A 67,518-nucleotide genomic window follows, 5' to 3' on the forward strand; every position below is an offset into this window, starting at 1 on the left:
CTTCTGCAGTGTCTGGGTATCCTTTGTGCCTTCCTACTTGAGCACCAAGGGGAAGTACACGGTGGCTGTTCAGGTCTTCTCCATCTTGGCCTCCAGTGCTGGACTCTTGAGCTGCATCTTCATCCCCAAGTGCTACATTATTATTTTTAGGCCAGATCTGAATACCAAAGAACACTTGATGTCAAAATAAAATTAAAAAATGACTTTTAGAAATCTGTTACTTTTCAGAAATGTCATTTAGTAGCCTTGATTAACAGGTTTTGACCATTTAATGTTTGTTCGTTTATTTATTTTTATGACATTACCAATCCTTACAATTGTTAATCCATTTAAACAATGATGGAATATATTTCCAAGTTTTTTATGGAAGCAGAATAAAACTCAAGAATTAGATATAAACTACCCCAAGATCTTTATTTATGAGTTTATGAGACTTGAAATTGTATTTCGATCCATGTTGTCTGGCCTGGTTAAAAGAATAAGTGAACCTCCAGAAGAGGATGTTACTTTAATTAGAGGCCCATGATTTAAGATTGGGATGGCACAGTTATTTATGTTATGATAAAACTAAATTTAACGTTGCTTTTAATAATCACTTTGTTAGATGTGCTGTACTAAGAGTTTGGAATAAATATAAAACAATAAATATAAAATATGTATATTTAGAAAAATATAAATGTAAAATAGATCTCTGTGAAATTTCCTCTTTGGGTGTCACCCCAGGAAACTTTCTTTCAGAAAAGAAATGGTGGTGAAGCCAGGTGGGTGGACGTAGGGCAAAATTCTCTCTTTCAACTCTGATGACCTTTTACCAAAATTGAGGGAAGAACTTGAATCAGAATGTTTGCCATCAATTTACATACCAGATCTAACATCAGATAAGTTACCTAAAATATACTGTAATAAGGTGTGTCAAATGAATGTTGGGAGTGTAAAAGTAAAGAAGGGATTTTTTTATCATTTATGGTGGACATGTGATAAAGCAAAAATATTTTAGAGGAAGGTTCATATTTTAATACAGAAAATTCTGAAAATGAAGATAAAAATGAAACCAGAAACTTTTATTTTGGTTCTAATGCAGAAGTGGTATTAAGCCAGTCCTGACATGTTCTGAAGAAGTGGTAGCGATTCTACCTCTTGTTGGCCCTGCCCCCATCTATTCACTGCCTCCTGCATCCCAGCTGATCATCCGAGTCTTCTTTGGTTGCCTTGCACAGGATAACAGAGTTGGAAAACAGGTTAGTGGGGTGAGGAGGAAAATGGGGATTTTATAGTATACCACACCCATCAAGCCACGCCCACAGAACTGATAGAGGCAAATACATATGGTGGGGCCAGTCAGAGGTGGTATTTGCTGGTTCCCCAAACTACTCATAATTTCCGCTACCAATTCTCTGGAACTGGTCACAACCTGCTGAATACCACCTCTGAGTTACATCATAACATCCTCATAGCAACCCTGAATCTGAAGATCAAATATATCTTAGACAGAAGACCCTTTTTCTTTGCAGATCACAGAAGGACAAGAATTAACCTGAGATTAACCATGTTGCTGTTGCTCCAAAAATGGTCCAGCATGGCACAGAAGCCAATCAGGGCATACTGTAACAGGCCTAGCCTAATCAGGAGGTAGTTGGGGCCACCTGGATTTCCAATTCTTCCACAAGGCAGGGGATGCCAAAGAGAAGGGCTGCTTCCTTGGTCCAACAGGATGATATGGTTTCATAGAGGGGATGCCAAGAATCTCTCTCTACTAGCCCTGCTCTGGGCCATATTGCATGCTGTTAGCTCTGGAAGAGTGGGCGCAAGGAACAGAGACGAGACATCGAATAGTGACTCAACTCTTTAATAGTGACTTCAGAACAGAGCAAATTGCTAAGGCAGCAGCAGCTCTTTTATAGAGCTGGCTGCTGTCACAACAACCAATGATTTGAGTTTACCGCTCTAAAAAGCGTCCAATCGGAGGCGACCCGCTGCCAGCCAATCAGATCAGTCAGAAACGACCAATCACGATTCGCTATTCGCGGGCCAATCAGAAGTGCAGGATTACGAGCCTGCTGTGGAAGTAAAACTATTAGGATTTTAAATGAACGCGTTTGCTTAGTTCGTAACACCCCTCCCCCCTAGGTTCCGTCTGAGGGGTGGGGTGACGTATTCATGCAAATAGGCAGGTCGTTTCACCTGTCTGCTAGATTTGCGCTGTTCCACCAGCTTCGGTCCTGGTTCTGGTTCCGGTGGGCTGTTTGCTGAGCTGGGTGGTGAAGACGGTCCCCCTGCTCCTTTGGATGACTCGGGGCTGTCATCTCCACTTCCGTCAATGTTGTCATTCGGGTTCCTTGGACTTGCTTCTATGGCGGTGCTGCTTCGCGGCGAGGCAATCACCCGGCTTGGTCCTCCATCGGAAGGTGAGTATCCCATGGTTGGTTGTGCAGTCTGCTGAGTTTCAATTAACGGATCGTCTGCTATTTCTTTTTCGGCCCCCTCGATTTCCCTTCCCCCCCTGGTTTGAGAGTCAGAGGTTGAGCTGGGGGTAGGTGCCAGTCTGGAGCGAAGCTGGTCTATGTGGCGCTTCCATAACTTCCCATCAACAGTTTGTAAGCGGTAGGATCTGGGGCCCGTGAGTTGAGTTATGGTAGCGGGGACCCACAATGGGTCACCTGAGAAGTTTTTTGCAAAGACCAAGTCGCCTACCTTGAAAGCACGACACTTGCTGCTGGACCCCAAGGGCTTTTCTGGCGTGTAGGTAGGGTGTAGGCGATCAAGGTGTGAGCGAAGTTTCCGGCCCATCAGGAGTTCGGCCGGGGTTCTGTTTGTGGTGCTGTGTGGGGTGATGTGTTGGAGGAGAAGCATTCTGGTTACTTTGTCATCAATGTCCCCATGTTCCATCTTATGTAAGGTCTTCTTTATGAATTGGACCATTCGCTCAGCCCTGCCGTTGGCCGCAGGATGAGCCAGCGATGTTAAAGCATGGCGGATGCCCCGGTCTGCTAGGTACTGTTCAAATGCCAGGGCAGTGAACTGGGGGCCATTATCTGAGACTAAAACGTCCGGCAACCCGTGTGTAGCAAATAGTCTATTCAATTTTTTAATGACTGCTTCTGTGGTGGTGCTTTTCATTTTGTGGACTTCGAGCCAGTTGGAATAGGCATCCACTGTTATAAGAAAAGTGTGCCCTTTGGTGGGTCCTGCAAAATCGATGTGGATACGGGACCAGGGACCGCGAGGTGCTTCCCACTCAGTTGGAGTTGCCTTTGGTGGAGCAGCGCGAATTTCCTGGCAGTTGTTGCATGTGGCCACCCAGGCTTCTATCTGTTTATCTATACCTGGCCACCACGCGTAGCTTCGTGCTAGTGCCTTCATTTGCACGATGCCTGGATGACCATCGTGCAACAGTTTTAAGACCTTATGTTGTAGCTTCTCAGGGATGACGACTCTGTCTCCCCACAATATGCAGCCCTTTTGAGAGAACAGTTCAGTTTGTCGGTTTTTGAAGGGTGCAAAGGTGTCGTTGGGTTCGTTTTCAGGGCAACCTCGTTCCACCCAGGTGAGGACTCATGCCAAAACAAGATCCTTCTTTGTTTCTACGGCGATGTCTCTGGCAGTCAGTGGTGGTGAAGGAAGAGTTTCAATTTGGAGTGCAGTTAGGGTTGGAGCTGGATCATCTATGGTTTCTGGTAGCGGGAGAACGACTCAAAGGCGTCAGCGTGGGGAATGGCTTTCCCGGGTGGTGTTGCAGTTGATAATCGTATGCGGCTAGAAACTCTGACCAACGTGTCATTCTTGGCGATAAGATGTGGGGAGTTGGTTTGTCTCCGCTAAAATGCCAAGTAATGGTTTGTGATCGGTGATTATGGCAAAAGGCCTTCCATATACATATTCATGGAAACGCTTGATAGCAGACACAATAGTGAGAGCCTCTTTATCGAGTTGGCTATAGTTTCTTTCAGTCTTTGATAAAGTCCTTGAAAAAAAAAGCAATAGGTGCCTCATTTCCGTTTGGCAGGACGTGGCTCAAAATAGCTCCCACCCCAAATAGTGAGGCGTCACAGGTGACAGTTAAAGGCAAAGTCTCGTTATACTGCATCAGCACAGCGTCTGAAGTTAAGAGATCTTTTACTTGCTGGAATGCTCGTTCTTCCCGATGTCCCCAGACCCAGGAAGCCTTCTTGTCGAGTAGTCTATGTAGGGGCTCAGCTACTGTCGCCTTCTGGGGCAAGAAGATGTTATAAAAGTTAATGAGTCCCAGGAAGGCTTGGAGGTCTGTTTTATTCCTAGGTCTTGGGGCGTTTTTTATTGCGGTTAGTTTTTTTTTCATTAGGGTGGATCCCCTTTTTGTCAAGAAGGTACCCAAGGAATTCAACCCTCTCAGTACAAAGTTGACACTTGTCTTTCTTTACTTTCAGGCCAGCGTCTTTAAATTTCTGGAGAACCATTCTGAGTCGTTTTTCTAATATGTCTTTAGTGGGGGCGGCTATTAAGACATCATCGAAATAAGGCACGACCCCTTTTATGCCTTGTAATAGTCTCTCCATCAGGCTTTGGAAGATGCCTGGTGCTACACTCACTCCGAACTGGAGTCTATTACACTTAAACGCACCTCTGTGCATGACTATAGTCTGGGCCTCTGCAGTCTCTGCATCTACGGGTAGTTGTTGGTATGCCTGGGCTAGGTCCAATTTTGCAAATATTTTTCCGCCGCCCAGGGAGTGAAGAAGGTGTTGGACCATGGGTACAGGATAAGCGCTTTGCTGAAGCTCGTGATTTAGGGTGGCCCGGTAATCCCCACAAATTCTTAATGATCCGTCAGGCTTTATGGGTGTTACAATCGGGGTTTCCCATCGGGCGTGGTCAATCGGTTCTAACACGCCTTGGGCTATTAATTTGTCCAATTGTTCATCAATCTTTGGCTTGAGTGCAAAGGGCACTCGACGAGGCTTAAGGCGTATGGGCGCAACATCGGGGCTGAGGCTAAACGATATGGGGGATCCCTTGTACTTGCCTAGCTTCTCGGTGAACACATCCTGGAACTCCTGGACGAGGCCCGCTTCCCAGTCGTTGCTTCCGGTCTGGTGGATGCCAGCTAGTTCAATTCCCAATGGGGTGAACCACTGCAAACCCAACAAGCTGGGCCGGTCTCGATCGACGATGGTAAGAGGTAGAGTTGCGGTGTGGTCTTTGAAGGACACTTGGACGTGGCTGGACCCGACAACAGGAATTCTGTTTCCTTGGTAGTCCTTTAATATGATTTTTTGAGTGCTGAGGTCCTGGCGACGGATGTCAGGGATCAGCTGTTTGAAGGTTTTCCAGGAGATCATTGATAGGGATGATCCCGAGTCGACTTCCATCACACATGGGCGATTCTCAATGGTGACTTTCACTTGGATCTTTCTCGCATCCAGGGATGAGGCGTGGCCGATGGTAATGGTTTGATACGCCTCTTCTTGTCTAGCTGACATAGCAGGTGCTCGATTTCTGTAGTGGTTGTGGTTCCATTGGTGGCTCAGGCGGTCCCGATTTACAGGTGGGCTACCTGTTGTCTGGCGGAAGTTGCTTTCTCTTCGGATTGGACTAGACCCTCGCTTGCTTCTGCAGACCTTTGCGATGTGGCCCCGTTTCCCACAGGAACGGCAGAGTGCATCGAGGAATTTGCAGTCAGATCGCGGGTGGTTGGCTCCGCAACCTGCGCATTGACGTGAAGGTTTCTGGCTCCGCTGGTCTCGCTGGTCGCGCTCTGACCTGAGTCGGTTGACCTCCTCTTCCTCGCTATCAGACGAGGATTCGAGGTCTTCGTGATGAGCAGTTGTTGTGTGTCTCTCGGAGAAAGGCGTACTATCACTGGCGAGTTGGCGGTGCGGTGCGTTTGTGCGGCGCATTCGAGCGGCTGACTTCCTGGTTGCTTCTGCTGCAGTAGCATTGGCAATGACATCTGCGAGGGCGATGTCCCCTTTAGCCATGATCTTGCTCTGGGTCGTGGGGTCTCTTAGACCCAGAACAATTCGATCCCTCATGGCTTCCTCGAGGTTTGCGAAGCCACAGAGTCCCCCTAGGTTACTCAGGTCAGCGATGAAGTTCCCAACACTTTCGCTCTCCTGTTGGTCCCTCTGGTAAAACTCGTGTCTCCGGATGAGTGTTGGCACCGCGGGTGCATAATGGGCCCAAAGGATAGGCGCGAGGTTATCCCAATCCATTGTCTTGACTTCCGCTGGTTTTGCAAGTGCCTTAGCCATTTTAAAAACGGCAGGCCCGCAATGGGTTAGGAATACAGCTCGTTTCTTGCCAGGCGTAGCATCTTTTAGATTGTTGGTCTCCAGGAACATCTGGAACCTGTCCATATACGAGTCCCAGTCTTCGTTTGCCGGGTCAAATGGAGCGGGTGGTATAGCGCCGCTGGTCATTCTGCCGCTGTTGGTGCGCTCTTAGCCACGTGCTCTGTTTGGTGCTTCAGAGAGTGCTCAGTCAGCTCTATCGTCTCCGCATCCCACCTTCGTCGCCAGTGTTAGCTCTGGAAGAGTGGGCGCAAGGAACGGAGACGAGACATCGAATAGTGACTCAACTCTTTAATAGTGACTTCAGAACAGAGCAAATTGCTAAGGCAGCAGCAGCTCTTTTATAGAGCTGGCTGCTGTCACAACAACCAATGATTTGAGTTTACCGCTCTAAAAAGCGTCCAATCGGAGGCGACCCGCTGCCAGCCAATCAGATCAGTCAGAAACGACCAATCACGATTCGCTATTCGCGGGCCAATCAGAAGTGCAGGATTACAAGCCTGCTGTGGAAGTAAAACTATTAGGATTTTAAACGAACGTGTTTGCTTAGTTCGTAACATATGCCAAATAATTAATGACTTAATCCACTCCACTTTCTGACAGATATTTCACACATACTTAACCAAGGACTATAGAGTATCAAACAAATTAGACAAGTTTTATAGATGGAGGATTTATTAGGTTTACTTGCCTAGATCAGTTCAACAGGTTTCATAGGTTTTATATCTAAAAATGTTATGCTATCCTAATTTTACCTATTTCTAAACATGTACATATTTTGCTGTATTTTATACACTGGCCCCTGACCACCATCGTCTTCTGGTTTATTTTATTATTTAGTTCCACCTTTACAAACAAACAATGGCTGTTCTCCAATGAAGAAAAATGTCTACTTTTTTTCAAAGTTGAAATATCCTAACAGTAGAACGCAAAGTCAAACTTTGGATGACTATAATGAATAAAAGTGATTTTCAGGGATTTTGTTCTGGTTTGGAACTTTGTAAGAGAGAAGAATGTCACATGAACAAAAACGGCCACTCATCTTGTTACGAACTAAGTTAACGCGTTCATTAACAACCCTAATAGTTTTACTTCAACAGCAGGCTCGTAATCCTGCACTTCTGATTGGCCCGTGAATAGCGAGTCGTGATTGGTCGTTTCTGGCTGATCTGATTGGCTGACAGCGGGTCGACTCTGATTGGACATTTCTTAGAGCGGTAAACTCAAATCATTGGTTGTTTTGACAGCAGCCAGCTCTATAAAAGAGCTGCTGCTGCCCAAGTATTTTGCTCTGTTCTGAAGTCACTAATAAAGAGTTGAAGTCACAGATCGATGCCTCGTCTCCGTTCCTTGCGCCCATGCTCAGGACATAACACTGGCGATGAGGGTGGGATGCGGAGACGATAGAGCAGACTGAGCACGCATCGAGCATTACAGAGCATGTGGCTGAGAGCGCAAGCAACAAACGGCAGGATGACCAGCGGCGCCATACCACCCGCTCCATTTGGCCCGGCAAACGAAGACTGGGACTCGTATATGGACCGGTTCCAGATGTTCCTGGAGACCAACAATCTGAAAGATGCTACGCCTGGCAAGAAACGAGCGGTATTCCTGACCCACTGCGGGCCCGCCGTTTTTAAAATGGCTAAGGCGCTTGCAAAACCTGCGGAGGTGAAGACAATGGATTGAGATACCCTCGCGCCAATCCTCCGGGCCCATTATGCACCCGCGGTGCCAACACTTATCCGAAGACACGAGTTTTACCAGAGGGACCAACGGAAAAATGAGAGTGTTGGAGACTTCATCGCGGACCTCCGGAACCTGGGAGGCCTCTGTGGTTTTGCAAACCTTGAGGAAGCCATGAGAGACCGAATAGTTCTGGGATTAGATGACCATGCGGCGCAGAGCAAGATCATGGCAAAAGGAGACATCAGCCTCACAGATGTCATCGCCGACGCTACTGCAGCAGAAGCAACCAGGAAGTCAGCCGCTCGAATGCGCCGAGCGAACGCACCGCATCGCCAACTCGCCAGGGACAGTACGCCTTCCTCTGAGAGGCCCATCATGAAGACCTCGAATCCTCGTCAGACAGCGAGGAGGAGGAGGTCAACCGACTCCGGTCCGAACGAGACCAACGAGACCAATGGAACCAAAGACCGCCACGCCAATGCGCTGGTTGCGGGGCAAACCACCCGCGATCAGACTGCAAATTCCTCGACGCACTCTGCCGTTACTGTGGGAAGAGAGGCCACATCGCAAAGCTCTGCAGAAGCAAGCGAGGGTCCAGTCCAATCAGGAGGGAGAATAATCTCCGCCAAGCTACAGGCAACCCACCGGCAAATCGGGACCGCCTGAACCACCAATGGGACAACCACTACTACAGAAATCGAGCACCTGCCACTTCAACTAGACGAGAAGAGGCACACCAAACCATCATTATCGGCCACGCTTCGTCCCTGGATGCAAGGAAGATCCGAGTAAGGGTCGCTATTGAGAATCGACCTTGCATGATGGAAGTCGACTTGGGGTCGTCCCTATCGATGGTTTCCTGGAAAACCCTCAAACAGCTGATCCCTGCCATCCGTCGTCAGGACCTCAGCACTCAAAAAATCATACTAAAGGACTACCAAGGAAACAGAATTCCAGTTGTCAGCTCCAGCCACGTCCGAGTATCCTTCAAAGACCGCACCGCATTGCTACCTCTGACCTTTGTCGATCGTGACCGGCCCAGTTTGCTAGGGTTACAGTGGTTCGCCCCACTTGGAATTGAACTAGCTGGCATCCACCAAACCGGAAGCAATGACTTGGAGGAGGCCCTCGTCCAGGAATTCCAGGACGTTTTCACAGAGAAGCTAGGCAAGTACAAGGGGACCCCTATATCATTTAATCTCAGCCCCGATGTAGCTCCCATTCACCTTAAGCCTCGTCGGGTGCCCTTTGCACTCAAGCCAAAGATTGATGAGCAACTGGACAAATTAATAGCCCAGGGTGTGTTGGAACCGATTGACCACGCCAGATGGGAGACCCCAATAGTAACACCCATAAAGCCAGATGGATCGTTAAGAATTTGTGGGGATTACCGGGCCACCCTAAATCACGCGCTTCAGCAGAGCGCTTACCCGGTACCTGTGGTTCAACACCTTCTTCACTCCCTGGGTGGCGGAAAAATATTTGCGAAATTGGACTTAGCGCAGGCATACCAACAGCTACCCGTAGATGCGAAGACTGCAGAAGCCCAGACTATAGTCACTCACAGAGGTGCCTTTAAGTGCAATAGACTCCAATTCGGAGTAAGCGTGGCACCGGGCATCTTTCAAAGTCTGATGGAGAGACTATTACAAGGCATAAAAGGGGTCGTGCCCTATTTTGATGACGTCTTAATAGCTGCCCCTACTAGAGAAGTATTAGAGAAATGACTCAGAATGGTTCTACAAAAATTTAAAGACGCTGGCCTGAAGGTAAAAAAAGACAAGTGTCAACTTTGTACGGAGAGAGTGGAGTTCCTTGGATACCTTCTTGACAGACAGAGAATCCACCCCACCGAAAAAAAACTAACTGCAATCAAAAACGCCCCAAGACCTAGAAATAAGACAAACCTCCAAGCCTTCCTGGGACTCATTAACTTTTATAACATCTTCTTGCCCCAGAAGGTGACTGTAGATGAGCCCCTACACAGGCTACTCGACAAGAAGGCTTCCTGGGTCTGGGGACATCGGGAAGAACGAGCATTCCAACAAGTAAAAGACCTCTTAACCTCAGATGCTGTATTAATGCAGTATAACGAGACTTTGCCTTTAACTGTCACCTGCGACGCCTCACCATTTGGAGTGGGAGCCATCTTGAGCCACGTCCTGCCAAATGGCAATGAGGCACCTATTGCGTTTTTCTCAAGGACCTTATCAAAGACTGAAAGAAACTATAGCCAACTCGATAAAGAGGGCCTCGCTATTGTGTCTGCCATTAAGCGTTTCCATGAGTATGTATATGGAAGACCATTTACTATAATTACTGATCACAAACTATTGCTTGGCATTTTAGCGGGAGACAAACCAACTCCCCACATTTTATCGCCAAGAATGACACGTTGGTCAGAGTTTCTAGCCGCATACGATTATCAACTGCAACACCGCCCAGGGAAAGCCATTCCCCACGCTGACGCTTTGAGTCGTTCCCCGCTACCTGAAGCCATCAACGATCCAGCTCCAACCCTAACTGCACTCCAAATTGAGACTCTTCCCTCACCACCGCTGACTGCACGAGACATCGCCACAGAAACAAAACGGGATCCTGTATTGGCATGAGTCCTTAGCTGGGTAGAACGAGGTTGGCCTGACAACGAGTTCAACGACACCTTTGCGCCTTTTAAACATCGGCAAACAGAACTATTCTCTCAAAAGAGCTGCATTTTGTGGGGAGACAGAGTCGTCATCCCAGAGAAGCTACAACATAAAGTTTTAAAACTATTGCACGATGGTCATCCAGGCATCGTGTGAATAAAGGCACTGGCAAGAAGCTACGCGTGGTGGCCGGGTATAGATAAGCAGATAGATGCCTGGGTGGCCACATGTAGCAAGTGCCATGAAATTCGCGCTGCCCCACCAAAAGCAACTCCAACTGAGTGGGAAGCACCTCGCGGTCCCTGGTCCCGCATCCACATCGATTTTGCGGGACCCACCAAAGGGCACACTTTTCTTATAACAGCGGATGCCTATTCCAACTGGCTCGAGGTCCACAAAATGAAGAGCACCACTACAGAAGCAGTCATTAAAAAATTGAATAAATTATTTGCTACGCATGGATTGCCGGACGTTTTAGTCTCAGATAACGGCCCCCATTTCACTGCCCTGGCATTTGAACAGTACCTAGCAGACAGGGGCATCCGCCACGCTTTAACATCGCCGACTCACCCTGCGACCAACGGTAGGGCTGAGCGAATGGTTCAATTCGTGAAAAAGACCTTACACAAAATGGAACATGGGGACATTGACGACAAGATAACCAGAATGCTTCTCCTCCAACACATCACCCCACACAGCACCACAAACAGAACTCCGGCCGAACTCCTGATGGGCCGGAAACTTCGCTCACACCTTGATCGCCTACACCCTACCTACACGCCAGAAAAGCCTTTAGGATCCAGCAGCAAGTGTCGTGCGTTCAAGGTAGGCGACTTAGTATTTGCGAAAAACTCAGGTGACCCACTATGGGTCCCTGCTACCATAACTCAACTCATCGGGCCCAGATCCTACCGATTGCAAACCAATGATGGAAAATTATGGAAGCGCCACATAGACCAGCTTTGCTCCAGACTGGCACCTACGTCCATCTCGTCCCCTGAATCTCCAACCGGGGGGTGGGGGAAGGGACACCGAGGAGGCCGAAGAAGAAAGAGCAGACGACCTAACATTTGGAACTCAGCAGCCTACACAAACAACCATGGGATACTCACCTCCAGAAGAAGAACCGAACCGGGTGATTGGCTCACCAAGTAGCAGCACCGCGATGCAAGCGAATCCAAGGAATCCCGATGACAGCATTGGCGAGAGCGGTGAGGACAGCCCCGAGCCACACAACGGAGCAGCGGGACCGTCTTCGCCATCCAGCTCAGCAAGCAGCCCACCGGAACCAGAGAAACCGGTGGAACAGCGCAGGTCAAACAGACAGGTGAAGCGACCTGCTTACTTGCAGGAATACGTCACCCCACCCCTAAGACGGAACCTAGGGGGGAGGGGTGTTACGAACTAAGTTAACGCGTTCATTAACAACCCTAATAGTTTTACTTCAACAGCAGGCTCATAATCCTGCACTTCTGATTGGCCCGCGAATAGCGAGTCATGATTGGTCGTTTCTGGCTGATCTGATTGGCTGACAGCGGGTCGACTCTGATTGGACGTTTCTTAGAGCGGTAAACTCAAATCATAAAAGAGCTGCTGCTGCCCAAGTATTTTGCTCTGTTCTGAAGTCACTAATAAAGAGTTGAAGTCACAGATCGATGCCTCCGTTCCTTGCGCCCATGCTCAGGACATAACACATCTCTTAACAAAGGCAAACTAGAATCAGTTGTATTCATATTGAGGATTGACATTTTGGAATCATGCCAAAATTCTCTCTTGAGATTGGAATGTATTGAGAGCAGAGGTGATATTCAGCAGGTTCTGACCAGTTCTGGAGAACCAGTAGCAGAAATTTTGAGTAGTTCAATGAACAGGCAAATGCCACCTCTGACTGGCCTCACCCCCATCTATTCTCTGCCTCTCAAGTCCCAGCTGATTGGTTGGGCCTTCTTTGGTTGCCCTGCAGAGAGCACAGAGAATGGAGACTGGAGCTGGAAAGCAGGTTAGTGGGGTGGAGGGGGAATCAGGATTTTGCACTATCCTTCCCCTGCCACATCCACAGAACAGGTAGTAAAAAATTTTTGAATCCCACCACTGATTGAAAGATTTTCTAAGGGATGTGTCAGGAAAATACTTTAAGAGCTGACCAACTGCCATGATGTTATAATACCGTAATGATGATGCAATGGTAGGAATGGGATGTTTGGGAGAAATGAAGTTTAGGAGAAAGTTCTCCTGTCACACTCCTGAGTACATTTTCAGAGTTTCACCCCATTTGTGATTCTGTCATTTCCGTGTATCTGCCATTCTTCAATGGAAGAAGAAGTGTGTGTGTGGGGGGGGAGTTAGTACAAGTGATCCTTTTTGATGTAACCTGAATGTCTTAAATGTTATATTGAACTTTCACATGATATACAACTGGAGGACTGGAGCCAGATGTCTAGAAACCTGTCACCTCTTGGAGACATAGCAAGAAGAGAAGGGACCATAAATATTCCAGCTCTGAAAAATACTCCCAGGGAAACTCTTCTAAGATACTTTCCCAGAAAAAAAAAAGGGGGGGATTAACATGTTGGTTCTTTGTTTGACTAAATCCACATCAGAATAAGGGGAGGGGTACTTCCGGTTTGTCGGCTTCGCGAGCGGCAGGTATTCGCGATACTGCGCGATCCCTGCTGCGCTAGCCGTTTTTGGTGCTCCGATCCGGACGGGTTTGGAGCTAAGGCTGCCCTGCAGGGGCGGTTGAAGATAGGGGGATCCGGAGAGGGGTTTGGGGGTGTTGCAGACCCCCTCCCCGGCCGGCAGAACCCCCTTTTCCCAAGACGGTGCAGCGGCGGTCCGCAATGGCCGCCACAAAGAAGCCGGCAGCTGGGTAAGAATGCGCAGGAGGAAGAGGAGAAAGCCTTTGAGAGTGAAAGTTTTCTTGGTTGACCCAGGACTCTAAGACATATTTAACACAATTCCTGGAAATTATGGCTTTTTGAATGATTCTTTCCAGAAGAGAAAATAAGCGGCAATTTTGAGGTGCTGAAAGGAAAGTTTACTCTCCTTCCCTACGGAATCAACAAGTGGATACTGAGAAACCTGTCTTTTTCAGGTAAAAACTGGCTTTATGTGATAAGTGGGAAGGGAGAGGACAAAAAATATATTTATATGTTAAGATTTTGTTGGAGGAGATGCCTTAAGGATTTGAAGACTGAAATATATTCCAATAAGGCTTTAAGATACAGATTTGGACTTTCTTTTTTTCTGATTGATACTACCCCAGGAAGAGAAAGTGAGAACTTTGTCTTGGCTTGGATTGATTGAGGACTTTGGGATTGTTCTATTTTTTTGAAATATCTTGGTTGGTGCAAGAAGAAAGAGGGGAAAAAAAGAAAAGAAAAGATTTATAATGGCTTTTTTTGCTGAGGAACTGAGAAAAGAATATGAGCAAACAAAAAAAGATGGCAAAGATGGTGTGAAAGAAGCCTTTCTTTTTTTACAAATGGCACTTGCTAACTATCAACAAACACTACAACAGATAGAGGCAGCAGAAGAAGAAGAAAAAGAAGCCATCTTTAATGAATTTCAAAATTTAACTAAGAAAGAAGGAAGAAAGAAAGGAAGGAAAATGAAAGACTTAAGATTTAAAAAAACACTCAAGAAAGAGAAAAATAAGGTGCAAAATCAATATAATGATAGTAAACAAAAGAAAAAAGGAACACAACAGAGAAGGGAAGCCAGTAAGGCAGAGGCTAGGAGAAGGGGGGTTAGAAAGGTCTGGTGGGGGAAGAAAGAAAGGGAAAAGGTGGAGAAAAGCCACAAAGTTTTGAAATCAGATGGGAAAAGAGGAATTTTTTTTAGGGACAAAGGGTAAAGTACAATTTCTTTAAAAAAGATTTTGCAAGGTACATAAGATGGTATTGTAGCATTTGTATCAGAAATAGAAAATTAGAATGGTTTAAGAGTTAATAAGAGATTAAAATGTTGAAATGTTTAGTAATGATTGATTTTAAAATTTAATAAAATATTAAAGGGAATGTTTAGAATATTGAGTTTTAATTAAAGAGTTTAATATGACTATGGTATTGATGTTATTATAAAATTATTATTGTAGCATTTGTCTTTGGAAAAGGCAATGGGAATGTTATAAGATTCAATATTTAGATCTATTATTTAACTATGTATTTAATCATTTTGGATTTATTATTTTTCTTTTATTAAAAAATATATATTAGTAGATAGAATGTACCAAGCAGAATCAGATTGGGTATTAGGTGTTATTTTAAATGTTAATCTAATTAATTTAGGGGGAAGATAGAAAGGCATCATACTCTGATTAGTGATTTCAGGAGAAACTCCTTTTTTTTTTATTATAAGGAATGAGACAGAGGGATAATAAAGAATGGACAAAAGATACAAATATAATGACTCAAATTAAGATGGATTAAATAAGATAGAATTAAGAAGAGTGAAATGTGTGGAGAAGCTAATATAGAAGACATAGAATGGTAAATAAAATAGGTAATGACATGTAAGATGAACATGAATATAATTGAAGTCCATGTAGAGAGAGGTACCTGGGGCCAAGTTACTTTCCTAAAAGATTTTTTATATGTTTGTGTGTTGTGTGTTTATGTTTTTGGGAGAATTAATAAAACCTTGCAGAAATATAGAATGAGAATAATGGTAACCAAGTCAGAAAGAAATAGATGAAATAATAATAGTGAAATTGAATAAGAGTAAAGAGAAGTAAAGAGAAATTGGATAAGAGGTATTTGTATGCTCATATGGAAATGGTTTAAAATAGAATTATATTGTATAAAATAAGGTTTTATTTGACTTGTAAAATTTATAATGGAAAAAGGTTTAAGTATGTAATGGTTAATGATGATTTGTTTGTCTTTAAAATTAATAAAATTTGTTTTTTTAAAAAAAAAGAATAAGGGGAGGGGTTCTAACTCCCTTTATCTATTACTGTATGCCTGGAAGCATCTTAGATTCTGCTTTGACTAGTACCGGCACCACTTCCTTTCAATAAAGAATTCCTTTTGAAGTACCTAACTTTCAGAAGTTCATTCTTTTTGGCTGAAGGGGAAAAGTCCAGTGCCTACATAAAGCAGAATCTGCAATAGAGGTCAACCTGGAGAGGAAAATTGTTTAAAAACAAAACTTCACTCTACAAAGGGACCCTGCAAAAATGTCTGAATATAGTAAGGAGCAAGGGGAAGCTGAATGCTGGGAGAAACTTCAACAACTGCTCAGCCAGACACTGACTTTGTGTACCCCATCGAAGACAGTGAAGCTGCCTGCGAAAATTCCACAAAGCCCCAGTGGTCTATAGGTATAGGAAAGAGAGACAGCTGGGATGGAAGAACCAAGGGAGTAACCCTTATCTGGGGTAACCATAAACCCAGGTGGAAAAAGGAGTTGGAGGCCCTCTCTGATCAGGAAGAATGGGTCGAGGAATCACTGGCAGATGACTGACTGAAACAGTACATAAATCACCTCAGGAAGTGTGAAAAAGAGGGGCACCGCGCAGCAGAATGCCATTCTAAAACCCCTGCCAGAAAGCCAGAACACCCATCGGGGGGAAACCTGGAAAATCCAACCTTCGAGGAAAAGAAACTGGCCTGAGAAGCCAAGAAGCTGTGAGGTTCTGGTCCCCCCCCCTCAACCCAGAGAAAGAATCCCCAATGCCCCGAGGAGACCTAAGCCAGTCTGAAAGTGATCCAGAAGATGACCCGCTGGTATATTGTATATGGTATATGGTATATGGTATATTGTATATGGTATATTGGTCCTATCAAATCCAGTACCTGTCAATAGTGGTATCCCCCAGGGCAGTGTTCTAGGACCAACTCTCTTCATACTCTACATAAACGACCTCTGTGATCATATTAAGAGCAATTGCGTTCTCTTCGCTGATGATGTAAAGCTGTTCAATACCACAGACAATACTGCTACCCTACAAAAAGATCTTGACTATGTATCTGAATGGTCAAACAAATGGCAACTTCAAATCTCAACAAATAAATGCTTTGTCTTACATATTGGCAAAAAAAATCAGAAAATAAAATACAAGCTGAATAGTCAAGATCTTGTTGATGACCCAAGCTCTGTAAAGGACCTTGGAATACTCACCTCTAATGATCTAAGTGCTAGAGCCCACTGCAACTACATAGCCAAAAAGGCATTAAGAGTTGTTAACCTAATCCTACGTAGCTTTTTCTCTGGTAATATCACACTACTAACCAGAGCATACAAAACATTTGCTAGACCAATACTCGAATACAGTTCATCAGTCTGGAACCCTCATTACGTATCTGATATTAGCACAATTGAGAAAGTCCAGAAATATTTCACAAGAAGAGTTCTCCACTCTTCTACTCGTTGTAGAATACCTTATGCCACCAGACTTGAAATTCTAGAACTAGAAAACCTTGAATTACGCCGTCTTCGGTCTGACTTAAGCATGGTATATAAAATCATACATTGCAATGTCCTACCTGTCAATGAATACTTCAGCTTCAACCATAACAACACAAGAGCACACAATAGATACAAACTCAAAGTAAACCACACCAAACTTGATTGCAGGAAATACGACTTCAGCAATAGAGTGGTCAATGTCTGGAATACTCTACCCGACTCTGTAGTCTCTTCCCCAAACCCCAAAAACTTTAACCTTAGACTGTCTACTATTGACCTCACCCCTTTCCTAAGAGGTCTGTAGGGGCGTGCATAAAGCGCACCAACGTGCCTACCGTCCCTGTCCTATTGTTTCTCTTATTCTTTTATTTTTCTTATATGTACCCATTTCATGTATTCACAACTATGTATACACTTATACTTATTATCTTGTAAACAATTGGCAAATCAAATAAATAAAATAAATAAATAAAATAAATAAGCAACACAATTGAACCACTCACTCTACCCCAAGACTGTTTATTCCCAGCCAAGGGAAGGGGGAGGAAGTTGCAGTGTTACTGGATTCGGGATGCACCCGGTGCCTAATCAACCCCACCCTAGCAGAGAAATTGGGAATCCAATTAAGGAAAATGGAAAATTCCATTGCTTTCTGCCAATTAGATGGAACTATAGTGAGGGGGAAGCCAGACAGTTTTGCCACAGAACCATTGAAAATAAGACTAGGGAATCATAGTGAGATGCTCACATTCATCATAGCACCAGGAATGGAAGGGCCACTAGTCCTAGGACTCACATGGCTATGGAAATGGAATCCAAAAATAAACTGGAAGAGAGAAACCGTACATTTTCAGAAACATGTAGCATTTGCAAACAGCCCAGAGGAAAGGAAAAGAAAGAGAACCAGCCATGGCTGGTCAGCCGGCTGAACCCATTAACATCCCCAAAAAGTACCAGGATTTAGCCCAAGTATTTAGCGAGGAGGCTTCTGAAGAACTCCCACCTCATCGCACCAGACACTGTGCCATTGAAATCCTACTAGGGGCTAAATTTCCAAAACCGAAAATGTACTGCATGTCCCCCAGAGAACTGAAAGAACTCAGAGCATTTATTGATAAAAATCTAAAAAGAGGTTTCATTGAACCTACCCGACCAAAAATAGCAGCTCCAGTATTATTCTGCAAAAAGAAAGATGGCTCCTTACACCTATGTGTGGATTAAAGAAATTTAAATACGATTGGTGTGGAGAATATGTACCCACTCCCCCTCATGAAGGACATGCTAGCCCACCTCTCTAAAGGCTTTTTTTTTTCAAAGTTAGACATACGAGAGGCATACTACCGCATCAGAATAAGGGAGGGGGATGAGTGGAAGATGGCTTTTAACGCCCCACTGGGATGCTACCAATTTAAAGTGTCCCCTTTTGGACTACAAAGAGCACCTGCCATGTTCATGCAATTAATTAATGAGACTCTCCATGATTTTTTGTACAAAGGGGTTCTAATTTATCTCAATGATATTTTAATCTACACCGAAACAAAAGAAGAACACATCAAGTTACTCCGAGCAGTTCTCACAAAACTCCAAAACATCAAACTATATGCAAAACTCTAAATGTGAATTCCATCAAGAAAAAATTGACTACCTGGGATATAGAATATCTCACGAGGGAATAGAGATGGACCCACAAAAAGTAAAAGCTGTCATCGATTGGGAGCCACTCCATACTCTCAAACAACTGCAAAGCTTCCTGGGTTTTGCAAACTTTTACCACCAGTTCATTCCGGCTTTTGCGAATATCGCTCTCCCCATCACAGACTTGTTAAAAATGAAAAGGGGGGGAGAAACCAAACCAAGGCAACCCCTTACCTGGACGATGGAATGCCAAGCTGCATTCAAAAAACTTAAACAACTGTTTTCAGCAGAAACAATCCTGAAACACCCAGACCCTGAACGACCATTTGTCATCCAAGCAGACGCTAGCGATGTAGCAGCTGGAGCAGTTCTACTCCAAAAGAATGGATGTGGACAGTTACAACCATGTGCTTATACTTCCAAGAAACTGACAAGAACCGAGCAAAGATGGACCATATGGGAGAAAGAGGCAAATGCTGTGCGATATGCACTCTTCACATGGAGACATTTCCTAGAAGAGAACCAAATCCTCTTTGAAGTCTGGACTGATCATAAAAATCTAGAAACCCTGAAAACTCCACAGAAACTCTCACAAAAACAAGTAAGGTGGCCTCAATACTTTAAACAGTTTAATTTCACTTTCAAGTATCTCCCGGGGGGGGGGATTTCTTGGCAGATGCCCTATCCAGGAAACTCCAATACAACAGCAAAAAAATTGAAGTTATAAAACCCATGATCCAACCAACCCAACTTGCAGTCAAAGTAATCACCCAGGCACAAGAGAAGAAAAAATCACTGACTGACAATGCAACAACTTCAATATTTAAGGAGGCACTACTTAAGGACGACTGGCTCCAGGCTAACAAAGACATTTGCTTACTCAAAGATGGTCTAGCCTGGGTACAAAAAAAACCTTTACATCCCTGCCAGCCAGAGGATGGACCTCATGAAATGATGCCATGACTCAAAAATAGCAGGACACTTTGGTTTTGTAAAAACCCTGCACCTCATCAAAAGACAATTTTGGTGGCCATCTCTCAAAAAGGACATTGAAAGCTAAAGTGCAGGAAATACAATTTGGATTGTAACTGATCTTTTTTCAAAACAGGTTTATTTTGTACCATGCCAAAAGATCCCAACAGCCAAGGCATTGGCAAAGATGTTTTTAATACACATTTATCGCCTTCATGGAGCTCCCCAAAGGGTTATCTCAGATAGGGGTGTACAATTCACATCCACATTTTGGCAGGCGTTTTTAAACCTATTAGGCTCCACTCAGGGGTTGTCATCTTTTAATCACCCCCAGACTAATGGCGGAGTAGAACGATCTAATAGCATATTAGAACAATATTTAAGATGCTTTATTTATACCAACAGGACAATTAGACTGACCTTCTTCCTTTTGCAGAGGTAACATACAACAACTCGGTTCACAGCAGCACTGGTTTCACCCCATTCCAGGTAGCCACAGGCCAAGAATTCGACCCCATGCTAGAGCTACCTACCAAGGAACCTGAAATTCCCTCCCTTAAGGAGTGGATAAATAATTTGCAAACCACTTGGCCAGTGGTCAGACTAGCCTTACAAGAGGCTTTTAAAGCTGAAGTGGACAAAAACATTGTGATCCTAAACCATTTAAATTTGGGGACCATGTATATTCGTCTACAAAATTCCTAAAATCATTGCAACCCTCTAAGAAACTGGGACCTAAACAAATCAAATCAAAATCCAATAAATAAAATAAAATAAATAAATAAATAACATATCCATTCTACCGTAAATACCTGTTACCGTTGAATAGATCTCCATTCTGACACTGCAGTAGGCTAGCCCCAAATTTAAAACTGAAACAACTGTAAAAGTCTGACTCACAGACGAACACAATACAGAAGCCTGATGATGGCAGATGAGATTCTGCCGAAACGTTGCCACAACTTTAAAAGCACAACTACAATGACGTGGGAAAATACCCGAGCAAAGCTGAATACCATACATATACATATACATATACATATACATATACATATACATATACATATACATATACATATACATATACATATACATATACATATACATATACATATACGTAGGTCTAGGTGTGTTCGGGTCTTTTCCCATGTAAGATTAAGAGTATCTTGGCGATGTTTCGGCGAGGTCCCACTCGCCATCCTCAGGCAGGTGCTTTCGGCTTTGTGGCAGTGCAAGCAGTGTGTGATCGGAGCTGCTGTCTCTCTCTAAATACTGGTGGGGGGGGGGCTGGTGTGCTGGGCTGGTTGGCTGTGCTGCTGCCTCTTGATTATATATATAAAACTTACTGCAAGTCAGCTAGGTGTCGAAAGAACCTTAATGCCGTGCAACAGGAAGAAGGGAGAAAGAAATTGTCTAAAATGTCTTCAACAAGACATTTGTGTGTTTTGCGTATATGTGTGTGGAATCAAATATGGGAGATTAATGGAATCCAAAAAATTTGGATTGTGGGTGGCTATTGTGTTTTGCCCAATGGGACTGGACTGAGTGAAGTTCTAATAAAAAATGTGGTTTGGACCCTGTGTAATGAGATTCATAAAGCAACATAGGGGAATCCCTATCAAAGGAATGAATTCAGACTTGGAAAGCAAAGAGCCCTTGAATCCCTAGATACCAGTGATGCCCGGATGCTTGAAACTCTAAAAGGGCCTACATGTAGTTGGAGGATGGCACTCTGATTGCTAATAGACATACAATTAAATTTGACTACAAACTGTGGTAGAAACCCCCTTAAATGAGGTGACTGCAGTCTTGGAAACCTTAGCAAAAGGAAAGTGTGGAAAATAACATTGTGCAAAACCAGCTAGCCCTAATAATAAAATTTTTGGAGCATAGCAAATTGGGATGGTGAAGGGTTCAACAAAGTCTGCTGTATTAGGATTCTGGGTTCTAATGTTCTCTCCTGTTTGATTTCCTTTATAAGAGATGTGGTACTATCAAAGTTTAAAAGAATCAAAAGTAATAAAAGGAATTAGGTTATCTCCTTTTGAAATGATGTTTGGAAGACCCCCTGTCATAAGTACTAGTTTGAGAAATAATATAGGGGATTTAAGTCAATTAGGGGATTCATGGGTGAGTCTAATGAGTAGTACACATGAAGAAGCGCCCCCTATAACTGCCTTACCGGCAATGGGAAGGCAACATACAGGGCAGAAGAGGCCTTACTGGTGTCACTCTGGGAGCTGACCCTCTACGTATGGCTGAAAATAAGAACAAGTAAAACAGATGTTAATGTGTTAGGGATAGAGTGTGTGGTGGAAATATATATTCTTTTGAATTCTTTTAAAGGATTTTATGTATCAAAAGGGGGTTTGGACTAGATGACCTAGAGGGGTCTCAAATTTTAACAGCTGATATGTTTAAAGTGCTTATCTGAGTTGAAGAAACCACAACATGTTCCTTGCTCAGTTGCCGAGCTAAGAGTTTCCTGTTCAGTGTGGTCAAACTTCCCTGTCTGATAGAATACCTAAACCGCAAATATTCTTCAAAAGGGAAACAAGCTATAAATTGTATTGTTTAAAGAAAGTTCTTCGTTTTTCCAACTTCGACTCATCTGAGAAGGATTTGTAATTGCCTACTTTTGCAAAAGCATTAATCTTGTCATGCCGAACATTATATGTGCAAGGGCTAATCTAAGACACCATAAAAGTGAGACTTAATTGTTAAATAAAATCTCAAAGGGGGGAATAAGGCAGGACATAAAAATATATTAATTTTAGAGAAATAATGATACAACTGTGAAATGCCAAACCACAAGGATCATCTATCAGTCACAAAGTCATATTTGCCAAGATACCTTGTCTCGCTTGTAACAAAACCACAAGCTAGGGTGTTTAGCAAGATGGGTTTGTGACATCCAGCCATCCTAGCCTAGCAACAGGGGAGGGGGAAAGCTGTGTTTCAAGTAATCAATGAATAACTGACAAGTTATATTTCTGTGTTTTGACCCTTCTGAAGACGTATATAGGCATGTGCTGTTCAATAAGAAAGTTGTTCGGAAGTGACTCTCACTAAAATACTCTGAACCTGTTTGCGCAAATAAAACCAACTTATTTTTGGATTCCAAGGTCTGAGTCTCGTAATTTCCTGCAACATGGGCACTGCCCTATAGTGGTCATAGTCCTTCCTGTTAGGACATGTCTAGAAAGTAATGCTGGAGCAAGATACTTCAACAGCCAGAAAATTATTTCTGCTCAAGTGGTCTCTTGCCTCCAGAGACTGTTAATGAAGGTCACCCAGAGATGTGGATTTTGGTGCTATTCTAAATTGATGATATTTAATTTTAGTGCTGCCTGTGCTCTAACACAGGCATGAAAGCTCTGTGATAATGAAAATCCAAGCCTTTGCTCAAGCAAGAGACCCTATATCATTTCAAACAAATAGCCATCAAGTACATTTTTGGTGATGCTGTCTATTCCCTGTTTTCTAGATTACCAAGAAGTAGGCTGTGATCTATTTTATCAAATACCTTACTGAAATCCCAGTATACTATGTCCACAGCATTTTGCTGATCCACTAATTTAGTCACTTGGTCTTTAAGACAAAGATTAGGATAACAGATAACACATAATCAGAGTTGGAAGGGACCTCGTAGGTCATCTAGTCCAATCCCCTGCCCAAGCAGGAGACCCTACACCATTTCTGACAGATGGCAGTCCAATCTCTTCTTGAAAGTCTCAACTGATGATGCTCCCACAACTTCCAGGGCAAAGCTGTTCCATTGGTTAATTGTTCTCACTGTCAGAAAGTTTCTCCTTATTTCCAGGTTAAATCTCTCCTTGTTCAGTTTCCCCCCATTATTCCTTGTCTGGCCTTCAGGTGCTTTAGAAAATAGATTGACCCCTTCCTCAATGTGGCAGCCCCTCAAATATTGGAAGACTGCTATCATGTCTCCCCTAGTCCTTCTTTTCATTAGACTAGCCATGCCCAGTTCATCGCATGTTTTAGCTTCCAGTCCTCTAATCTCTTATCTGTACTTTTTCTAGAGTCTCAACATCTTTTTTAATAATGTGGTGACCAAAACTGGATGCAATACTCTAGGTGTGGTCTTACCAAGGATTTATAGAGTGGTATTAGTACATCCCTTGATCTTGATTGTATCCCTCTGTTAATGCCATTTAGGATTGCATTGGTTTTTTTGGCTGCCACTGCACACTGCTGGCTCATATTTAGCTGTTTGTCCACTAAGACTCTCCCAGTTATTGCTATTGAGCCTGATTACACCCAGTCTATATGTGTACTTTTGGTTTTTCTTGCCTAAGTGTAGGACTTTATTTTTCTCTACATTGAATTTAATTTTGTTATATTGGACCTTCCAGGTATTGTTTATTTTCTCTTTCATTACTTCCAAAGTTTGCCATGTTGCAGTAATCTTCTTCCTCTAGTAGATGGCTCCCCTGCTCCCAATCCAGCATTCAACAGAGTGTAAAAGTCAAAACAGCTGATTGTCAGCCAGGGGAGTTAAATATAAAATTTCTCCCAAAATCATTTTTCACAATGTTGTTTGACTTCTCCAGGGTTTCTGTGTTTTAAAATATCCTTTAGGTATTTCTTTTGGTCAGAGTATATTCATAAACTGGAATAGAGCTTGGTAACAAGGTCAGCCATTGAATAGGCATACCAAATAAGTCAGCCAATGAGGGCTGTTTTGGAAACTGAAACTAGAATTAGCCTAGGCTGGAAACTGAAACTAGAAGTAGTGTAGGCATGGCTCTATGTTAAGCTCTGCAGCTCTGAAGCTATGTTGAGCTCTGAATCTGTCTCTTGAAAATGAAACTGCTTCTCTCCTGCTTGCCTGCTGAACTAAAGTGAAACTGATGTCTGTTTCTGAGCTGCTGAAGTTACTGCTTGTAACATGTTTACTTCTGTCTGAGTTTGTTCCATGTTGGAGAAATCTACAACTGGTTTGTAAAGTCTACTTATTATGTTTATAAAGACATTAAATGAAGCATCATCCATCTGTGTTTATTTTTCTGTTCTCTAAGGAAAGGGATAGAAATAGAGCTTGTGCAATGAAGGTTCCGTCACAATTTTTATGTTGTCCTCAGCTACATGGGTTTCAAGGACATTCAGATGACCTCCAGTTGCAGCACTCTGTATGACCTTTTCTAGTTTATCTGCCAGTGTTAGATGACATCATAAGTCCTTGTGAGACCTCAGAATTCCATGACCCAGGGGTGGGATTCTACCAGTTTGGATTGGTTCGGGTGAACCAAATGTTAAGTTTTCATCTGGTTCACCGAACTGATATTTCAACTGACCAGCTGGCCCCACCCACCCCACCCCTCCCAGGTGTCTCCATGCAGCCCATTTTAATACAGGTAAGTGCAGGGTCCGCACCAAGGCTCTGGGAGGGGGAAAATGTACCTTTTGGAAGTCCAGAAACGGGCCTGTTTCCAGCTTCCGGAGGGCTCCAGAACCTGGGGGAGGACTTTTTTGCCCTCCCAGAGGCCCAGGGGAGGGATCTGGACCCTTGGGAAGGTGAAAAATGGCCCTCCTGGAAGTACAAAAGTCTGGAAATAGGCCTGTTTCCAGGGGTGGGATTCTACAGGTTCTCACCTATTTGATAGAACCAGTTGTTAACTTTCTAAGCAGTTTGGAGAACCAGTTGTTGGAAGAAATCTCCTTTTGTTTTTTTCCCCACCCTTCTTCCATTCTTGGCAGTATGCCTAGACTTACTGTCTCCAGAGGAGGTTTTTTTTCTTTGCTGGTACTGTTTTAAAGGGGAAGGGTTATTTTAAGCTTTTTACACTGCTGTTGGGAGGAAATACTCCCCTGTTGGAGTTAGCACTTTGAAGAAATAATTGAATAATGAAGCAGAGCTGCCAGAAAGAAGCTTTTAATGACAAGGAACTAAGATAAGGGACATTCAGCAAGGCTTCTTGGCTAGCTAGAAAGATTGACATTCAAATACCCTTTTTGAGTTTTGGTCTAAGACTGGTGGCCATTCAAAGTTACAATGGCACTGAAAAAAGTGACTTATGATCATTTTTCACACTTACGATCATTGCAGCATCCCCATTGTCATGAGAGGCCAGGCAAGGAGAAGCACCCCTTGATGTGAGTGATGTTGAGTGGCCATGCCCACCCAGTCACATGACCAGCAAGCCACGGCCACCAACTAAGCCACGGTGACAGAACCGGTTGTTAAAAATATTGAATCCCACCCAGCAGGTGGGATTTCCAGCTTCCAGTGAGCCTCCAGAGCCCAGGGGAGGCCGTTTTTGCCTTCCCAAGGGTCCAGAGGCCTCCCCCAGACCTCTGGGAGAGTGAAAATGGCCTCCCCCAGACTCTGGAGGCCCTCTGGAATTCAGAATTATGCCATGCAAATAAGAAAATAATATATGGATGAAAATGGCAGAAGGGCATCCCTGAGGCTTCTCTATCCAGAGTTAACTATGGAGCTGCAAGTAGAGACCATCCATTCCAGAAGCTGCCCAGAGGTCAACTATTTTTGCCACATCTGACAAAAAGGAAAGGGTTGGAAGTTAGTATTCTGATCCCTTTATGTGTGGGTGACCATGTATAGGTCAATGTCAGGAGAGTTCATGGTGACATTCCTTCTTGGGACAGCCCACAAGATTCTAACGTTTAGTCCATTTTTCTCTCTCTTCAAATACTTTCAAAGTTGACTAAATCAAAGATGACTTACTGCATATTTCTGTTATCAGAAATATCTTTATCATGGAGCTTTCAGGACCTCATGAGTTCATCAGTGCAATGGAGCTCTTGAAAAATGTACGTACACACACAACCCACACATATGTGTGTATGTGTGTGAGAGAGAGTGGTGTAGGTGTGTGTTTGTACACACACACATGTGTGTGTGTGTGTGTGTGTGTGTGTGTATGTGTGAGAGAGAGAGAGAGAGAGACAGACAGACAGACAGACAGACAGAATTTCCATTTTGTCTCTTATTCTTTTTGCTATTTGTGAAAGAGGCATCTCATCTCAAGTCACTGTTTTCAAATCTATCTTTCCACACATTAACCAACAGAATCCATGGTATCTGATATAATTAGACAGGTGTAAGACTTTGCCTATTGTTCTCACAGATATTCTTAAAGTCAGTGGATTACCCACAAATTTCCACAATTTAGAGTCCAACTGAATAATCGTGCTTGGGCTGTTCTATCATGTTTGTCTTCTACTTCCATTGGAACTGTTTCCATATGAAGGAGGATCTCTATGAAGATAAGGAGAGATACCCATATATGTTTGTATGAGTTTTTATGTTGTTGCATTTAGGTTTAATAAACAAACAAATGTTAAATGACCAAAACCTGTTTATCAAGCCTAGTAAATGTCATTTTTGAAAAATAATACATTTGTAAAAGTCATTTTTTTATTTTATTTTGACATCAAATGTTCTTTGGTATTCAGATCGGGCCTAAAAATAATAATATAACACTTGGGGATGAAGATACAGCTCAGCAATGCAGCACTAGAGGCCAAGATGGAGAAGATCTGAACTGCCACCATGTACTTCCCTTTGGTGCTCAGGTAGGCGGGCACAAAAGACACCCAGACACTGCAGAAGACCAGCATGCTGAAGGAGATCAGTTTGGCTTCATTGAAGGCCCCGGGAAGATTCCTGGCCAGGAAAGCCACTGTGAAGCAAACAGCAGACAGGAAGCCCATGTACCCAAGGGCAACATAAAACATGGTGACAGAACCTTCATTGCATTGTAGGATGATCTCTGTAAGTTGGGAGTGCATATCAGAATCAGGGAATGGGGGGAAAGTTCCCAACCACATGCTGCAGATGACAGTTTGGAGACCAGAGCAACAAAAGATGATAGAGTTGGCCAAGCTCTTCCCCAACCATCTCTGCACTTTATTCCCTGGTTTTGTGGCCAAGAAGGCTAACACCACTGTGATCGTTTTGGCCAAGATTGAAGAAATGGCAATTGAGTAGACAATGCTGAAGGCTGTTTGTTGGAGGAGGCAAGTCACTCTCCTTGGCCGGCCAATGAACAGGAAAGAGGTCAAGATGGAAAGCAGGAGGGAGACCAGGAGGATATAGGAGAGGTCCCGGTTGTTGGCTTTGACAATTGGTGTTTCCATGAATTTAATGAAGATCCCCAAGCCAAAGCCTGAGGTTAAAGAGAGGAACAAGGCAATGGAAGTCAGGATGATCCCCAGATTTTCCTTATAAGAAAGATAACTTTTAATCTTGGGGATACAGTGAACTTGATTGATGTTTGGATGTTGATCATCTGGACATTTGGTACATTTGTCTGCATCTGAAAAAGAGCAAGAGGATGGTCTTCCTTTGTTGTGGTTAGCCAGTAGCCTGTGCAGATGGCAGTGCAATCAGACAATGGGGAAGAATGGGGACCAGTTCAGAAGTCTGGGGAGGACTTGGATGAGGGTCCTGCGTCCAATGCAGAGATGGGGCCAGGACCATTTGGGAGTTGTGTGCTGACTCCGAAGCCTCCAGAGTCTGGCAGCAGTGAGGCAACGGAACAAGGGGAGCCTGTTCCCAGTGCGCACGTGCGCAGAGCTGCTAGGAGGCAAGAGCAGCTAAGACAAAAGGGGCAACTTGGGAGTAAGGCTTGGAGGTGATTGCCCCTCTCCTAAGGTATAAAGGAAGTGCAAAGGTAAAGAAAACTTTGCAGGAAGCAAAGTTGTTTGCTCTGTTCGGATTAAACCTTGAAGCTCTGTGTGGACTTTGAACTTCAGTTGATTTTTTACAGTTAATTTGGCACTTTAGTTGTTGGCAGCAATTCAAAGGAGATAAAGGTGGGTGCTTATCTCGAGGGAGTGTTTGGGACTCATTACGGGCTGGGAATGAACATAATTCCCAGCATTGAAATAAAACAAGAGTTGTTTGGACTAGGCGTGTGCTTAATTACAGTCTTGGAAGCCTTGGTCAGAACACCCTTTAACACATTGTTTAATCAAATGCATTGTTCGGGTGGCCCCACGCTTCTGCAGAATTGTTTGCAAGAATGAAACCAGCAAATGCAGATTCAGCCACACAATCAACTTACTCACAGAAAGCAGTACTAACCATGAGAAACTTTGCTCACAGCCCAACTTATCAATACTACAATGTGCCCTTGCTCACGATCTCTGCTCAGAACTTAAAAGATGCTAGGACCAAGGTGAGACCAAACTATACATTGACTACTGCGCTGATTGTGTCAAATGCAAGACCAGCATCACACGTCCCAACTGCCACCACCCCCAACAACCAAAACTAGGCACGCACGCCCCCAACTTCTTCCGGGTCCACCACTACAGACCTTAAATGCAAGCTAATAAATGCAAGAATACTTGCAAATAAAATGCCTGAATTCCTCCTCTTACTAAATGTGGCCCTTTTCCATCTAAACTCGTTTTTCAAGATGTGGTTGAATGTATCCTTTCCAGACTCCATTACCACAGTACGTGTGTCAGTTTTGGAAGCCATATTGAGACCAGACGCTTCCACACTGCCACATGCTTGAGCCTGGGAAAATGGGAGGGGGGATTTCTTGGAGTGTATGTGGTTAGACATAATAGCATTCTTCTTCTAAGTCAAGGTCATGTTATTTCTGCACCTGGTTGAGAGGATGTCTCAAGTTGGGATGGATGGTGATTGGGGCATGGGATGCAATGAGAGGTGCAGGGGGTAGATTTGTAGTTTTTACTTATTGCAAGGAAGCCCGGAACTTTCAGATTCGGGATTCCCCAGATATGCCAGTTTACTATCCAAATAAACCAGAACTTTTGAGAAGATGCCTGTCTCGGAGTTATTTGTTGGAGTGGAAGTTTTCTGAAACGCTGACAATGTGATTATCATGTTTTCCAATCTGACCATGAAAGCCGTAGAGGAAGTGGTGTTGCCATTTTCTATAAAAAGTCCCTAGATCTGAAAAAGATTCAAGTTACACAGGAACTTGATCTTCCTGAGACCATCATCTGCAATTTGTCCATAAATACATCTACCTCTAATTAATTGGACCCTAAATGAATGTATAACTGAACCTATACATGCAATCCTGTACAATCCCGTTACTACTTTGGGACTGGATCATCTCATCTTCTGCAACAGTTTAAATACAATTTATGGACTACAAATAAAAGAACCTTTTTCTAACAGTGACCACAGCATGATTGACTTTTGTCTCAATTTACGTCCCTGCAAAGAGGGTCATAATGACAGGACTCCAAATTATAACTTTCAAAAAGCCAACTATGATCTCATAGCTGCCGACCTCTCATCTCTTGATTGGTATATTCTATTCACTGGCTATAATACTGCTGAAGACCATTATAAAAATTTTTGCTCAAAGTCAAAAGAGTCATTAAACTATATGTACCAATAGCAACCCCCAAAGCCAGAAAAAACAAATTACCCAAAACAATAAGGAAGCGCCAATCAAAAGAAAAAAATATCTTTGGCAAAAAAACCCAAACTGGCTACATAGCTAACTTTAAAAGCCGCTACAAAACACTATGCTGTCAGATAAAGGCAGAATGCACCAATTACTACTGTAAACTAGAGGAAAAACTGTTACATACAAAATCCACCGGCTCCTTCTATAATTTTGTAAATACCAAAGTTAAAGACTTGAAAACCATGCCACCCCTAAAAAGGACCTAACAGGAAAGACTATAATAATGAAGCCATTAAGCCCAACACATTTTTTCAGTTCAGTCTTTGTCAACAGCAGTGGCTCATGCCCCACATTTCCTAATCATGCCATAAATAATTATAACGATATGCTACATATTAGTTTTATAGAAGATAATGTTGAAAAGGCATTATGTAAACTAAAACCATCTCTGTTTATTGGCCCTGGTGGATTATGTGCCTTTTTCTTGAAAAAGCTTTCCACTGCCATAACCGAACCACTAAGTACAATCTATGATGTGCTCAGATGTAGCAGTGTGGGAGCATCTGATCTCAATGTGGCTTCCAAAGCTGACATTAACCTCCTAGATCATTTATTATAATCCACTATGACATCCATGTATATGTTGATCAAGGCTTAAGAGGTGGGACTCTGGCTAAGCCTTTCAAAATAATTGTTCATGGAAAATCTCAGGAGAGATCTATGATCCTCCCTTTTTCCTGCTGTCACTCACCTTCCTGGGTGGAGAAGGTTCTTTCTGCACAAGGACGACATTTGTAGCAGCAGATGGACTTCCCTTCCTGAGCCACCTTCATGAATCCAGGAGAACAGCTTTCCACACACCTGGAAGGAGGCTGGGGCTGGCCAGAAAGAGGGGAAAAAATAACTTCCACAATATGAATTATTTTATTTCCTAAAATAGAAAAGTTTAAAAGGTAAAAAGTAAAGGTTCCCCTCGCACATACATGCTAGTCATTTCTGACTCTAGGGGGCAGTGCTCATCAATGTTACAAAGCTGAAGCGCCAACTGTCCAAAAATGTCTCCGTGGTCATGATTAAATGCTGAAGGCATACAGAGTGCTGTTACCTTCCCACCAAAGTGGTCCCTATTTTTCTACTTTCATTTTTACATGCTTTTGAAATGCTGGATGACAGAAGCTGGGAGAAGTAATGGGAGCTCACTCTGTTACGTGGTGCTAGGGATTTGAACTGCCGAACTGCCAACCATTCTGATCGACAAGCTCAGCGTCTTAGCCACTGAGCCACCACATCTCCAATTCAAGGTTTAGCTTTGCTAAATTGAAAGACTACAAGAAACTAAGAGCTCCTAAAACTCATGTGGTTGCTTGCTGTTTGTCTATTTACTTTCTCTTCTAATGTTTCTCCTACTACAATTTTATTTTAAACTAGCTCGATACCTGTGCTTCGCTATGAAACTATGTGGTCGGGCTAAGCTTTTGGGGAGAAAAATAAGGGGGGAAAATTCTGCCTCTGCCTATCAGCATCCATCGGTATTCATCTGGCTAGCGTCCTGTCAGTGTGTGAGAGAGTTGAGAGCTGTTTGGAAACTGAATCAGTATTTGCTATGTGAGCAAGAAGGAGACAGCAAGGAGCCTGGGCATGGCTTAGTTCAACTGTTCTATACTAAAGCTCCTTGGTGCTGTGAAACTAAAACTGAAACTGAAACTCCTCTCCTCTGCTTGTGTTTTGCATTTGGAACAGATTTCTTTTCAGATGGTGAGGGGGAGTAGAACTCCTTAGCATCAGAGGGTGTTGATAATAATATATGAAATATTAATGCTCTGATGGTCATTTCAAAAAAATCCTTTCTTAGTAAGCACTTAGAAACCAAGAGGAACATACGTCAATTCATATGTTCAAGTTTGTAAGCTTTATGGTTCTGGAAATTTTGTGATGGTGCGTGAGTGGTATTTCGCTTTTATATATATAGATTCTCAATGTACCTACTGAAAAGAAAGTTGAATAGATTTCTGTTTTGACAAAATCAATCATTTTGTCCCATGATATAAACCCAGATTCCTTGTAGAAGTTTGATAAACAGTTCATTGGAATAGTTAAGGATATTTCTCTCATAGACACCTGAACATCGAATGGGAAGATGTTTCCTCTCTGGGAGAACTGAGATGACATCCCAACAGAGGTGGTATTCAGCAGGTTCTGACCAGTTCTGGAGAACCGGTAGTGACAATTTTGAGTAGTTTGGAGAACCAGCAAATACCACCTCTGTCTGGAGATTTTATAGTATCCTTCCTCTGCCACACCCACCAAGCCATGCCCATAGAACTGGTAATAAAAAAAATTGAATCTCACCACTGCATCCCATGTCCACCCCTGCTCCAATTTTACAATAGTCTTGGAAAGACCTTCATAAAGAGCAGAATAAAGTCTTTTCCCCACCTTGTTCAGCATCTCCATCTTTGCAATAGCATTCAGGTTCATTATCAACTTGAAATCCAGGGATCCCACTCTTTCTAGCCTCCCAATGGTCCCTTTGATAAAAGACATATTGGAGAAAACCACAGTGTTCACAATGTCCAGGTCAGCTACCAGCTCTCCATTCTCATCCAAATAGACCCCATTGATGGAATTATTATAAAATTGAGAGGTTCGAAGGAAAGAATGAAGCTGGGATGGAAGAGAAAATAGGCAATGTTACACAGGACATAGAAAACTCTTTGGTAAGACTCCTCCATCTCAGCTGACATAAAAATCTTGTTAGAAGGATCAAGAATGGCTTGGAAAAGGAGGATGGTGAAGGATGTTCTTTGTCTTTTCCATTCATAATTGTTATTGCAAACTTTGGAAAACCAATGGGAAGTAACCAAACCAAAAGATATATCCAGTATGAACTATTGAGATCCAAAATTAAAACCCTAAAGGAAATGGAAGTTGTGCACAACAACACCGAAATAAAACATAAAAGAAATGTTATGAACAACTGGTTTACAGGTCAATGGGCAGATAGGAAGAGAAATATCTTTGCTCATTTTGAGGATGACTGTGGGGACCTTTGTGGGGACTAGTAGCTTGTGCCTATGAAACTCTGCATTGAGGTAACAGATGGGAAACTTGCCATGGAGCAGAGACCCCAATATATGCATGGTGAAAGATGATATCTGGTAACAGTTAAGGCAGGAGTGGGATTCAATTTTTTTAATAACCGGTTCTGTGGGCATGGTTAAGTGGGCATAGCTAGGTGGGCATAGCCATGTGACTGGGTGGGCATGGCTTCTTGCTTTTTTGCAGCACCCTCCATTTTTTTGCCTCCTGGGCCTCAGGGAAGCCTCTTGGGGGGCATTTTTGCTCCCAGAAGGCTTCCCTGGGGCCCAGGAAGGCAAAAAATGGAGCCTGGTGGCATGCCCCCTCCCCCACGCCCCTTTAGACCAGTTCTATAGAACCAGTCCAAACCGGTAGAATCCAACCCCTGAGTGAAGGTCACCTCCTTCAATTTTATGGAACATCTATGGAATACTTTGTGGACTATTCTTCACTCTTGTTCCTTCCAGGCTTTTCCCAGTCCAACCCTTCATCTTCTCACCTGGCCTTAGCCCTCTTAGCTTTTTGTCCAAAGAGGCTTCTCTATATACTGCACTTTGATGAAATCCTTTGTTATCTATGATTCTACTGACAGTTTTGAGCCAGGGAAGGAAAATCAAATGGATTCTTAGCCAAAGAATGAGACCTGGGTAAAGCCCAGGAAGTGAGAGCATCAGCAATGTTAGACAGCTTAATATACACAGCACACGTTTTGGTAAATTGGAATTTAATGTAATTTTTATATTCAGAATACAGTATAACAATTGTCAGATTTTTACAATTGTAAACATAGATTCTCAGCTGTTATGGGGAGCTGTGCAATAGAAAATAAATACCTGCCACGCATTCATCTTTGGAGTTTTCACTTTTTCACCAGTTTTAAATGTGCTCCTGGATCTGGATAAATAAGCTGCATTTAAGGCCCGTGCTAAAACCCAGATTGTGTTGTAAATGAAATAGTTGTCCCGAGTCAGGATTGGATCCATCTCCTCTTCCATGAGAGCTTCCAGATCTTCTCTCTGCCTGCACCGTCTCCAGACTTTCACCCAAAAAGCATTGTTGGTATAGGAACACAGGAAGGAGATCTCTGCATAGTGCCTCATAAAAGAATAAAGGTTCAAATAACTACCATCCTTTGCAATTTGATTTTTCTTCATAGGAAAGGAAAATATGCTATGGATGTATTCAACAGGAAAAGATTGTTTTTTCATATAAATAGTGAAGTCCCAGCGGATTGTGGTGAGCAGGACTTTTCCTCTAGGAGGCTCCATAAGCCTTTCAAATACTAGATCCATAAGTAAAACCCCTACATTGAATGAACTGAAATCTGCACCAAAAATAAAGACATTCACATTTCTCCAACTGAGGTATAAATGCCATTTTATGTTCGCTTTCCGAGAAGCTGGGATAAAGATTTGTGATAAAACTGGGCAAATGCCATTCCTGACCAGCATGGAAGTCAACATCCTCATGAACCTTTGTCCATTCTCAGTGTCTGGAGCAAGGAGACCCACCAAGGTCCACCTAAAATGGAGGACCAGTTTCACGATCCCTGGGTACTGGCCTCCTTCAGCAGGGAGCATTGGGTAGAAGAAAGGATTTTCATCACTCACAACCTGGGAATCAAAACCGTGACTGATCTGAAAAGGAAAGTAGAAGTTATTTTTTTTGAGAGAGAGAGACTATAAAAACAATATGCAGTCCTAATGGAGGAATTGTTCCACTCCTAGTCATTCTGTTTACATTGCCTCTCATATGGCTGTGGGCAAATGCATGGAATGTGGAAAGACCTTTGCTCAGAATGGTAATCTTACTTCTCATAAAAGGATCCATGCTCAGTAGAAACTATATAGCAATAGCAATTCCACTTAGACTTATATATCACTCCACAATGCTTTACAGCACTCTCTGAGCAGTTTGCAATGTCGGCATATGGTCCCCAGCAATCTGGGTCCTCGTTTTGCCCACCTCAGAAGGATGAAAGCTGAATCAACCATGAGCCTGTCAGAATCAAACTCCTGACTGTGGGCAATTAGCCTGCATTCTAACCACTGACCCACCATGTCTCCATAGATATTTATCTGTATGCATATTGTGCCTTTCATATCCAAACAAGACAAGGTTGAATCCAACAAAATGAAATTTAATGTGGAGAAAAGTAACATTTTACACCTGGGAAGGAAAAACAAATTACCTGAAACGTGGCTCAAAAACAGTAACTCTGAAAGGATCCTTGGAATCCAAATGGATGATCATTTAAGCATGAATTACTTATATGCGGCTGCAGCCACAAAGCTAATAAAATCCTTGGTTGTATAAAGAGAGACATAGAATCAAGACCACATGAACCGCTTCATAAAGCTTTAGTAAGACCACACCTGGAATACTGCATCCATTTTGGGTCATCACATTACAAAAAAGATTATGAAACTTTGGAAAAAGTGCAAAGAAGAGCAGCTAGATAGATTAAAGACCTGAAGACTAAAACAAGAACGGTTATAGGAACTGGGCATGGCTAGTCTAGTGAAGAGAAGGACCAGTAGAGACATGATAGCAGATAGCAGGGGCTGCCACAGAGAGGAAGAGGTGAAGCTATGTTCCAAAGCACCCAAAAGCCAGACAAGGAACAATGGATGGAAACTGAACAAGGAGAGATTCAACCTGGAAATAAGGAGAACCTTTCTGACAGAACAATCAAGTAAAGGAACAGCTTGCCTTTGGAAGTTGTGGAGCTTCATCACAGGAGGCTTTCAAGAAGAGATTGGACTGCCATGTGTCAGAAATGGTGTAGGGTCTCCTGCTTAGGTAGGGGGTTGGACTAGATCACCTACAAGGTCCCTTCCAACTCTGTTAATCTAAAATCTATAATATATAATAGTTTTTCCCCCGAACACCATCACTCAGCTAAACAAATAATTCCCTCAACACTGTCTAACTATATACAAAGTCTGCACTACTATTACTATTAATCTTCCCTTCACTCCTTATTGCCCATCCCCTCCCAATTGTGACTGTTTGGCTGTAACTTCATCACTTGTATCATTATGAGTTATGACTTTTTCCTAGTATGATTTGATTGCTTATTGTACCCTATGACTATTATTAAGTGTTGTACCTTATGATTCTTGACTCTTGACAATGTATCTTTTCTTTTATATACACTGAGAGCATTTGCACCAACAAAAATTCCTTGTGTGTCCAATCACTACTTGGCCAATAAAGAATTCTATTCTATATCTAATCTTCTCACTTCAATAGCAATAGCAAAAGCAATTAGCACATGCTTTACAGCCCTCTCTAAGTGGTTTACAGAGTCAGCCGCTTGCCCCCAACAATCTGGGTCCTCATTTCACCCACCTTGCAAGGATGGAAGGCTGAGTCAACCTTGAGCCTGGTGAGATTGGAACTGCCAAATTGCAGTCAGCACCAGTTAGCAGAACTAGCCTGCAGTACTGCACTTCTAACAACTGACCACCACCAAGCTCAACTAGCCGTGTTTGCTTCTTCTAAATAAACAAGCAAGAGATACACAGTCTACTGTCTATTACAAGGAATTATTACCCAGAAAGTTCTGCCTGATCTTCTCTTATGAATAGACCTTCATCCTTGCTTCATGCAGTTACTGGTAAGAACTGTTATCTTGTTTACAGCAGAAGATGTCACCTTCATAGTTGCAGTATCTAAAGTGATTTACCAACTTAAAGAAGACACTGTGAAGTTTTGTTGGTTCCCATGGTGATGGATGGAGATGTCAGTATCAGTAAACTAAGAACGGCCATGTTTCTATACAGCTACAACTACTGGTTGGGACATTGGCTTTCCCCCTCAGAAGCAGGTCATAAGCCTCACAGTCTGTTTATTATATGAAAAAATTGTCGTAGATGTTTGTGTCAAGGTGACATTAGACCCAATGTTGGGATTCTTGATGATTCTTGGATTTTGAGGAAGGAGTGGTTTTCCCATTCTCTGTTGCTACGCGAACTTCTGAAAGTGTAGTGTATCAGGACGTCAATGTTGGGCAACGTTTGTTTTAATTATTAATTAACAATCCTGTTTTTGATCAATATCATTCTAAGGTTTGGGCATTTTTAAATACCGACCCCACCCAAAAAAATCTCACCTATCAAATAGAACTCTGGGATACTCTCCATTTTTCTTTTATTTTTGGATATTGAATGCATACTCTTTTGAGTTAGTCTAATTATTGTTAGCATTCTCTTTTTAAAATTTATATTTATAAATAATTGTTTATGCAAATGAAATATTAATTAAAGAAGAAAAGAATGACAAAAATAGAAAGGAAGAAAAGGTCAAGAAATTAAAAAAGAAAAGAATAAAACCTGTTTTCCCACCTTATTTTCAACAGATAATTTTTCATTTCTGCAAATTCTACATTTTTCACAATCTAGCCCTCCACTGTGAGAATTCCATGATTCTTCCATTATTGAACAAACAACAATCTTGCCAAAGTTACCATTTATAAACACTATGAATGTTATCTAATTCTTTACTCAGTAATCCCAGTAATAGCTAATAGTTTAATCACAATTTTTACTCTTACATTTCTCACAAGTCCACCCTGGTGAAGAAAATGTTTGCCAATGCTTCCCCAATTGCCATTTGGTTGAAATGTGTTTGTATATCTTTGATAATTTCTCCTGCCATGAATACTGTTCGCTGTTTGGCTGTCTCAATTCACCAAACTGAGTGGAATATAAGCGGTGCAATTGCCGATTCTGCATCTTTATTTAATATAAATCAATAATGACTCATTGAACCTGTTTTCTAATCTCATTTAAATCTTCAACTTTATGGTTTTCTTCAAAGCCATTATGTTTCTTACCTGGTGATTTCAAATCGTTATTCAATTCTCGCGTGATTAGCCATTGTGTATTATTGTTAAGTTTTCAAACGACTTTCGATCTTTCATCGCCACTCTCTTCTATTTTTAATAATTACATAATTGGAAATTGGCTATTCATTCAGGTAAATATAGATTGATAAAGGACCATACTAATAGAGACACCTGCAATGACACATACAATTTTCACATAAAAAGTTCATTTTCTACCCATCCAGATGACCTTATTGGACATCAGAGTGGTGGAAGGGAAGAACCATCCTTGTTCATCCATATTCCAACTCTGCTAAGAGGATGTCAAGAAAATCAAATGCTTCTTCTTCAAAGTCAAGAAAAACCGAAGGTATCTACTGATTAATCATTTGATTATTTCAAATCAGGTTCATCAGCTGAAAAGGATGAGCCAAGGATGAAATGAGACAGAAAGAGAGAAAAACTAGCAGATCAAAGAGATCTGTACTGGGTGACCTACAGAGAAATTTGAAGGTCATTCTTATTGGTGAAGGAGCATTCTGATTTTGAGACAATATAATGAAATATCTACCTGAAAGCTGTAATAGTTCTGTGGGTCCCCCTCAGCCTCTGAGTCCTTGAACCCATTTGGCTCTGGGGACTGAATATGGGCCAGCAGAGCGACAAACCATTGGGCATGAAGCATATATGACAACATCCTGTTGGTCTCACATGCTGCTTTGAACTGGGCGTCGGAAGAAGAGTGGAAGAAATAACCTCTTTGAGACAAAATAAGAGTTTCAATCTTGACAAAGTCTGATGACCTTGCTCATCATCTCACCCTATCTTAAAAGCTTTCAGTTCTGTTTCAAGAATAATTATTGCCTGGGTTCAGTGGAAGAAGATTCAATCTTGGGCGTTGTTACTTGATATATCAAGAAGTGGGAAAAGCATTGTTTCTTTATTTGTCGACGTGCGAAGCGTCCAAATGTATCTTTTGGTTACTATGAAGAGGAATAAATGATCTTCATGGGTTTGGGATGATGTTTCTGAGAAGGGCATCATCTAAACCTGGAAGTGATCCAACAAGCAGGGGCTATTAGGAAGAATCACAAGTCGGTGAAACTCTGAAAATGTTACCCCAAGACAGACAGAAACTTCTAAAACTGTTTTCTCCCAAACATCTCAGTTCTCTATTTATCATCATTCTAGCATTATAAACTGCACGGTATTGCAGCATCATGGCAGTTGTTGGCTCGGTATTTGCCACCTTCATCCATGAGTATCTCTGAATGTCAATTTTCAACGGTCTCGCAAGAAGAATTTTGCTATTGTGAATCTCCAAATATCAACGTCTATCAATATGGATACCGTGATTCGTTTCATCCACAATTGCAGGGCTGGTGATTCTGATATGGTCCTATGACAGTATCTTCTATACAATCATTCAAACCGAATAAATCTATAAAAGATGTTTTGCATTCATTTCTCGGAACACTCTTGTGATTTCATGGCACTTCGGTTCCACCTGTTAGAACCATTTCGTTTTGAAAAAAATGAACATTTTCTTGATTGACTTTGCTCAATGTTATTTGTAAAGGAGTACGAAACTAAAATAATAAAATAGCTGAAAAATGATGGAAGGTCGAGGACAATCCTGAGAAGAAAAATATATGCCTTATTCCATCTGGTTGTGGATAACTATGTTTTCTGAGATATGTCTATAGAAACCAAAATTAATTCAAATCAAACAAATAAAACTAATAATCCTCCATCATATAAGCTGCTGTTTGGCTTCCCAGTATCATGGTCTTGTTTATCTGTGTGAATCTGTCAGAAAGAAATGATGAAGGAAATCTAAACTTCACTTTAATGCAGCATCAATGTGGCTGAGCAAGGCGATACAAATTCTGGCTCCTCATGGTGTATCAATGTGGTGGACCAGCGGCCGCCCCCTCTTGGGCATCCTCACGTGTATGAAGAAGCCTCCCTCTGCAGAGATCCGGAATGGCCCCATTCCACCCAGGGGCGGGTTCGTCAGTTCGGGCCAGTTCGATAAACCTGTGCGTTGTCAAGCTCTCAACGGATTTCGAGCGATAAAGTTATTTCTTCGATGCTCTGTAGTCAGTCTTCGCGCAGCCACCTTGCTGCACACGCTTACCGTCAATCACTGACAACTGCATTTCTCCCCTCTTCTTTGTTTTCGCGCTGTGTGTTTCTTTTTATTAAATGTGCGCTCGCTTTATACCTAACAAAATAATCAAATACGCAAACAAATCAACATGCACGTGCATTGATGCATGAAGCCTTGAAGCGGCGTGAAACAGTATGTTTGCATTGTGTGATAATAACAAAAAAAATTCATTGCATTCTTCATTTTCAGCATCTGTTTTGTTTTACGGTGTAAATCAGCACTGTTATTACAAAAATGTTTATGTTATCGTTCTCTCGCTTTGTGCTTTGTGAATCAATACATCATTTTTCTTATCAGCAGTGCCATGTTGAAAGCGCCAAAAAAATCAGGGAACCGTAACCATTTCTAGCACGTGCTGCATCATTTAACTCATTTCCCTTTCAAGCTTCATTTTTAATTCCCATTCAAATTATATGGCATGCATTTGAACCTCTTGTATTCACATTCTTGTGGCATTTTCACCCGTTTTACACATTCATCCATTTCCGCACGTGCATGTTTTCATTTTATTTTCATTAAGGATCAGTTTTTCACTAAATGCAAACATGTTCAATACTATGTAAAAATTAATATATTATTCTTTGTTATGTTGATATAACAAAAATATGGTTGAGCCAAATCATGTTTTTCCATTTTCTAACCTTGATATTCCATACTCTTGAACTAGCTAACAAAATTGAAATTAGGCAGGGCATCCACATCAAGTCAATACCATCATATATTGATTCTTGACGAGAATGTATTCAGAAAAAATTCTTCAATATTACATACTTTATAGTATACCTCAGTTCATTCTTAATTTAACTACTAGATGATCTTTTTATATTATCTTTGCATTATGTGTATATATGTATATGGCCTCACTTCAATTGTTTGAGATGCAAAGTCAAAGGCTTGGTGATAACGGCGACCCCCGATTTTTTCTCTGCTATGGAAGACATTTCTAATCAGTAATGTCAACATGCGGTTCTGACCAATTCTGGAGAAGAACCCAGTGGTAAGTCTGAGTAGTTCAAAGAACCAGCAAATACCACCTCTGACTATAGATTTTACAGTATACTTCCCTGCCATGCCCACCAAGCCACGCCCACAGAACCGGTAGTAAAAAAAAATTGAAACCCACCCATTAGGGACTGTTGGTTCAGGTAAGTAGTCTTGGCCAGAAAGATTTTTGTGCCACTACTGCCACAAAATAACAAACTCCTTGTTTGTTAATTGTATTTCCATCTTAAGTGTTTAGTACATGTGGAGTATTTACTACAGTGTACAGTCTGGCACAAATGTGCAGACCATTTTCATATAGAGAAGATCTTATAGAATTGCATATTAAAAATGGTTTCGATCTGGGAATAGAATTGCATTCAAGTAAAACTGCAGTTGCAATAGGAGATTTCATTGCAAAGACATTTGGAAACATTTATTTAGCAAAATTATTTAAAAACTTTGCAAAATCTGTTTGATCATTGATGAAGCCTCAATGATATCTTCCAAACCAGTTCTTATATTGTACTTAAAAGTTGACAAATCTCAGTTATGGAAACTTTGAATAATGTTGGGTTTAATAAGAACTATCTAGAGAAACATTTACTCATTTTGCTCTGATGGTACTAGTGTTATGCTTGGAAAAAATCTGGGATAAGCACTTCAGCCACAAGGGTGGGATTCAATTTTTTAACAACTGGTTCTGTGGCTGTGGCTTAGTTGGTAGGTGTGGCTTGGTGGTCATGTTATTGGCTAGGCATGGCCAACTCAATATCACTCACATTGAGGCACGCTTCTCGCCTGGCCTCTAATGACTGTGGGGATGGTGCACCCAGTCGTAAGTGTGAAAAATGGACATAAGTCACTTTTTTCAGTGCCATTGTAACTTTGAATGGTCACTCTACACAAGCAAAGTACCAGCAAAGGAGGAAAAAAACCTCCAGAGACGTTACTGAGACAGGAAGTCTAGTTCTGCCAAGAATGTAATAAGGATTAACAGAGAGGCAGTTTCTGTAAGAAACACCAGAATGTTTCTTCCTGCCTTCCTTTCAGGATTAGGCCAGTAATTTCTTCTACAACCGGTTCTCTGAACTGCTTAGAATGTTAACACACCGGTTCTAGGGAATAGGTGCAAACTGGTAGAATCCCACCCTGGATAGCCAAAGACTTTCCAAACATCATAATATGGCACTACTTAAACCATCATCTGCACCTTATTTTAGATGATTCTATTAAGCAAATAAAGCAAGTAAATCATTTTCAAATCTTTATTGATAAAATATATTCTGTTTTTCATCAATCCAATAAGAACCTAACTGAACTTAACAAAATTTCTGAACAACTTGAGATTGAAATTATAAAGATTGGTAGAGTTTTGGACCAAGATGGGTTGCCTATAGTTTAAGGTCAACCCTAGCCAGGGTGGAATTCTACTGGTTCTTTCCAGCTCTGTAAAACCAGTAGCTCTGAAGAGCAGCAGACACTGAACCGGTTCTGCTCCTATTTTGGCCCGCCCGCCCGCCTGGGCTCTTACCTGTCCTTTATTTCCTGCTTGTTCAACCTCAGCTACCTTGCGTGGCACAGCTGCAGTTGAAAGAGCAGGAAAATAGTGCTTTTTCAAACACTGTGCACCCACGCGCAATGCTGCTCAGCTGTCCGGGCAGCACAGCTCATGACGTTTCACACGCGTGCACAGTGCACATCAGGCGCACATGCACACAAAGCGCGCATGAGCATGAAAAACATAAATTGCCAAACCGGTAGTTACACCAATCGGATCCCACCCTGACCCTAGCTGTGTGGTGTGCTTATCCAGTGCTACATCTTTTTTTTGTTCAAATAAAAATACTCAAGTACGGCTCCCTGTCTTGAAAACACATATTTTCTCACTGACTTGGCCTTGATGATTAATGTCCTAACTGAAATATCTCTTCTTTCTAATGCACTGCAAGCAAGAAACATAGACATTATAAAGACTGAAAAACTTGTGGTAAGATCAACTAAATCATTTGAAATGCTTACAAGGGAAAAGGGTGCATATGAAAAAAAGGTTGATGGATTAATTACTTCAGGAACCTTTAAAAATACACACTTTGTGCAAAATCATCGATTTGTAGGACTTCCTCGTGAAAGATTTGAGAAAGCCTTGTAACTAATTTGAAGAAAAGATTGATGGATTGCGAACATTTAAAAACAGGTAGCCAATTTAAAGACACTGATAAATTAAAATTTCTAAATTATTTGGAGCCAGATTACTGGAAAAGTGGTGGTTCCATGGAAAGCAGCTGAAGAATAATTGGTGGCATTTAGTGAAATATTCCATTATGAAATTAATATTAATGATTATCGCGATTTCATAGAAAATGTGTTAAAAGATGCGGAGATATATGGAATTCCTGGCAGCATTAAAAAAGCTAGAGATATTGTCAGGACTATTGTAGTCAGCTCAGCAGAAGCAGAAAGGGGTTTCTCACAGATGAACATAATATGTTCAGAGAGCAGAAGTCGCCTAACATTTTCCAATGTAACGAACCTTCTGACTATCAATCTAATTAGCCTACCTCTGCAAGAATGGGATCCTGTTCCTATAGTAAAGAAATGGTTATGGGCACATCACACAGCTGATGATGCTCGTGTCAAAAAAAAGAAAACTGCAAGTGAGGGCGCCAATAAAAAAGCAATTTGGCAGTACTTTAAATAAGTGTTTTATTGTTTTTTGTAAAGTTTTATGTTATGTAATAGTTTTTGATTAATATTTTAAAACTTTGTTGTAACAAAATCTAGTTTTGTATACCTTTTTATTATTTAAGCATTAAAGGCTTGAAATAATAAAGTACTTTTTGTTTTGGTATATCTTTTTTATACTTAAAGCAGCCTAGGGCAAAGAAGTGATGTTGAGTTGGCCATGCCCAGACAGTCATGTGACCACCAAGCCACACCCAGCTGGTCATGTGATCACCAAGCCACGCCCAGTCAGCAAGCCATGACCACCTAGTCACATGACCATCAAGCCACACCCACAAATTAGGCCACGCCCATAGAGACTAGTTATTAAAGAAATGTGAACCCCACCCCTGCAACTACCTCAAGTTTAGTGTAGGCTTGTTATGGTTGTTGATGTTGATGTGTCTTCAGTGATTGATTGGCTAATCAAATTTATATGCCCAGACATCTCACAGAAGGTGGTTTTGGGCAGTACACCACAATCCAATTAAAGAATAAATACATCTGAAGGCGGCTTTGTAAAGCAGCTCAGGATGAGCTTGAACTACATGCTGTCAGGATGGTTCTGAACAATGGAGAGTGTGAAATGGAAGAATGAGAAGATTGTGAAGTTGATTTCCTCAGGTGTTTTTTGTCTTTGTTGAGTCAGTTTCCTGAGCTTGGAATTTCCCACTCCACATAGAAAAAGTTTCTACTTCTTGTAAAAGCCTGAGAGTGAATTGGTTGCCACAGGACTGTGAAAATATTTACAGACACCTCACAACCTGGACATAAATTGTTTCAACTTCTACCCTCAAAATGACGCTATAGGGCACTGTACACCATAACAATTAGACACAAGGGTAGTTTTTCCCAAATGCCATCACTTTGCTAAACAACTAATTCTCACAACACTGTCAAACTTAGTAAGACTGTATTACTATTATTCTTCTCATCCTTCCTATTACCTATCTCTTCCCACTTATGACTATAACCATGTTGCTTGTATCTTTATACTTTATATTGTTTTATTTGTTTCCTAGTATGATTTGATTGCTTATTAGTAACCTATGACTATCACCATTGTATCTTATGATTCTTGATGAATGTATTTTTTCTCTATGTACACTGAGAGCATATGCACCAAAGAAAAATTCCTTGTGTGTCCAATCACACTTGGCCAATAAAGAATTCTATTCTATTCTATTCTATTCTATTCTATTCTATTCTATTCTATTCTATTCTATTCTATTCTATTCTATTCTATTCTATTCTATTCAAAGGAGAAAGATGCAGTGAAATTGGACTTTAAAGGAAACAATGTGGATAAAGAGCTTTAGCGAAGAAGAAGGCAGTTCTGTTGACTAGTGCTCAAGTTCAAGTTTGAACTGAATTCAATGAAAATGAATCAAAAATGGACAAGGGTCTTTTTATCCCAGTGAAAAATAAGCTTTGACATCAGGATTCAGCTTGTCTTGTTTGGAGACAACATCTCCTGAAAGGAATTGTCCATGGCCTGTGATTTTTTAAAAGCATACCAGACTTGGCCACAGTTATCTGTCTATTTTAAAAAGTCTAATGGAATAAAAATTAAATATTTTAGCACTGGTTTTATTCTAACACTGAATACCAATAGACCATCTTACTTTAAAATCATGACTATATAAAGAATAGAGGAATGATGTTAGTACAGACATAATGATGAACTCACTGGTTGTAATGTACAACTTAATTATTTGCTCAATTCCAGGACTCCAGATCCTTTATTAAATACAAAAATCCTTTCTTGAAATATTATGCCAGAAACAAAAGGGAAGAATTAAATGAAGAATCTGTCCAAAGTTGTATTTCCTGCAACTGTTTAAAACTTGTTAGAGATTTTGTATTTTCTTATATGAATCTCAGAGACTCCTTGTCTAATATTCAGGTTAACCACAATTTTTCATGGATAGTGCATCCTAACACATTTTCTTTGGCATTCCTTGTTTTTCTACTTAGTCTCTGCCGCAGTCCAAATGTGTGGAAAATTGTCATCCAGCCGAGGAGGAGATATGCGGCTCCCCTCTACTCAGCTGGCAGTCTGAACCCTTCAGCCCGAATCAAAGAGATCAGGATGCTCGGTGGTGAGCAAAGATGAGCGGCGCAGTGTTCGCGCTGCGCCATAACCATCAACATGCTAACTCTACTTCCATGTGATGATTGTAGTCTTGGCATATGCCTACAACTGCCCTATAACCCCTACCTGATTTCGATAACCATCAGCCCCAGCCCCGAGTACGCCTGTTGCGGTATCCGATCTTAACGTGGAGGCGCGCGTGCGATGCGGTCGCGCGGTTTGGGCGCGCTGTCGGTGTTTCCCAGCCCTCAATGATGTCATCAGCGCTGGGCCAGGATTCCTAGCAATGCTGGCAGGCTCCAAAGCAACACTCGAGAAGCCCAACAGAGGAAACTGGAGTTCAGGACTTTATTTCTGCACAGAGGTAAGGATGGATGCTTGGACCAAGTTCAAATGCTGGTGTTCAACAAACTGTTTATAGTTTTATACAAAGAATGTATTCTGTGAAAAATAAAAGGACATAATAGTGAAGAAATATTGGTGTTTATGTTCCTCAGGTGTGGAGAAATGTATCAATTGTCCAGATGATAAATATCCAAATGAGAAATGAGTCAAATGTATCCCCAAAATTATAACTCTCCTGTCTTATGAAGAACATCTGGGCATTATCCTGGTCTCCTTTGCTCTCCTCTTGTTCTTAACCACAGTCTTCATTTTAATCATAAAATACATAGAGACTCCAATTGTCAAAGCCAACAACCGGGACCTCTCCTACATCCTCCTGGTTTCCTTGCTGTTTTGTTTCCTGTCTTCTTTTCTCTTCATTCGCAAACCAAGGAAAGCCACCTGCCTTCTAGGACAAACCATATTCAGCATTGTCTTCTCAGTAGTTGTGTCTTCTGTGTGGGCCAAAACAATCACAGTGCTACTGGCATTCCTGGCCAGAAAACCAGGGAACAGAGTGAGAAGGTGGTTGGGGAAGAGTTTGGCAACTCTATCATTCTTTTTTGTTCTGCTGTCCAGATGTTCATCTGTGCTATGTGGCTGGGAGTATCTCCCCCATTCTCTGACCTGCACTCCCAGCCTGAGGAGATTATTCTTCAATGTAATGAAAGTTGTGTTATCATGTTTTATGTTGTCCTCGGCTACATGGGTTTCCTTGCTGCCATTTGCTTCACAGTAGCTTTCCTGGGCAGGAATCTGCCTGGGGCCATCAATGAAGCCAAGCTGATCACTTTTAGCATGCTGGTCTTCAGCAGCATCTAGGTCTCCTTCCTGCCCACCTATTTGAGTGCTAAAGGAAAATCAATGGTGGCCGTGCAGATCTTCTCCATCTTGATCTCTGGTGCTGGGCTTCTGGGACTATCTTCTTCCCCAAATGATACATTATCATCCTGAGACCAGATCTAAACACAAGGAGCATCTAATGATAAAAATAGGGAACTAAAATTGTTTTTTAGACTCATAATCTGTAATTTTTCATTGTGTTATTATTAGACTTACATGCTTCCTTTGCATCTGCTTGAGAATTAAGATTATTTAAAACCAAAGCAAATAAAGTATAAGACCAATGAAATTAAAATCCAACAGAATTATTAGACAGTAAATTAATTTATCATTAAAATTGTTATGCAGCCAGGGAAAGACAAGATAAGAAATAAGGTAGTTTTATTGTTATATGTGGAAATTATAAATTGTAAGTTACACCTGAGAAAATGAAGAACAGAAGAGAATCCATGTTTATCTGTGCAATGATTACTGGACAGTTATATAACTATATCTAACAAACACTTATTATGTTTTAAAAGTAAAATGTCAAGTTCTTGGCTGGAATATGGTTTTTTAATGTTGGCTCACAGATAAATGTGAGAGATGCTAGATCATTCTGACCCAATAAAAACCTGTTAATGATCCATTGTGTTTAGATGGACATAACAGGAAGACATGGCCATGAGAAAGAGGTAATTTCCCTGAGATAATGGTCTGGGAGGAATTACAATGGAAACTAAAGCCCCTAAAAATCACTGAACAAGCATAACAGGAAGAATTATGTAATCCTCTGAATATGATATTCTATAAAAGCAGTAACCATTTTAAGGGTGGTGTCTTCATCTCCTGCTTGTTAGGGAGATGGGGTCCTATTCTTATATTTGCAAATATTTTTGAATAAACTGAAGCTTTTAATGTTTTTTTTGGTTGTCAAGTCTGGTTTTTATGGTGAATCTCACATATTAAGACACAATGGCTGAAGAGAAGAGACAAGATTCCCTAAAGAGAAGGGGAAGAAGACTTTTGCCTTGGATGGAATGAATATGGAAGTCTAACTCTGTGTGAACATGCCCTCTTTTTCTCTGTGAGTTGTTCTCTAAAGTAAGGGATAGAAATAGATCTTGAGAGATCATCATTCAGTGCAATGAAGGCTGTGCCACAATGTTTTATGTTGTCCCCAGCTACATGGGTTTCAAGGGCATTCAGATGATTCCCAGTTGCAGCACTCTGTATGATTTTTTCTAGTTTATTAGGTGTTAGGGGACAGCATAAGCAGAGGTGGTATTCAGCAGGTTCTGACCAGTACTGGAGAACCGGTAGTAGAAATTTTCAGTCATTCAGAGAACCAGCAAATATCACGTCTGACTGGCCCCGCCACATCTATTCTCTGCCTCTCAAGTCCAGCTGATTGGCTGGGTCTTCTTTTGTTGCCCTGCATAGGAGAATGGAGTGGAAAGCAGGTTAATGGGGTGGGGAGGGAATGGGAATTTTGCAGTAAATTTCCCCAGGAGTGGAGAGGGAATGGAGATTTTACAGCATCCTTCCCCTGGCATGCCCACCAAGCCTTGCCATTCCCACCAAGCCATGTCCACAGAAGTGCTAGTAAAAAAAATTGAATCCCACTACTGATCGTAAGTCCTTGCGAGATCTCAGAATTCCATGACCTCAGTGTTGAGTCATCATTTTCCCCTTTCTGCATATGTTCCAAAAGGAATCACCCCACTGCAAAAAGTATCTGTAAAGTTCAACACCCTCTATGATCTAGGAAAGAAAGAAGAAAACAGCCTGAGACTAGATTTGTCTCTTATCCACATAGATCTCTGGTCTCCAAAAAGGAAGCTTTCAGCATTGTGCCACGTGAATGGGAAAATAATATATGGATGAAAATGGCAGGAGGGCATCCCTGAGGCTTCTCTATCCAGAGTTAACTATGGGGCTGCAAATAGAGACCATCCTCTCCAGAAGCTGCCTAGAGGACAACTATCTTTGCCACATCCGATAAAAGGGAAAGGGTTGGAAGTTAGTATTCTGATCCCTTTATGTGTGGGTGACCATGTATAGGTCAGTGTCAGGAGAGTTCATGATGACATTCCTTATTGGGACAACCCAGAAGAATCTAAATTTGGAAAGAGGAGGAGATCCTCATAGATGAGGAGGTAATTAGGAAAATATTAGAATGTGCAGAGATGAAGAGATTAACACTAGCAGTTAAGGAGAAAGAGCAAATAGAGTACCATATGATATGGAAAACATTTTATCAATGGTTAGAGAATAAAAAAGGACTTTGGAAATGAAGAATAGAACAGAAAAGAAAATAAGATAAGATAGAGATATACTTAAGGTGATAATTGTTGTTATAACTATGAGGAGAATAATGAGATGTAAAGTTAATAAGGTATTATCACCAGAGTAGTAGTAAATATTTAGCTGTTTGATGTATTTTAACTCTAAGTTTAGAGAAATAATATTAATGTGAAAGTGAATGTATTTTTGAAACTGAAAAATAAAACGACACACCGCTTGAAGAAAAAACAGAATGTTTGTATTTTTAAAACTGAAAAATAACAAAAAATACTATTAAAAAAAAAAGAACCCCAGCATACAGATGGGCATGGAAGGGACAACTGAGACTGAGCTTGCAATAAGTCTCTATGAAGGAGGATCTCTATGAATATAAGGATATACACCCATTTATGCTTGTATGAGTTTTTATGTTGTTGCATTTAGATTTAATAAACAAACAAACAAACATTAAATGACCAAAACCTATTAATCAATCCCAGTAAAGGACATTTTTGAACAATAATAAATTTGTAAAAGTCATTTTTTAATTTTATTTTGACATCAAATGTTCTTTGGTATTCAGATCTGGCCTAAAAATAATAATGTAGCACTTGGGGCTGAAGATGCAGACCAGCAATCCAGCACTGGACACCAAGATGGAGAAGATCTGAACTGCCACCATGTACTTCCCTTTGGTGCTCAAGTAGGAAGGCACAAAGGACACCCAGACACTGCAGAAGACTAGCATGCTGAAGGAGATCAGCTTGGCTTCATTGAAAGTTCCAGGGAGCTTCCTGGCCAGGAAAGCCACCGTGAAGCAGACAGCAGACAGGAAGCCCATGTATCCAAGGGCAACATAAAACATGGTGACAGAACCTTCATTGCATTGTAAAATGATTTCTCTAAGTTGGGAGTGCATGTCAGAGTCAGGAAATGGGGGGAATGTTCCCAACCAGATGCTGCAGATGACAGCTTGGAGACCAGAGCAACAAAAGATGATAGAGTTGGCCAAGCTCTTCCCCAACCATCTCTGCACTTTATTCCCTGGTTTTGTGGCCAAGAAGGCTAACACCACTGTGATCGTTTTGGCCAAGATTGAAGAAATGGCAATTGAGTAGACAATGCTGAAGGTTGTTTGTTGGAGGAGGCAGGTCAACTTCCTTGGGCGGCCAATGAAGAAGAAGGAGGTCAAGATGGAAAGCAGGAGGGAGACCAGGAGGATATAGGAGAGGTCCCGGTTGTTGGCTTTGACAATTGGTGTTTCCATGAACTTAATGAAAATCCCCAAGCCAAAGCCTATGATTAAAGAGAGGAACAAGGCAATGGAAGTCAGGATGATCCCCAGACTTTCCTTATAAGAAAGGTAACTTTTAATCTTGGGGATACAATGAACTCGATTGATGTTTGGATGTTGATCATCTGGACATTTGGTACATTTGTCGGCACCTGAAAAAAAAGCAAGAGTGGGATCTCAATTTAACAGGTCCTTTATTCAAATGCATCATTTGGGTAAACTTGTTTTTCTTGTGAATAGATATAAAGATCTGTAAAGATTAAATCAATGTATTTTTTCATTTCCCTCCATCTAGAACATCTTAATATTACTTTTCTTTTCACAATTGCATCAATGAACTTGTTGAGAGAGAAGGGAGGGAGGAAGGATTCAAGGAAGGAAGGCAGTTCCACCATTTTACCTGGCCACTGCTGAATATCTTGGAAATTGGAACCCTGCCTTTTATCAATGCTTTAAGGCACCAAAACTACAATGGAATGAAGTTCATGTGAAGGATTACTTAATGTAGATTATGCCAGCTGAAGTGGATAAGTGCTACTTTTGCCATCAAGAAAGAAATGTTATGTGGAGTTGAAATAGATGAAATAGATATGAAGACATCAAAATGCATTCCTCTAACAACCCTATACTTCACCTGAGGGAATGATTATTCAGAAAATATCAAGTTGTGCAGAAATGGATAAATTAACTGTAGCACTAAAAAATAAAGAAGTATCAGAGTACTATATGAGTTGAAACTGTTGGTATGAATGGATTGATCGAAGATAGACCATATAACAATAATAATAATAATAATAATCTATGAATGAGGAGTGTTAACAGTAGTAATTAGATATTCGCACTAAAGATTAATTGCAAATATGGCATAAAATAAATGAGATAAATAAGGAACCACAAACTGTTGAAGATGTAATCATTTTTAATCATTTAGCCCTTTTCCCTTTTTTTCTTCTTTCCTTCCCAATCTGTTTGTGTGTTGTTTGTGTATTTTAATTGTAAAATTCAATAAAGTTTATTTTTTAAAAAATGCATTCCTCTGTTTTATATAAGGAGAAAGAGTGTCATCTTCCCTAAAGTCAGGGAGGAAGATTGGCTCAGTCCCAACTCATTAGTCCTCTCCTCTCCTACCTTCTCCTCCCTTCTCCTCCCTTCTCCTCCCCCTCCTCTATCACCTCTCCTTCCTCTCCATCATGGTCCAGGATTCAAAGATTTTTTAAAAAGAGCCTTCAGCAGAACCTGTGGAATGTCAGCCTCAAGAGATACAAACAGGAGTCCCCTGAGGCTGACACAAAAGAGGCAGGGATGGGCTTCAAAAATTTCAGCAATAGGTGGGTGTGGCCATGGTGAGCATGGCCTGGTCAGCCCCCTGCACCATGGTGGGAAGGGGGGTTGCTCTCCCTAGGCTCCAGAGGCTTTCCTTGAGCCTCCAGAGGGTGAAAATGGCTTCCCCCAGGCCCTCTGGAGGCCAAAAAACCAAACCAAAACACAAAAAAACAGGCCCATTTCTGGCCTTCCAGAACCTCCAGAAGGCTCATTTTTCACCTTCCCCAGGTTCCAGAGGCCCTCCAGAGGCCAAAAATGTGCCGTTTTCTGGCCTTCCAGAACTTTTTCACCCTCCCCGAGCCTCCATATGGGCCTTGAAGTTACCTATCATCCAAAATGGGTTGCATGGAGACTCCTGGGAGGAGAGGGGTGAGGTGGGAGAGGAGGGGCCATCCAGGAGTGGGATTTGGCAATTCACCAAAATGTGCAGAGCCTTAGCTAGAGGATCACCCAAACTCTGGTAAACCCCTAGCATCCCACCCCTGAAAAGAGGGAACACATGAACAGGTGGAATAGTCAAAGGATTATTATATAAGGCATCCCAGCCTCTCCTGCCCTCAAAGTAGAATGAGGAGTGCAACCAAGATACACTAGGAGACTCCTTTGCCAAAGAATAAATCCTTTGATTCAAGGCAAGTGGTTGCAATCTGGCTACCAAAAACACCCATCAGACATGGGTGCTTGCAAGAATCTGATCAATCATCCTATAAAGATCCAATCAAAGTTTGACTATTATTTCTAGAACTGTCACAATGACATAAATAGTAATTTGAAACATTGAAGATGTGTTGTAAAAGATAAAGAGCAAGAGATGTCATCTCTCTCACAAGGCTCAACTCAGTCTCATCCTGTACCAATGAACTGTATCCCTCTTTGCTTATCCTATATACCAGATTACCCTCCAAAATCATTTCTTATATTGCACTATGACAAACATACATATCTTTATCAAGTCTCAAAGAGGTGGGACCCACTCTGACCCATTTTTTCTCCTGCTGTCACTCACCTTCCATGGTGGAGATGGATCCTTCTGCACAAGGATGACAATTGTAGCAGCAGATGGGCTTTCCTTCCTGAGCCACCTTCATGAATCCAGGAGGACAGCTTTCCATGCAGTTGGAAGAGGGCAGGGGCTGGGCAGAGAGAAGGGAAGAAATAGCATCCATAACATGAATTATTTTATCTGCTAAAGGAGATAAAATGAAAAGTTTGGACATTTCCAGTTCAAGGTTTTGCTAAATTTGAAGCCTCCAAGAATCTGAGAGCTGACCAAACTTGCTTGCTGTTTGCCTACTTCTCTTCTCTTCTAATTCTTCTCCCACTACAATTTTATTTTAAGTTCTCAATGTATTGAAAAGAAAGTTGAATGGCAAAAATCATTCTTTTTTGTCCCATGATTTAAATCTAGCTCCCTTATAGAAGACTGATGCACAGTTAACTGAAATAGTTAAGGATATTTTTTTTCATGGACTCCTGAACAACCAACCAAAAATTAAGTTTCCCATTTGGGATAATGGAGGTGACATCCCAAGCCTGTCCCTTCCCCATCTCTTCAATAGTCTTGGAAAGAACTTCAGAAAGAGCAGAATAAAGTCCTTTCCCACCTTGTTCAGCATTTCCATCTTTGGAATAGCATTCTGGTTCATCATGAACTTGAAATCTAAGGATCCCACTCTTTCTAGCCTCCCAACTGTCACTTTGCTAAAAGACATATTGGAGAAAACCACCGTGTTCACAATGTCCAGGTCAGCTACCAGCTCTCCATTCTCATCCAAATATACCCCATGGATGGAATTATTATACAACTGAGAGGTTCGAAGGAAAGAATGAAGCTGGAATGGAACAGAAAATGGACAATGTTACATAGATGCAGAAAGCCCTCTGGCAAGACTCATCCAATTCAGCTGGAATAAAGGATCTGTATTGAGGAATATAGAATAAAATTCTTGTTAGAAGGACCAAGAATGACCTAGAAAATAAGGAAAGCGAAAGATATTCTTTATCTTTTCCAATCATAGTTGTCACTGCAGAGTCTGGAAAACCAAAGGGAAGTATAATCCAGTGTGAACTAATGAGCACCAATGTCAGCATTCCAACTAACCAACTCCATAACAATAAACTCCGAGACAATCAGTTCCTCAAAGTTCCATTTTGATAGAGTTGTCATATTGGCATATCTGGGAAAACCCGAATCTGAGAATTCCAGGTTTTCCCTTTCCAACAGAGAATTCAAAGATCAATCTTCTGCACCCAGGGGTGGGATTCTACCAGTTCAGACCACTTCTATAGAACCGGTTGTTACAATTCTGTGCAGTTCGGAGAACCAGCAAATCACACCACTGGCTGGCCCTTCCCCTCCCCACCCACCCCACCTAGGAGGCTTCCCTGAGGCCCAGTCAAGGGTGGTATTCAGGGGGTTGGGGGAGGGAGAAGTGGCCTGAGAGCAGAGCTGAACCTTCCTTAGGATTGAAGATTCTATTTTTCAGTGCAGACTCAGGCAGCAGATTGAAGAAAGGTAGATCTGGGAATGAAGTTGTGATTCTGCAAGCAGCTCAATCTACCTGCCTGCTTTGCCTGATTTTGGATAAAAGTTGTTCTTTTTTTTAAAATAAAAAATTCAATCTTTACATATATATTTGCAATATTTATATACAAGCCATGCCCAGCCAGTCACATGACCACCAAGCCACACCCACAAATTAGGCCATGCCCACAGAACCAATTGTTAAGAAATTTGAATCCCACCCCTGCCTGCACCCATCAGTCCATCACATGGTCCAACCAATTCTTTGTTCCAACTGGAGACATTCCTCCAGATACCCTCCCCAAGTGCAGGGAAACATGTCCTTGACTCTCTGAGAAAGAATGTTGTTATGTCTAATTTTCTACCCACTATGAAATCCCCCTCCCAAATTCCCAGGCACTGAATGTGGCAGCCTCAAAGCTTCCAAGTAAAATATTGCTTCCAAGGCTGACAACCAAAGTTAAAACACAAAAGGAAGTGTCCAAACGGGTTGAAAAAAAAAAAAAAAAAAAAATAAAGTGTTTTTGGAAATAAAAAAAAAAAAAAAAAAAAAAAAAAATAAAAAAAAAAGGGGAAAAAAAAAAAAAAAAAAAAAAAAAACCCCCCCCCCCCCCCCCCCCCCTCCCCCCCCCCTCCGAGGAGGGAGGGGGGAGAAGAAGAAAAGGAAAAAAAAAAAAAAGCCACCCCCCCCCCCCCACCCCCCCCCCCCCCCCCCCCCAAAAACCCCCCCCAAAAAAAACCCAAAACACAAACCCCAAAACAAATAAAAAAAAAAAAAAAAACCTTTTCCCCCTCCCCCCACCCCCCCCCCACCCCCCCCCCCCCCCCCCCCCCCCCCCCCCCCCCCCCCCCCCCCCCCCCGCCCCCCCCCCCCCCCCCCCCCCCCCCCCCGGATGTTGTGCACAACAACAATGAAGGAATTCTGCCCAATGATGCCAAAATGAAATCAGATGCCCCACACAGAAACAATGCTGTAAATAAATGGTGTACAAGTCAATGGACAGATGGGAAGAGAAAAATCTTTGCTCACCTTGAGGATGAGTAAGGGGGCCTTTGCTCTACAAGTAAGTTGTACTTAGGATATTCTACATTCAGGGGAAGATGGGTCACTTGGCATGGAAAAGAGTCCCCAATATTTTCATGGTGAAAGATGATCTCTGGTACCAGTTAAATTCACCTACTTCAACTTCATTGAACAATTATGGAATATTTTATGGAACATTCTTCACTCTTACTGCTTCTAGATATTTTCCCAGTCCAACCCTTCATCTTCTCACATGACCTTAGCCTGCTTAGCTTCCTGACCCAAAGAGGCTTCTCCATATGCTACTGCTTGATGAAATCCTTTGTTATCTGTGATTCTACAGAGTTTTGAGCCATGGAAGGAAAATCCAAAGGATTCTTAGCCAAAGAATGAAACCCATTCTGGGGAAAAACTGCCTTGGAGCAAAAGGGCAGCCCAAGAAGTGAGAGGATCATAAGTATTAGACAACTTAATATACACACCACACTTTTTTAGACTATGCTAGTAAAATAAGAGTAAAGAAGAAAGAGGTGGAGGGAAAATATGCTTTTACCAAGAAGCTTGGAAAAAGAAATTGGAAAAGTAATAAGCAGGGTGAAATGAATTGCAGAAAAAAGAACAATGGAAAATTGGAATTTAATTTAGTTTTTATACTCCGAATATGAAACAACTATTGTCAGAATAGTTATGTCAGCATTCCAAACAACCTCCACTCCAACAAATAACTCCAAGAAAGACATCCTCTCCAAAGTTCTTTTTTGTTTGGGTAGTAAACTGGCACATTTGGGAAATCCCAAATCTGAAAGTTCCGGGTTTCTTGCAATAAGTAAAAAGTACAAATCCATCCCCTGCACCCATCAGTCCATCACATGCCCCAAACACCATCCATTCCAACTTGAGATGTCCCCTCCCCAGGTGCAGAAATAACATGACCTTGATTTTGAAAAAGAATGCTATTATGTCTAACCACATAAACTCCAAGAAATTCCCCCCTCCCATTTTCCCAAGCTCAAGAATGGCAGCATGGAAGCATCTGGGGCGAATATGGCTTCCAAAGCTGACAAGTTACACAGTTCTGACAATTGTGGCATTGATTTCCAACTGCTATGGAGAGCTATGTCATAGGAAATAAGTACCTGCCATGTCTTCAGCTTGGGAATTTTCAAGTTTTTACCACCTTTAAATATTCTCCTGGATCTGGATAAATAAGCTGCATTTAAAGCCTGTGCTACCACCCAGACTGTGCTGGAAATGAAATAGTTGTCCCCACTCAGGATTGGATCTATCTGCTTTTCCTTGAGAGCTTCCAGATATTCTCTCTGCCTGCAATGTCTCCAGGCTTTCACCGAAAAGGCATTGTTTGTGTAAGAACACAGGAAGGAGATCTCTACATAGTGCCTCATAAAAGAATAAAGCTTCAAATGCACACCATACTCTGCAATTTGATTTTTCTTCATAGGAAAGGAAAATATGCTATGGATGTATTGAGCAGTAAAGGTTATTTCTCTCAAATAAATATTGATGTCCCAGCGGATTGTGGCGATTAGGACTTTTCCTCTAAGAGGTTCAGAAAGCCTTTCAAATATCCGAAGCATAAGATTAACCCCTATAGTGAGTGTATTCATATCTGCAGCATAAATAAAGACATTCATTTTTCTCCAATTGCGATATGGTTTCAAGTCTACAGACATTTTATTCAGAGCTGTGGAAAAGGTTTGTGATAAAACCGGGCAAATGCCATTCCTGACCAGCATGGAAGTTAACATCTTTATGAACCTTTGTCCATTCTCAGTGTCTGGAGCAAGGAGACCCACCAAGGTCCACCTGAAATGGAGGACCAGTTTCACGATCCCTGGGTACTGGGCTCCTTCAGCAGGGAGCATTGGGTAGAAGAAAGGATTTTCATCACTCACAACCTGGGAATCAAAAGCATAACTGATCTGAAAATGAAAAAAATAAAGCTTATTTTATTGGAGAGCACAAAAACAGTATCCAGCCATAACATAGGAATTGTTCCACTCTTTGCAGTGAATAATCTTTTGTGTGGAGTCTCTAGTCATTCTGCTCTTATGTTGCCTCTCTCCTCACTTCAGTGCAGCATTTGGCTCTGATGACTCAGGGTGGGTTACAAAATAAACACAGTCACAAAAACTGGTGAAGCCCCTTTTATTCCTTCACTTTGCTTCAAAGCTCCAAATATCCTTGACTAGAGACAAAAAACTCCCCCACAAGCAGTTACGAAAAGGAGGAAATGCTGTTTAAACTAAAAATGCCTATAAATTATAAAGAGTAAAAACAACACAAACCACATTGAACCAATTAAGGGAACCAGGCAAGATAAGGGCTTGAAGATGTCCACAGTTATCAGAACACACACTGGGAAGGACGCCAAACTCAGAGAGGAATGACAGGCTAGAGATATTTCCATGCTTTCTTTCCAGCACTGGCCCATATGCATGTCCATCCTTTTAACCAGTTCTCACAGCTGCAGCCCATGAAGATGATCAAGGCCCTTTCCTCCCCTGTAGACCATGCCATTCACATTTCTCCCTTATCCTCTCCTCCCTTCATGCCCTAGGATGGAGAGGGGATGGGCCTGGGTCTTGCTCTGACTGCCCAGCCTCCTACACCTCCGGAGCCACACTTTCACTCCCCGTTGGCTGTTCCTCCTCTCCCTCGGAGTCAGACTCCAACAGGGGCATGACATTGGCTGTTGCAAATAGTTAGCAGATATACACAGTCTGCATTATGAGTGTAGAAGGGAGGGGGTGCCTCTGCTTGCAACTTTCTCTTCCATTTGATAGAACCTTCATCCTTACTTCATGCAATTCCCATAATTGAACTTTTCTCTTCCTTTACAACATGGGATATCTGATTGTAAGCTGCATGTCTAAAAATGATCTTCAAACAAAGACACACCTGTGGGATTTTGTAGGTTCCCAACATAGTTGAGATCTGGATGGAGATGTCAGTATCAGCCCCTTCCAGAACAGCCACCATGTTTCTCTGATTTCCACAGCTGTAGTTGGGAACATTGGCCTCCCCCTCCGAAAGCAGGTCGAGCAAAGCCTCTGAAGTCATTTGTGCTCTGAAATAATTGTCATAGATGTTGTATCCCAGGGTGACATTTAATGAAATGTTGGGATTCCGATTGATCTCCTGGATTGCAAAAAGGAAGGATAGGATTTTCCAGTACTCTGTTGCTGATTTCCTATCAATGGAAATGACATGTTATGTCACTGTTCTTTCAACAATTGTATTTTTAATCCACTAAGGCTGAAGCGTTTGGAGACATTTCATTGTATATTTGTTTTGTTTTTTAATCTCCAAAAATATGTCACTTATATGAATGGAACTCTGGGATTCTTTCAATTTTTGTTTTATTTGTGGATACTGAATGCATATTATGTCTGAAGTAATTTACTTATTGGCTTTCTCTCATTCTTTTTTAAGTTTATATTTATTAAGAAACTTTGTAGTAAATGAAATATTAATCAAAATAAAATAGGGCAGGAAGAAATAGAGCAAGGAAGAAAAGGTGCAAGAAATAAAAAAGAGAAAAAGAAAATCCATCTTTCCATCTTCTTTTCAACAGATTTTTTTTTATTTCTGCAAATTCTGATATTTTTTCACAATCAGTCTTCCACTGTGGGAATTCCATGACTCTTCCATCATCATGCATACAATAATTTTGCTGCAGCTACCATGTGTAAAATTTGTCCACTATGATTTGTTTCTAATTTATTATTCATAAGTCCCAATAAAAGGAATGTTTGTTTCTTCACAATTTTAGTCTTTCAAATTCTCTGCATTATTGTGCCAATTTCTATCTAAAATTTCTTAGCTTTGTCCCAGGTCCTCCCTGAATGATAAAATGTTTCCCCATGCTTTTGATAATTCCTGCATTGGTTTGATACATGTTTCAAATCAAGTACACATCACTAAAAAGAGGAAAATAGATGTGAGACATAAAAAGAGGAAAAGTAGCAGATCAATGAGATCATTCATTATAAGAGAGAAGGACTGGACTTTAGAACTCAGGGTGGAAAGGGGAGGTTTTAATTAATTCTATGCAGTAACTTTGACATACCAAGAAAATTGAGTCAAAGGAGATTTGTTGAAGCTTAGTGGTAGAAACATCATCCTCGTTGCAGAGACAATGCCACCAATGAGAAACTCTCCTGGCTTGTAATAGTTTTGTGGGTGTACCTTGTCTCTCTTCAGAGTCAGAATGCATTTAGCTCTGAGACTTCCCAGAACTTCCTGGGGCAGCAGAAGCAGCAGAAGCAGCAACATGACTTGTGTTCCTGATGGAGTCTCCAGCTCTGCTTTGAATACACAGTGATAGGAAGAGGTGGAAGAAACCAAAGCCCTCTTCCAAGAGAGAAGCTCCAGAAGTTTTCTAATCCAGGCAAAGTCCAGTCAAGCCTCCACATCTGCATCCCCTGCCTGTCTTAAAAGCCTTCAATGTTCTCTCTTTCGCCAGATCAATTTATGCCCGCAGGACTTTTCAGTGCAAAGACATTTCCCAACAATGCTTTGATGTGCCATCAAGGTGAAAGCATATTATGGCTCTGTTTGTGTGATGTCTGAAAGCAATTCAAAATGTCTTTTGGGATTTAGCACCAAGAGACAAAATAAATCACAATGATTTGGATAATGGCCACAAGGAGAAATACATCGTCTCTCTAAACTTTGTGTCACAGGAATGTTTTACGAGTTGACACTTTGAGTGAGTCAACAGTCAGGTGCCAAGCTCATGGGGACCACGTCATCTCTGGGGGGAGGTGATTCCATTGCATGGAGACTTCAACAGAAAAAACCTGCCACCTAGGCACTGCCAGATGTAGTTTCCTAGATGATAGAACCCATAACTTGCCCATTCTATTACATTTGATGAGATGGGCAGAATACATTGGGTGGAAGCCATATTAGCACCAGAAGCTTCCATGCTGCCACATTCTTGTGCTTGGGAAATTGGGAGGGGGAATTTCATGGAGTGTATGTTGTTAGATTGGGAGATCAGAATACACACTCAGAGCCAAGGATCTGCAACACTTGTTTATTGAGGTAAGTATAGTAACTAGTAACAACAACAGTGATCAACGGCTGGCGGGGAGCCTTTATATAGCAGCTGCCTGCTGCTCTGTTAACCAATGGCTTTAAACTATTTTCCCACACTGCATGCGATGGGCTACTGTGCACTTGCACCTGTGCAGACATAACATAAATAATTATACATAATAGCATTCTTCTTTACAGTCAAGGTCATGTTATTACTGCACCTGGATGAGGAGTGTTTAAGGGATGTCTCAAGTTGGGACGGATGGTGATTGGGGCATGTGATGGAATGATGGGTGCAGGGGATGCAATTGTATTTTTTTATTGTTGAACTCTCAGATTTAGGTTTTCCCAGGTGTGCCAGCATGACTCCCCCCCTCCCAAAAAAAAGAAACTTTGAGAAAATGCCTGCCTTGGAGTTTTTGAATGGAGCTTGGTTTTGCTGGAATGCTGACATTGGGAAGACACGACCCTTCAAATCTCCCCATCGCATGTCATGTAGGGCTTAAAAGGAAGCAATTGTAGGTGGCTTCGGAGCTCCCACTCCTTTATGAAGCTCCAATCACTGACTCTTTCATTTGCACAATTTTAGCCATTTCATCAATTGAAGTCAGGCCTTGTTTAATATGACACTGGCAAAACCCAAGTGTTAATTTCAGGGCAAAGCCATTCAGCCACAATAGGAAATTGCCTATCATTGCATCACCCAGCAAAATTCAACCAAGCCTGGGACACAGACAACCTCAGCTATAACTGAATAGCCCCATGGGAGTCTGACTGCAACCAACAGGATACATTTATTGCAAGGCCCAAGTGTGTGTGTGTGTATCCATTTCATGTGTTCAGTGCACCAGGACCATGTGCTTAATGGTTCTGCTCCATTAAACCATCCTTCCAAGCAGTCTCCATGTTTCCAGTGTCTTTCTCCCCACTTGGAATTGAACCCAGATGGACATTTCTTCCAACAGTATCCATCAGCATTGTTAAGCCTGGATTCCCCAACGGGTGTTAAGGAAAACAAACTAAACAGAACGTGCAGCGAAGTCAGATAGGAAGACAGGTAAATGTGTGAGATAAGTTTTCTAGTTAACACACAGTAAAAATACAGATACGCTTGTGCTATCAAAAATATGTTTATTCCATTTAAATTATAGCATAGTCAAATAACGGTCCATTAGTCATATATCAATTTCAGTCAAGTCTTGTCGGGATACTCTATTTGCAAAGTCGTGTTGAATAGCCAATCAGTTCACTTACAATAAATCTGTCCAATCTTTATCTTCTCTCCGTTGAGAAAATCAACATTCCTTGTTCTCTCCCGTTCCAGCAATAGCAGTCATCAATCCATCAAGTAATTAGGGATCAGTAAGTCAGAAGAGCAGCTGAATTGCCTGCTTCTTATATAGGCTTTACAACCACACCCTTAATTACATTCTTGCAGTTAAAGTTACACACACTTTAACAAAAACATGATACCATATTTATTATTTTACCCAAACCAGTTAGGTAAACAATGTTATCTAACAAGCATCAACAAAAACAATCTATGTAGTTGATAGAGGTCAAAAACTCTTGCTGACACTCAATCTGCCAAATCTACAATATTAGGATTGCATCCCAATTTTATGACAAACACTATCTGTTGCTTCTAAAAATGTTGAACTTTACAGGGCCCCTGTAAATTGAATTTTCCAATTGTTTTTGTGTAATGTTATAAGAATTTGTTGATAAGAATGTTTGTGCTCACTGTATATCATATGTATTACACTGTTGTCATGCAGGCTATTCCAGCATTGAGAATTCCTCTATTAAAAGTTCTGTTGATAGTAAGAAATATTACCTATACAGCATCCATGTGTCAGGGCTCTGACAATCCACCCCCATTCAAATGATTAGTCTCTAGCCGCATCTCTCAGAGCTTAAAAAAATTCATTTATTAGGAGTGAACATGCCGGCGTTACCTGGATGCAGCCGACTCTGAGACACATCATTCATTTCACCCTTAACTCTGGTCTTCCCCCACCCCCTGGATGTGTATTCTCCAATGGGACACATCCATAGCCAAGAGTCATCAATCATGCTCTCCAGTAATAATCTTGCGCGCCAACAGCTTTGGCTGTCTAGCAATTTTCTATGGAAATATTTAAGGTATGCATTACTTCCCCCACTGCAGTTGCAAAACTGCAATGTAAAACTCTCTACAGTTCCCTCCTCCCAATTTCAACAGATTAACAGATTAACAGAGTTGGAAGGGACCTTGTACAGTAGGTCATCTAGTGACTAGTCCAACCCCCCCACCCAAGCAGGAGACCCTACACCATTTCTGACAAATGGCAGTCCAATCTCTTCTTGAAAGTCTCAAGTGATGAAGTTCCCACAACGTCCGAGGGCACGCTGTTCCATTAGTTGATTCTTCTCACTGTCAGAAAGTTTCTTCTTATTTCCAGGGTAAATCTCTCCTTGTTCAGTTTTCATCCATTATTCCTTGTCTGGCCTACAGACACTTTAGAAAATATCTTGACCCCTTCCTCTCTGTGGCAGCCCCTCAAATATTGGAAGACTGCTATCATGTCTCCCCTGATCCTTCTCTTCACTAGACTAGCCATGCCCAGTTCCTGCAACCGTTCATTGTATGTTTTAGCCTCCAGTCCCTTAATCATCCTGGTTGCTCTTCTCTGCACTTTTACTAGAGTCTCAATAACTTTTTTATAGTGTGGTGACCAAAACTGGATGCAGTACTCTAGGTGTGGTCTTACTAAGGCTTTATAGAGAACTTTATGAATTCTCCACAGTTCCCTCCCCCCAATTTTATGCCCCCCAAACCCCCCCCCCCCCCCCCCCCCCGCAGCAGCAAGCAATAGGCTAACTGACATTTGCCCCCAGGCGGCGGCAGCAGAAGGCGATTTGGGCCCGGGGCCCCCCCCCTTTCTGGTTCCCCCCCCCCCCCCCCCCCCCCCCCCCCCCCCCCCCCCTGGGATTTTTTTTTAAATGGGGGGGGGATTATTTAGTACCCCCTTCTCCCCCCCCCCCCCCCCCCCCCCCCCCCCCCCAGCCTACAAATTATACGTGCCCCTAACGGCCATACAAAATTATACAGTGTAAACATACAATACAACATACCAAAACTGGTGATCCCTTCAGGGTTTCTTGGGATATTTTCTATGGAAAGTCTGGAGGAGTTTAGGCACCCAGGTATAGTTAGCATTCACCCATTCAGACTGCACATTTCTTTAACTTCAAAATGTTGCTCTCCTTCAATCAGAGTGGGTATGGGAGATGTGTCAGGTGCAGGGAGAAGTAGTGATACAATTTCAGGTTTCAAAAAACTGCAATGAAATAGAGGGTGAATACGCTTTATGTTCTTGGACAATTCCAGTTGCATAGTGACTGGGTTAATTATTTTAACAATTGGGAATGGGCCCATGTATTTAGGATCAAGTTTCTTAGATGGTTGGGTGGACTGTAAGTACTTTGTAGAGAGGTAAACTCTGTCACCTATTTGAAAATCTTTTGGCTTCACATGGTTTTTGTCAGCTTGTTTCTTATGTGCCTGATGTGTCTCCTCCACTGCCTTACAGACCATTGGACAAGTGTTCTGCAGTTGAGCTATCCACTCCACTAACAAGGGTATGTGTGCTTTCTCTTGAGGCAGGTCTGGCATAGCTACAAAGTCCTGAATGGAAGCCACCTTAAATGGGGTGAACCACATGCTACTGTGCACAGAATTGTTACATGCTACCTCTGCAAAAGGTCAGCCCAATTGTCCTGTTGGTAATTAATGTAGCACGTGAGGTATTGTTCCAGGACTGCATTAGTTCTCTCCCAAGCCCCATTAATTTGGGGATGATGGGAGAAGCTTAAGCCCTGGGTAGTTCCCAATAGCTTCAAGAATTCCCACCAAAACTGTGATGTAAATTGCACCCCTCTAAAGGAAATAATGCACTCAGGTGCACCATGCAACCTAAACATGTGTTGTACAAAGAGTTTAGCTAACATCTTTGCAGAGGGAATTTTGGGGCAGGGAACAAAATGCACCTGTTTTGAAAAGAGATCTGTAACAAACCAGATAACATTGTTTCAGGCAATTCCACAATAAATCTTTCTTTCCATGGTGTCTGGGGTTTAGCCACAGTCTGTAAAAGTCTGCGGGGATCCTCAGAGGTCTCTTTACTGCAGCACAAATTGGACAGCTGGCCACATGGCTTTCAATGTCTTTCTTCAAGGAAGGCCACCAAAACTGCCTCTTAACCAAGTGCAGGGTTTTTATGAATCCAAAATGTCCTGCTGACTTAGAGTCATGGACACCCTTTAATATGGTGTCTCTCAAGTTTGAGGGCACATATAATTTGGCCCCGACCTAAGCCAGTCCATCACTCCTGGTGTAGTCATCTTTGTGAGCAGTAAGCCATTCATCAGCTTTCAGTGTTTCTTTCAGCTTCTCACACAGTTCATTTGGAATCTCAGACTCCTCCCTCCCCTGAGCTCTAGTGATTACCGGGGCTGCTAGCTGCTTCAAGAGAATAACAGGTCTGACCACTTCAGCTTTAACGCCATTGTATTGGGGCAATCTAGACAAAGCATCTACCATAAAATTCTTCCCCCCGAGACATAAATGCAGGATGAAATATAAATGATTAAAGTGTTGAGCCCAACAGATTTGTTTAGGGGATAGCCTGCACAGAGTTTTCAGGGCTTCCAGATTTTTATAGTCTGTCCATTCCTCAAACAGCATCCTTGTCTCCCCCTCCCCTTTTTTTAAAGGTTCTGGACATTTTGCTCTTTCTACCCACTTCAATTTGGGAAAGAGCTAAATAGTAAGATGAGGAGCACTAAAAGCAAAGATGAGAGAAATTACAGCGATAAAGGTTCTCAAACCAATTTGACTAAAACAGATTTCCATCATGGACTTTTTTTTTAATTGAAAAGCTTTGTAGAGTTGAAAATGTGAAAAATGTGCAGGGATATTATGCTTGGTGGACATGTAAAAAAGGTAATACGCAGTATTTTAAAGATAAATGTTCAATATTTTCTTTGATGATTGATGGAGGATCAGTTAGGAAAATGCCATGGAACATTGTTTTAATATATTTAATATATTCATGTATTCTTAACTATGTATATAATTATACCTATTATCTTGTAAGCGATTGACAAATCAAATAAATAAATAAAAATAAATATGTGACTATTGTGCTGAGATTACTCAGTGCACAAGGAAACATTCAGAACTACCCACCAGGAAGGAATAGCCTGTGAAATTGATTGAACTTCCTAGGATGGACAAACTGCCCATTTTCAACAGAGAAAAGGCAACATCTATTTGTATTGATGATTGGAAACCCATTATGCATTTTTTGGCTAAAAATTGAATTTTGATTTATGGTTTTCATACAGAGGAAAGTATAGATAAAAGAGTCACAATGTAACTTTTGGAAGATAGAGGTTAAAATATAATTGTACTTATAACTGCTGTGAAGAATATTGAAAGGTATCTCTTGGTATCTTTTTGGAAAATTTAAACTATTTAACATTTCTTCTGCTTAAGTAAGAAAAAGTCCAGGGATACAGTAAAGCAAAAAAATTTATAACTAGAGCCACAGATGTGAAAAAGGCCTGCAAGAATTGAATTCAACCCACTGTGCAAGGTTGTAAATTAAATATTAGCTCAGCTATATTTAGACCAGCTGTCAACAAAATATATCGCTCAAAAGAGAACACAGAGAAGAAAACCAGATTTTAAAAAATGAAGAATTAGACTTTAAAAAATAACCATTTAACATCCATCTTTGAAAACTCATTAATTGCATATATGGTTTGAAAAAAATCGTGTATATGACTAACAATTTCTCTCCAAAACAACTGAATAACAGAAAACACAAGAAAGCTTCTGAATTTTTCTTCTGAAGGGTCTTCTGAATCAGTCCAAGATGCATCTTTATCTCTCATTGCCTTGGTAAAACCAATTGTCTGTTGATACGTGGAATACTGCATCCAGTTTTGGTTGCCACAATGGAAAAAGGATGCCCTAGAAAAAGGGCAGAGAAGAGCAACAATGATGATTAGGGGACTGGAGGTAAAACAAATAAAGAATGGTTGCTAGAATTTCATTAAACATGGGTATGTCTACTTTAATGAAAAGAAGGACTAGGGGTGATGCGATAGCAGTCTTCCACTACTTGAGGTGCTGCCACAAAAAAGAAGGAGTCAATATATTCTCCAAAGCACCAGAAAGTAGGACAAGAAGCAATGGATGGAAAGTAATCAAGAAGAGAAGCAATTTAGAACTAAGGGGAAAATTGATGATCGAATAATCTATCAATGGAACAACGTGTTTCCAGAAGTTATGAGTGCTCCAACACTGGGGATTCTTTAAAAGAGATTGGACAACTGTCTGAAATGGATTCTTGTCCAAGCAGCGGGTTGGACTAGAAGATCTCCAAAGTCCCTTCCAAATATCTCTGGAGTGTCCACCATCAGAAGAATGAGATGGATGAATTATTGCAATTTAGTAAGAAGTATTTATGCCTAATCCTACCTCTCTCCCTTACATTTATGGGACACTCAAATATGGATTATCTCAACTCTTTAGGAAGTGTTTTGTAAAACTCTTATATGGCTGTATTTCAGTTCCCCTCTTATTTTATTTCTACATAATTTAACCAGATGGATAATCCAGATTATCTACATCTTGCAATTATACTGAATAAGGATGGAGGACACTATATTCCAATTGCCCTTTGATTATTTCAACTCAAAATTGTTGACCAGCTCATGGACACCTTGAAACAATTTCTATACTTGGACTATTGAAATGTTTTGAGAGTGAAAATATCTCTAACTCACATTTATAAATTTCTTCTGGTTGTAAGATGCTCCTTTGTATTCAAGTCTGGCCTCAGAATGATAATATAG

The 67,518-nt window shown here is 41.6% G+C and overlaps 2 protein-coding genes across 2 annotated transcripts; both read right to left on the minus strand.

The window, feature by feature from the left end:
- Window positions 1-26,546: 26,546 nt before the first annotated feature.
- LOC148128624 (vomeronasal type-2 receptor 26-like) lies at window positions 26,547-34,664 on the minus strand. Its single transcript, XM_087948706.1, has 4 exons — window positions 34,530-34,664; window positions 32,443-32,670; window positions 30,758-30,884; window positions 26,547-27,924 (listed from the first exon to the last, which is right to left on the minus strand). The coding sequence occupies exons 1-4, from the start codon at window positions 34,662-34,664 to the stop codon at window positions 27,029-27,031; spliced, it is 1,386 nt and encodes a 461-aa protein (XP_087804832.1). The 3' UTR covers window positions 26,547-27,028.
- A 15,266-nt stretch (window positions 34,665-49,930) lies between these two features.
- LOC113430178 (vomeronasal type-2 receptor 26-like) lies at window positions 49,931-58,756 on the minus strand (the record flags this gene model as incomplete). Its single annotated transcript, XM_087948707.1, has 5 exons — window positions 49,931-50,826; window positions 53,004-53,130; window positions 53,602-53,829; window positions 57,150-57,485; window positions 58,465-58,756. Coding segments are annotated over 5 exons (1,879 nt in total), but the record flags the coding sequence as incomplete, so codon positions are not given.
- Window positions 58,757-67,518: the final 8,762 nt, after the last annotated feature.

Source organism: Notechis scutatus, unplaced genomic scaffold (genome assembly GCF_049901735.1).
Source record: "Notechis scutatus isolate UNSWTSFEM ecotype Mainland unplaced genomic scaffold, rNotScu1.2 NSCUCTG85, whole genome shotgun sequence".
Lineage (NCBI taxonomy): Eukaryota > Metazoa > Chordata > Lepidosauria > Squamata > Elapidae > Notechis > Notechis scutatus.

Bases quoted from the DNA above. Each gene is read 5' to 3' on its own strand.
- LOC148128624 (XM_087948706.1), bottom strand. From the start codon at position 34,664: ATGCTCCCTGCTGAAGGAGGCCAGTACCCAGGGATCGTGAAACTGGTC. The intron at 30,885-32,442 runs GTGGGGAAAAGA...CTTTCTGGCCAG, and splicing joins AGATGGAGATGCTGAACAAG to CCCCAGCCTCCTTCCAGGTG. The intron at 27,925-30,757 runs GTGAGTGACAGC...GCTCTTTTTCAG, and splicing joins AACCTTCTCCACCCAGGAAG to ATGCAGACAAATGTACCAAA.